The 72,089-nt window shown below is 38.2% G+C and overlaps 2 protein-coding genes across 2 annotated transcripts; both read right to left on the minus strand.

Moving 5' to 3' along the window:
• Positions 1 to 17,133: 17,133 nt before the first annotated feature.
• On the minus strand, positions 17,134 to 29,732 carry LOC118830008 (ribonuclease 8-like). Its single transcript, XM_036736875.1, has 2 exons — positions 29,681 to 29,732; positions 17,134 to 18,431 (listed from the first exon to the last, which is right to left on the minus strand). The coding sequence occupies exon 2, from the start codon at positions 18,411 to 18,413 to the stop codon at positions 17,934 to 17,936; it is 480 nt and encodes a 159-aa protein (XP_036592770.1). The 5' UTR covers positions 18,414 to 18,431; positions 29,681 to 29,732; the 3' UTR covers positions 17,134 to 17,933.
• Positions 29,733 to 53,799: 24,067 nt separating this feature from the next.
• LOC118828123 (epididymal secretory protein E3-beta-like) lies at positions 53,800 to 54,258 on the minus strand. The gene has a single exon (XM_036734542.1). It carries the CDS (start codon positions 54,238 to 54,240, stop codon positions 53,800 to 53,802), a length of 441 nt encoding a protein of 146 aa, XP_036590437.1. The 5' UTR covers positions 54,241 to 54,258.
• Between the last annotated feature and the right edge of the window lie 17,831 nt (positions 54,259 to 72,089).

Raw genomic sequence — 72,089 nt, forward strand, 5'->3', positions numbered from 1 at the left:
TTACACTATCAAAACCTTGAATCTCTCATCAGATTGAATAATGATTAGGAAATCCAAGGAAAAACTCTAATAAGTGGCATCATCTTTCCCAGAATCGCACAAAAAGATAGTTAGATGCCCAGGGGCAATAGCAAAGTGAATACTGGTATGACCAGTGTTGAAACAGCTGCTTATGACCTGACCACTGCTGATCTTACTGACTACAGCAGACTGAAGCTGACTTTGTCCTTCTTCTCAGAGCCATGAATCTCCTGAGGGTGACCAGATGGCTACCACCACCACCTCACCCCACCCTCAGCCTCTGACTATTTTGGAAATACTCAACTCTCTTCTCCAGAGTTTCCCAAGCTTTCTCTAAGGACTTTCAGTAGTTATACAAAACAATTCACCTTGTAAAAGTATAGAATGTCCCAACCCCCTCACAGCTACAGCTGCAATGTTACATGAATTTTACTCCTTTCCCTTTGCCTTAGTACTCTGCACCCAAGCCCCTCTTCATGCACCTCTGCACTGGCTGCTGTGTGGCATTCTGAGTCATAATGATGAGGTTTGGGGTTGAGGGGTATTCAAGACCCCAAAATACCAACATGCTGGGTCCTTCCAAATGAATTCCACTCAAACCTCTTCAGCCAAGGAAAGACAACATTTATTAAAGATTCGTCATATTGGATAGACTCTTAGGGAGCCTGAGTATTTGGAACACTAATGCCGGTGGGCCAGATTAATCTGAACTGAGCTAGATTGAATCTGAGCTCCTTCATGGAGGCAAGATGGAGTTTATATACAGAAAGTGTTGGGTCTGACTCCATTTTGTGTTCCCTCCTCCATCTTGTAAACCCTTCTTCACAGAAGAAGGCACCCCACCAAGAATGCCCACCAAAGAAGCCCACCAAGGAGGAAGTCTGACCACACCCTGTTCTGTACCTTATATGGCCTTAAGCAAGGAATTAACCAATTGCCAGTTTCAGCTTCTGTAACTTCCCACTTGCGCAACCCCTGAGCTATAGGCTTGCAGTTCATGCCCTTATATACCCTAGCCCAGCCCCTGATGGGGGCTGCTCAATTTGGGTCTCTTACCCCTCGCAGTTGTGCACTAATAAAATCCACTTCTAAATTATGAACTGGGTCTCCCTCACTTATTCTCTGCACAACAAAAGATTGTAGGAGGGATTGAGAGGCGGTCAAGTAGTCTATAGTGACTAGAGGAGGGGTTTAGGGAGGGCTGGGGTGACTGGGGTGAGGTCAGACTCCAGGGTGGGAAATAGCTGAAGGCTACTGGCTACCTGGACATGAGAGGCTATAGAAGGCTAGGGTAACCAGAAGGTATAGATATTTTTTTTCAGGATCAAGGGTGGGAAACAGCCAGATAGCAATCCAGAGGTAACCAGACAATGGAAGGCTAGGCTACCTGGGCCTGAAAAGCCAGACCAAGTGGGAAGATTCAGAGTGAGGTTCAAGGAGGTTCCCACTGTCTAAACCTCATCAATAACTCTTTCTCCTTAATTTAAAATCATCATTTTTGCTATATTGGTGATCTCTTTAAGTCACATTGACAGCAGAGATGGGACACACATAGCCTACAATGCTATGTGTCTGGATGCAGCAAGAGCTTAGACTCTCCTGAGAAAGTCCCAGGGTAGTTAGAAAGTCCCTGGTAGAGACTAACATTCAGTACTTCATTCTGAGATACCAGAGAACACCCTGGAAATCCTGTGCTCTGGACCTTGCATATAGGGGAGTGAACCCTTATGATGAGGTCAGAATTGGGAGAGCTGGTTTGTCAAATGTGAAAGAATTCACTTAGACATTCTCTGTAGCCAATGCGAGCTTTATTGACACAAAAGCACAGGGACCTGAGATTTAGCAAGAAGCTAAATAAAAGGCACAGATATAGGAAAGAGACCAGTCTTATATAGACAAAAAGCTATACAGCCTGTAGGATGATTTTAGGGTTTCTTATGGGGGTTGGAGATGTAAGGATAGGATAAGTCTTGACACAAGATAAGGGAGACCGGAAAATTTTATGATCCAGGGTGGGGCAGGAGACAAGGAATTCCATGGTTCAGGATAAGGGGGAAATTATGTGGTAACTCAAAATAAGGAACAGGCTCTAGGATAACCTCAGGCTCAGGAGGGGCCTCTTGAGGTACTGAAAAAGCAACTCTTAATATTATTTTTAATCCTTAGTGATCCACATCACTTAGAGCACAAAAACTCAGGGGACACAGGGAAAAACCAAGCAAGACTGATCACTCCAACCAAAAATGCATCAGGGGTTGGAGCCCGGTTTTGGTAAAAAACCTCAATCCAGGAACTAAAAGCTGGAGAGATGAATAAACAGATGCATCAGGGGTTGGAGCCTGGTTTTGGCAAAAAACCTCAATCCAGGAACTAAAAGCTGGAGAGATTAATAAACAGACACTGACCCATATCAAACATTACTAGAAATGAGAAGAGTTGGAACTTCCTATTTCTCGTATTTGGGATGAGTGAGAAGAAGGGTGTACAAATGTGGAAGAAAAGCCAGGAGTAAGTGGGCTCATGATGAATTTCGCTCTTACCTGCAACAGACAAAGGAATATGGAACATACACACAGATTGGTTTAGAAATATATTAAACCAAAGGAAAAAAAAAGAATGGGGTAGAGGATGGGATTAAGGGGAAAGATAATCATAAAGATGAGAGGGTTATGGGACCTGGACCCCTAAAAGGAAAAGACCCTGTTTTTGAACACCTGAACTTTCCCACCCATTTCAGCAGCTCAGGTCATTCAGCTCATTTCAGTCTACCTAGATACTCAATAGTCCTTTTAACTGCCCTTGCACTGTGGCTCTCTAACCACTTAACTCCTTTCACTGTCCCACCTGGCCCACCCCAGGCTATTTACCACTCCTTAATCCCATGCAAGTCTTCTCAAAGTCTTTTTTTATGTATAAGTATCAGTTCCATCCTCATCAAATTCGAAGATTTACAAGGAATCTTGCGCAGCTTACTGGTGTTATACTTGCTACTCTGACTGAAAGAAGTCTTGACAGGTCAAATTATTTCCAGGCAGACCCCCCTGTACCCTTGCACTTTTGGGTTCCCAGCACCCCAAACCACAACAGACATGTTGCTTAATCAAAACAAAATTCCTAATCCTGAGAAGAGGATGTAAAATTTGTGACCCCTTCCCCTTTCTTCCCTTCCCACCCACCCTCCCTAAAAAGACAAGCAGTTCAGCAGAGGCCACACATATATCATTATGCAAAACACTTCCATAACAGCCATGTTGTAAAAAACTAACCATATTTCCCTCCATCCAATCCTTTTCCCCTTTATTCAATTTTCTCCTTTGACCCTGTCCCTTTTCAAAAGTGTTTGCTTTTGATTACCCCCTCCCCCATCTGCCCTTCCTTCTATCATCCCCCCTTTTTTATCCCCTTCCCCCTACTTGCCTGTGGGGTAAGATACCCAATTGAGTGTGTATGTTATTCTGTCCTCAAATCAAATATGATGAGAGGAAGATTCACTCATTCCCTTTCACCTGCCCCCCTCTTCCCTTCCAACAATCTTACTTTAATCCAGCATACAAATATCATTCACTTAGTTCAGGTGAAAAAGCCAGCACCCTGAACTTCAGAGCAAATACAAACAAATTACAAATATCAACAGACAGACCTTGTCTGATTCAAATCTCAATGCATAGTTACCAGAGTTTAACAAAGTCCAAACACCTGGGTTTACAAGCTAGAGGGCTCTTAAGTACAGCTGCTCAGAGTCTCCACATCAGCAGCCACCAAGAGTGAGAGTTCTGAGCAAATAGCTCTGTCTTCTCTTTTTATGCACTCTTTAGCTGTGATCAAAAGTCATCTAAGCAACCAGAACTTAAGCTCTTACTATTGCCTCTGGAGTTAGCAACTCCCCTTAGGACCCACATGACCTGAAATCATCACAAAAATATGACTTAAACCCATGTGGTCTAAAAGCCTCTCCTCCCTTTAGGACCCTGAGGGCTTCACACCCACATCTACTTAGCACCTAGTAGCTAGGGGTTTTGGGCCTTCTTGGGCGAAGATATAATCAGACCTCCCTTCATTGGCCCCACCTGGAGCCCCACCTTAGCTACCAATTCACACCCACATAGGCTTAGCACCTAATAGATAGGGGCCTGGGGTTTAGCACCTAGTAAGACTCAATCGAAGACACTGAATTAATCAAAGGAAACAAAGGCCAAACTCTTCAAGGGCACTTGGTTGAATAAGTGCTAAAAGCCCATCTTGATCCCCAATACAGATCTACAACTAACCTGAGCCTTATGTTAGTCTGATGTTTATTTGGCATAGGTGGAAGAGGAAGTTGGAAGGTCAAAAATTCATCTGTAAGTATTGATTGAGAATTAACTATGTTATTGACATACTGTGGGAAATGTTAACAATACAGTCCTTGTCTCTAGTTTATTCTGAGAGACAACTACATGAAATGGCAAGAAAAGGTAATGCATGATAAGGGCCAGTATTGCTATGGAGATTACCAGAACTCTGTCTTCCTGGAACCTACTAAATTTCCTTTCTCTGCTATTGTTAAATAAATTCCTTTTGTAAAATTCTCTGTGCTCTATGATTCTCTCATTTTATTCCAATCCCAAGCCTGGACTACACTAAGCCTGACTGGCCTGGCCCAGAACAGAAGTTATTTGAAGAATGAATATGTTTTCTATAACAAAATTGATTTAGAAATCATTTGAGACTTCTGAGGATTTGTCTAGATAAACCTCATCTTTTTCCAATGATAATTTCTTGGCCTTCTTTACAGTCTAAATGTCTAGAGTTCAAACAACTGCACTAAAAACCTAAATAATATTAATTATAATGGCTTTGCTGGCTTCAAGTTCTGGCTAAAATCTCACTTTCTATAGAAAGCTTTTCCTGATCCTTCTTAATTCTAGTTCTTTCCCTTGGTTTATTATTTTACATGTATCCCATATCTATCTTGATTGTATATCATTGTTTGCTTGTTCTCCCTCCCATTAGACTGTCAGCTTTTGAGAGCAGGGACTGTCTTTTGCCATTTTTGTATCCCTAGTAGACACTTAATGAATGTTTATTGACTGATGACTGATTTTTACTAGAATTGAAATGTTGGGTTTCCCAGAGGGGAAAATAAATATGATTGATGTTTGGTGATTATTCAACAGATAAAAAGAAATATACATCTTTTCCACTGTGCATGGCAAACATTGACCATGTCTTAGGGTATTAAAAAAGAACTCACAAACAAATACATAAAAAGAGAACTACTGTACATATCCTTTTCATCACACTATAATTAAAATTATATTGAAATGCCACTGAAAAAATATTTAAATATTAAAAGCTGCTAGAGAATAAATAACTTAATCCCAAATAATTATTGGGTCAAAGAATGAATAATAAAAATGAAAATTTCATTTGAAGATGACACCAATGGGACAATATTCCAAAATCTTTGTGATACAGCTAACATAGTCCTAGGGAGAAGATTTATATCTCTAAACACTTCTAACAAAAAAGAAAAGGAACATATCAGTAAACTGGGAAGGTAACTAACAATACTAGAAAGCCAACAAAATTTTGAATTCCAAATTCAATGCCAAAATAGGAATCTTGAAAATTAAAGAAGAAATTACCAAAATTGAAAACAAACACTTAGTTAATAAAACTAGAGTTGGATTAAAAAAATAAAATCATTAGCTAATTTGATTAAAAAGAAGAGGAAAACCAAAACACCAGTATCAAAAAATAAAAAAGGAGAATTCATAACAAATGAACAAGAGGTATATTGCTAGAAATTATTTTGCCCAACTGTATGCCAAAAAGACCACCAATTTAAATGAAATAAATGAATATTTTCACAATACTGGGAACAAGCCATAAATGAACTTGTAAAGAAGAAAACTCCAGGACAGATTCAATTGAATTCAATCAAACATGCCGGAAGGGACAAACACATCTGAAATGACTGAACAACAATGACAAGAACAACAAATACAATTGTCTATTGCTGCTGTATACGTGAATTACTGCAGGATGATTATGCTTCTTTTTTATTTTGCTCTTGCTTCTTTCACTGCATTTTGTGTTTTTTTTTCTGCCGTATTAATGCCTGTTTGTTGTTTTCCATACACATCACTGCTAGCAATTAACTTGCATTTTATATATAGGCCAATAAAGGGTGTTGTTGTTGCAGCTAGCTAGCTTTGCTTTGTGGGCCAAGTTTACTGCTTTTGTTTAAATGCTTTGTCCTATGGACAAGCATGTACTTTTGAAATGTGCATATGATATATTCTGTATGTCATTAGGCATGTTGTCACCATAGTATCCTCCCAGGTTATGCTTTGTATATTGCAATGTATGCTGTGCTATGTGCTGTTAATGTGCATTTATTTATTTTAGTTTGAATAATTTTGTAAGTTGGTTACAATGGATGCCAAGAAAATCACTCTTGTTACTTTAAAGTGCTGATGCTTCTGTTTATGCTGTATAGTTACAGGTTTTGGAATTCTCCCAGATGATCTTTGTAACGGACTGCAAAGAGTTCAAACCAGGGGAGAAATGTAACCCCAGTACCAAAGCTCAATGGGATGGGATGTTCTTCTTATTGGTAGAAATCAATGCCCTGCATGGCAAGAGGGGGGGTGGAAAGAAGGAGCAGAGTTAGAAAAAAAAGAGCAGGAGAAAGAAAAGCTCCAGTCTCTCCAAATCTCTTCACTCTTCGAGAGATTAGTAAAAGTTAGAGAAAGTTAAATTTCCACAGAATAATTAATGAAGTGTCAGCTTGAACAAAGAAGGGAATAAAAATTAACTAAGGTAGGTGGACCCAGCCGATCAGAGAAGAGCCAGTGGTTTTCTGAAAACTGCAAAACCCAGATGATAGGAAAACTGGCTTAAACCAGTCAGATAACAGTCAGGGTTGAACAGAGAACAGGGTCAAATTGGTATTACTCATGCATAATTGGCTAATTGAATATTACCTCACACACCCACAGGGAGGAGTTTTCCACCATTTTTGAACATGGGACGTTTGTTGGGGGGAGGGGGAGGAACATACCAAGGAGTTGCATGTGAGGGTAGGGAAGATTGTAACCTGGAAAGAAGCAGACCAATCCATTCTCTGAAGGCAGGTACTGAGCTGATATTTCATCAATCTGCAGTGGTCTAACACTATAAAGCTGATCTCATTTTTGTAAGCAGTACTCCCTCTTCCTAAAGAAGGACTGGGTCCACTCCTGGCCAGGAAAGTAAGCCTAAGTCTCTTGGATTCCTCGATAATAATAAATTGTCCTTGAGACCTAAATCTCTGTGCCAAGGGTATTTCTAACAACTCTTTTCATTCTCTTCTGGCTCTTGACTCTCTTCTATCTCTTCAGAGTGACAGTTGTTTCAGGTGCCTCTGGCTTCCAGCTTTGAGAGAAAAGTTTGGTGCCAATCCAACTTCAGCTTTCTGAAGGCAGAATAAGACTCTGGAAAGAAGCCAACATAAGAACTAGCAGTTGTCATCAGATCCTTATACTTAGCTTGCTACAATAGAGACATTAGGAAATTTTCCTTTGGATAAAATCTGGGATTCTTTCTCTTTTGGTTGAACCAACTTACCTTATTCCCAATAAGAGAACACCATCACTCTGTATTATCTAGATTAGATTCTCCTGTGTGTACTTTATCTGATTTCTGTTTAGCAATCCACTTGGAGAAATAGTTTTCTTTGCCACTTACTATGTGTGTTCACTGTGATATTTGGGGGGTGGGGAGGAAATGAAGTCTTGGATACAAAGCTTGGGTCTTCCTTTCCCCATTAAGAAAGAAGTTTAGTTTCAACCTGAAAATCATATCCCCTAGACCTCTACTCCACAAAGGAGCAGATAGGTATAATTCTAGCCCAATGCCCATATTTTCTGAAGAAGAGCTGAGAGGTCACACACATGGCCCCAACTTCCTGTTTCCCTTCCTAGCAGGAAACGAAGTCTGTTGGGGTCTGACCAGCAGACCCTAACCAGTCACCAGGAAATAAAGACATGGGTCAGGTGGGTACTGGAATACAGCATACTTACTGAAAGCCAAGCAAGTTCTTATATAGTGTTTCTATTGCTTTGAAGCCTTGTGTGGGTCGTATGCCAGGAATGTAGCCTGTGTTTTTCCAATATTATCACTTAGTTTTTTCTCACACCAGACCTTATTTTTTCCCACACCGTATCTCCATGTTTCATCTCAGTCCAGGAGTGTGGAGACCCTGCTTGGAGCATTCCCCAGAGCCTTTTCTCAAACCATGAAGAGTTCATGTCGAGGTCAGACTCAGCTCCGGGCTTCTACACCTCCCCCTTTCTTTTGATGTAACTGGAGATACTGGATGTTTTTAGAATGAGTGAATAAAACTTTCAAAATAATTTTGAACAAGCTCCATCCCAGGCATAGGAGTATTAACACACTTACATAATGATAATGTTCATATAGATAATAACCAGTGCCATATAGAAGAGAAAAGGTGATTATTCTTGAACCAACCCCAGATATCTTCAGTTGTCTTATCGGGGTTAAGGTCCCTTTTGCTAGCTTCATCTATAGCATTAGCTCACTGCCATAAATCATCCATATCTAGGGACACCGTACTATTGCCCCATAATCCATTTAAGTGATTATGTATATATGTCCAGTTATACATGGTTTCATTATAATCTACAGGAGTAACACACATGGGTATATGTCTATAGTCACATCTCATTTGTAACTGGGCTTCTAAAACATCCAATTCATCTCCTACAGCAAAAATAGCTTCCTTAACCGCATTTAACTGGTGGTAAAATTGAGCATTGATTCTGTTTTGTATTTTAAAATCCATGGATACATTTTTCAAGAGTTCTTTTGCTAATTCAACTGTGAAGACCTGATTTTGCATAGTGCTTACAGATGTGGCCACTGAAACAGCAGATGCAATGATGGATACCAACATAAAATCACACAGCTACTGCATCTCTTTCTTCGGGATTTGCCTTGTCTTTTCTCAATCAGCTTTTCAAAGACCCTATCAGAGGGGCTTTGATACCACCCGTTGGTTTCCATCGGCATCATAACAAAAGAAGGCCATGTTTACACAAAAACTGACATTCTCCCCAATTTGTCGACCAGTACAATCACTTACTACACAATTTCCACATGTGACATTATACCCAAACTCTATTCTACTAATATTTACATTATCCTTTCTCCCCCACATAAAAGCATAATTTCCACCTAGACATGCCCTTATTCGGGTAACATTCTGAACCTCCACCCTCGGGGGTTTATTCAATTGCCATGTAGATCCATGCCGGCTGCACCCATTCCCCAAAGGGTTGTCCTCCTCACCAGGACACAAGGAGCAAAAAGGTATTATTGTATTGTGTGAGAGTCCTGGTATGACACCTGAGGAGTGGAGGAAGCCATCTCTCAGAATTCCACAGTCTGGGATTACAGGCTGGCAGCAAGCTTTTATGAGTAATGTCATTAGAGGGCACTCCTGCTGTTCCCAGCACGGTACAAGTAAAGTTTTGTCTGGAAGCCCCTGTGAAATTAGACCGTATGTTGGAAACAGTCCAATTGCCATTAACCAAACTCATTACTCAATAACTTAGAAGCATTCCCCTGTATGATGATTCCGGGAATCAATCCTCCCAAGTCGCCACTCAGACCCATGGCGGGTTAGGGTAGAATGTCCACTCTTTGGTGACCGCAGCTCCTTCCGACACCTTCATCATGCCCAGGAGAAGCAGCAGCTGTGTCAATTTCTTGTTCTGCTGTCTCCTTGCCCTTGTCTGCCTCCTCTTTTTCTTCAGCTTCAGCCTCCGCACTTTGGTACACCACTCGAACATTTCTTTCTGGAACCCAGATCTCCTCATTTCCAGTGGAAACACAAGCATAACCTTGCCCCCATGAAAGGAGGTTACCAGGCCCCTCCCTTCTTCCCTATTTGGCATTCTTCCACATCACCCCTTTAAGTAAATATGGGAAGGATTGATTGATGCATTGACAAATCAAAGGGGGCAATCCCCTTTATGAATATAGATACATAAAGTCAAAAAGAAATAAAAATGCAAGTTAAAATTCAGAAAGTCCTTTCTTATACAGCTGTCTGGCAAGGAACATCATCAATGAAATCCTCTGGCTGTTGGTATCTGTTCCACCCATCTCCATCTTCTTCTCCTTTTCTTCTTGTAGGAACCAGCTTCCTGTCCATTCTCCTGCAAGAGTGATCTTAGCACACTTTTTAATTATCATTTATAATCTTAATAACCTTAATCATTTTTACATACTCAAAATTTGAACCATGACCAGCAGTCATATTTAAGAAATTCATATCAAAAGCCAGTATCTTACACTTTACATTTATCCATTATTAATTTTCTCATCAGGAGGATGAGATGTCACTTAAAGAATTAACAGGCTTCAGTACATATGTAAATACATTAAATAGTCAATTTTTAACACAGTGCATGTAGAATCTTAACTTTTTAGTCATGTCATGTTAAGGAACATTTACAAAGCGAGCCCTAAGTGGCTGGCATGCATTTGTGCCATTGTTTATAAAGCTTTACTAAGTTGGTGCAAAAATCTTCAAGTAACACAAATTCCACAGTATTATAATACACAAAGTTTCTAGTTATTGCGGAATTCCTAGATATCACAAAGTTTCTTAGTGAAAAAGGTGTTGTAATGGAATCTCACATTGTAACAGTAGGAGATTGATTACAGGAAAAATATTGCTGCTCCTAGAGTTTAAACAAAGTGAACATCTTGAGGTGACTCTTAAGCACTTTGTATAAATTTCTGCACATGCTCTATAGTTCTAGATAAAAATAACATTAGATTGCCCAGTAAGATGACACAAAAGAGCTCATATCTTATACTGACTACTTGTTCTGATCACAGAAATTTGCTATAGAAGGAAAAGAACAGGGACATGTGACATACCCAAATTCAAGCTCAAAACAAAATTAGTTATGGTCCCAAATGCCTTTTGCTCTAAACAGCAAGTCTCACTAATCATAGCTTAGAGTCAAATACAGTAATTTTTGTTCTCATAAAATCGTAATAAGCAATAAAGATTTTACCAGGACTCACAACTCACATATATATATATATATATATATATATATATATATATATACACACATATATATATACACACACACATATATGTATATGTATATGTATATGTGTATGTGTATGTGTATGTATGTATGTATATGGGATTTCAGTTAATATCTTTTATTCTCCACTTTAAACTTGTCCTGGTGTAAAAGCCAAATATTAGAATCCTTTCTATCTATTGGACATAGACTTGCAATTTCTCAGCAAGCCAAGTTCATTGTTTAGAATTTACATAACTCAAACAAGTTCTTTTTCCCAGGCCTAATGACCTTGTCCGTGCAGATAGTTTCCAGGAGCCTTGGCAATTTTACAAAATAAGGAGAAGTAACATGGTCCCCAGGAAGGGGTTAATACTGGTGCCCTTTGCCTGCTGCCCTCCATGCATATAGGAAGAATGTTCTGAATGGGCAGAACCAATCTGGATAAGGCTTTACACAATTCCCTTCTTTTTACATACAGTAATCAATTAGGAGTTTTAGGTTTTAGCATTAAAACAATATCTCCAAATAAATTAGTTAATAACTTTACAAGTTTCATATGTGAAAGCCAAAGTGTTTTAGCTGTAACTTCCTATTAACTACAGGTAAAGCTAGAAATACCTGATTATATGGCAGTTATAAAATATTATAAACTGATTTTACACGATTTTTTCATCTTTTAGTTTCAACAAAATCCAGATTAAAATTTCTTTATCTAACATCATGGGGGTGCTGGGAAGCTGTAGAGTCCAGCACCTGAATTAAAGGTCTAAGGAGTCATTGAGGAATCTTTGCTTCCCAATAGGAGTTGCTGGGCTTTGGGAAACTTCGAGCAAAAATTTTAAGTTCCGGTAGTGTGGGAGCAAGGACTTGGGGGCTTGAGAGGAAAGGTTCCTCTGTTTGCCTAGAAGTGTGGGCTTCAGAATGCCCAGGGGTCCAGGGCCGCTGTCAGTGGGGTATGAGAGGGCAACAAAGTAGCGAAGTAGAACACAGAGAATGGATCTTTTGTTGTGATGTGTATTTTAATTTTTTTGCAGTTCCAATGTTATTATAATTTAATTTATGTTGAGACTTAGGTGAAAAAACATCAAGATTAAGGATCTACAGCTAGTAAATGGGGCATTTATTTTGAAAAGGAGCTACCTCTCTATTGTATATTCACAACCAAATCATTTTTTAAACTTTCCAAGTAGCAAACTTAGGAAAATCACAGCAAGCTAGAAATATATATATCTATTGAGATAAATCCTATTCTAGAAATATTTTTGTTTCTCAGGAGTACGGTAAGTAACAGTCTTTCCAGTCAAAATGTTCAGATTGGCTCTCATTCTCTGCTTTTATTTCTCTATTTTGGAAGCTTTAAGCCACTTGTCTCAAACTCAAATAGGAGCGAGGGTCACTAAATTGCACATAAGGATCTCTGTAGTTGTATATAAAAAACTACTTATTATAACTTATTAAAACTATTTCCTTATAGATTTATTTAATATTTTTATGTTATTAAATATTTTCCAATTCTGTTTATAGGATCATTACTAAAGTTCTTAATTCTAAAAATTTGGGAAACCATAATTACAATGCATTATAGAACACATTCTAGATTTTTAAAAGTCCTTCTTCCAGTTTTTTATTTATACTAGTCTCATGGTGATTCTTATTAACTACACAAGAAATAAAACATCTTTGTATATACTTCCAACATTGAGCTGGAATTCTTAACTCCCCAAAGACTCTATAGATAGATTGGAAGGGGATATAAAAAAAAATACATATCTTTTGTCAATAAGACTGATTTTTCTTCACATTCATAAGTGTTTTCTTTTTAAAAAAGGTTTCATATGCTTCACCAGATTATCTATAGTTAACAGGATCTGCTAAAGAATTTTTAGCTGCTCTAACTTTTATCACAGCCCTGGCTCAATCAGAGATAGGACAACAAGATGAAAAAATTCTAATGGTTCTAATTTTTGCCCAAATAAATTTTGCTTCTGTGTTCACTCCTTAAAAACATCTTTTGAAATCTAATGCCAGTCAAAGGCGAGTGGGACTCTGGAAAAGATCCAGTGGCACCTTGTCCCTTCTCCTTGTACTGGAAGACTCAAAGTGTCTCTTTTTCTTTTCCCAATCTGCCTTAACGCCAAATAGTATAATAAATTCTGACTTCAAGTTAGGAGTAACACATTCTGCTTAAATCTAAGGGAAAAAGATCCCCATTTTCTTTCTTATCTCTCTGCACAATCCAAATTTGGGCAGATTTGGAATGAAGGGAGAAAGAAAGAACATTCTTCAACAATTTCCCAAAAGTTTCTAAACCTTATTTCTTTCTAAGTCTGACCTGACACTTCAATTTGCCTTTTCCATCATATAACCTAAACAATAAAACATTTTTCTCACTCTTTTTCTCTCCACCGCCTTCCTGCTCCTCCAAAGAGACTGGAGTTAGGGAGAGAGAGAAAGAGACAACAGGGTGTCAGATTACACACTCACACAGAAACACAGAGCAGACACAGATACAGACAAGAACACAGAGGATTTTTTGAATCCTTACACAAATTGCTTGGCCCTCAGGAGGGTAACAAAGGCCAGGTGCCATGCTTTATGGGAGTCTTGGAGACCCTGCTTTTTAAGATGATCTGGGACAGATCCCAGGCTATTCTTGAGGCCAAGTCTGCCTTCAGAATTCTTGTTGCTAAAGGCCCTATTTCTCTAAAATATTCACTCATCTGGTTCCCTACAATGTCCCATTTCTCTAGATCTATATTCCCTTCATTGGGCACCCAGGGGGAACAAGTACACACCACTTCCAGGAATGTGCGGATTAGAAGTGCAGTACAAGCCCTTTTCCTTCATTAAATTTTTCAACAATTTAGTGTAGCTCTCCTGATCTTTTTCCCCTGTGTGTTTTGATCCCATTTTTTTATTTTTCTGTCTCTCCCGGTATTAACACCTGATGTACCGAGATGACACACTAACTTAAGTTTCAGAGCTATAATGATTTATACTGATTTATAGCCCTGCATCCCCCATACCTGGAACTCCTTCCTGGGGTTTTCTGGTGATGATCCTGCCCCACACGTTGGGTGCCACTTGTTGGGGTCCGACCAGGAGACCTCAACCAGTCGCCAGGAAATGAAGACAAGGGTCAGGTGGGTACTGGAACACAGAACACTTATTGAAAGCAAAGCAAGTTCTTATATAGTGTTTCTACTGCTTTGAAGTCTATGTGTGGGTCATATGCCAGGAATGTAGCCTGTGTTTTTCCAATATTATCACTTAGTTTTTACTCACACCAGACCTTATTTTTTCCCACACCGTATCTCCATGTTTCATCTCAGTCTGGGAGTGTGGAGGCCCTGCTTGGAGCATTCCTTAGAGCTCTTTCTCAAACCATGAAGAGTTCATGTCGAGGTCAGACTCAGCTCTGGGCTTCTACAAAAGTCTCCCTTGAAGAAGGCTAAAGGAAGTGGGAGGAGGTGGAAAGGTTTAGAGGTATCTGCCTCCTTTCAAACTACACAAAACACCCATTTCTCATGCGGACGACAGCCTTGTTATGCCATTTTTCTTTCGATTTAGAATGTAAGGTAGAAAAGTTATTTTTTTCTGTACTTTGTTAAAAGCTGTTAGAAATGCTCTTGATACTGAAATTCAGGTATCAAGGACAATTTATTATTATTGAGGAATTCAAAGGAATTGGTAAATGTTCCTGGGTAGGGGCGAACTCCACCCTCCTTTAGGAAGAGGGAGTGGAGTGTACAGGAGTGAGACCAACTTTATTCTGTTAGACTGACATAGATTGATGCACCATCAGCTCAGTGCCTCCCTTCAGAGAACGAATTGGTCCACTCTCTTCTAGGTCACAATCTTTCCTATATGCCCCCAATATGCAACTCTTTGGCATGTTCCCCTCTCATCAACATATGTCCCATGTTCAAAAATGGGGGAAAACTCCTCCCTGTGGATATGTGAGGTAATATTCAATTAGCCAATTAAGCATGTGTGGTAGCCATTTGACCCAGTTTTCTCTTCAACCCTGACGATTATCTGGCCAATTCAGAACAGTTTTCCTAAAATCCTGAAACTGAGGCTTCTGCATAACCACAAACTCCATTCCCTTAGGCTGAGGACTCTCATCCTGGTTAATTTTTATTACTTCTTTGCTTAAGCTGACACTTAATTAATTATTCTGTGGAACTCAATTAACTCTTCTGTGGAAACCTAACATTTACCCATCTCTCATAAAGCCTTCCCAGGAAAATCATTTATTGATACACAGAGGAAAGTATCTCTATAGGACACATGGGCTTCTGAGTGCAAGGCATTTCCCACAGTTACTTAGTGGCTACAGAAGTAACCTTTCCATGATGCCACTTTTTCTGGATTCTGGAGCCATAATGTTTGTGACCAATATCTCTCACCTTGGCTTCAGAAGGGTCATGCCACTATTTAAACCTCCCTTTGGGAAAACCCCCGACTAATTAGAAAAAGAAGATATCTACTTCCTGCTACTTATCCCTGACTCCCACCTTACCCTTTCCTCCTTACTATAGCACCAATGCCCCAGCTTCTTTTCTCTTTTAGACCTTTTTGCAATAATTAGTAACAAAAGAAGCAACCTGGTGCAGTGGATAGAAAACTAGTGTGGAGACATGAAGACTTGGAATCAAGTTCCATCTCTGACACACAATAACTATGTGACTCTGGGCAAGTCACTTAATTTCTTAGTGATCTAGGCAACTCCCTAAGCCTATAAATTGGAGAGAAAGTGAGGTGGAGGGAATTCCTTCACTGGTAGAGGGAGTTCCCTTAACCAGGAGTTAGTTCCCTATGCTAAAGAAGTCATAGGTCAAATCATCCCTTTGCTTATGAAAGAAGATTCCCCATAGTTGTATGCAAAAAGGCCTTTATTGAAACCAGCACAACACATCTGGCTTAGTCCAGCTCTTGCAGTACAGCTCATAGAGGATAAGCATCTTTCTCACTTTCACCTATGGTATATTAATCAGCAAAGACACTGTTAACAGGATTTCTACGGAGCCAGTCTCTAACCTGAGAATGCTCCCAGTGGCACAAAGCAAGCATAGGGACAGGAGTGACAGTAATGAAGTAGTTTAATTAATCAGTTTCAGAGTGAGGAATGTTCTCTTAGCTGAAGTGAAAGCACAGGTTATATACCTAAATCACAAGTGGGGAAGGAGGAGGGAAGGTGGACTACAAACAATCTTTTAGTGGTTTCCCACAAGAAACTTATCAATCCCACAATGCAACAGTAGAGTCAAGTGTTTGGGGGTCAGGACCACTCCGCCTAGAGAACAGAACCAGAGTTCTGTGATGGGAACAGGTTCTACAATCCTTGATGCACTTCACTTAAGATCCAGTGACTGTGAGTGTTGTTGGAGTTTGCATTAATCAGTTTAAGCTGCATTGCGAGCTCTGACTCCCAAGCCAGAGAGGCAGCTTTTGAGGAAACTATATTATTATTATGTTCATTACACATATCAAATTGATTAGTATGAAAATTATGAATTCCCTTCTCAACACTAATTTCTTCCATTCTCAGGATTAGATAGCTAGAGAGATAATACATAGGTTGATTGATAGATTCAATGTAGGTAGAACTATAGTTAGATAAGTACAAGGACAGATAGAAAAGCAATTTTAAGATGTTTAGTTTCCCAAACTAGATGTAAAAAATAAATTTAACATTCATTTTAACTTCCAAATTCCATTCCTCCCTCCATCCCTCTTTTTCCCCTCCCCCCTCCCTGAGGCAGTAAGTAATCTGATCTAGGTTATATATTTGCAATCATGTAAAACATATTTCCCTGTTAGTCATTTTGTAGAAGGAAATTTGAAGAGGGAAGAAAGGAAGGAAGGAAAGAAGGAAGGAAGGAAGGAAGGAAGGAAGGAAGGAAGGAAGGAAGGAAGGAAGGAAGGAGCAAGGCAAAGAAAAGGAAAAATTGTATGTTTCAGTCTGTATTCAGATGCCATCAGTTCTTTCTGTGGTGGTAGATAATATTTTTCATCATGAGTGCTTTGAGATTGTCTTCGATCATTGCGTTGCTGAGAATTACTAAGTTATTCATTGTTGCTCATCATACAATATTGCTGTTACTGTGTACGATGTTCTCCTGGTTCTGTTTGCTTCACTCTGCATCAGTTCATGTAAGTCTTTCCAGGTTTAGAAAAGCATTATTGACCAATTACTAGGTACCAGTCACTGAAGATAAAACTATAAGCAAGGAAGATAATCCCTGCCCTCAAGGAGCTTACATTTTAAAGAGGGAAAACCATAATGCAAAAAATATGGGGGAGTGGTACCCAGAATCAGAATATCCAGAGGTGGAAAAAGATATTATTGGAGGATGAAGAAAGGAGTGTAAGCAGCAGAGTGAAGAGATGGCCAGAAGCTAGAATAAAAGCATACTTATCTACCTCCTCCTTTTCCTTCTACTTGGATCTAAGGTGTTAAGGAAGATGGGAAAGGTGAAGAAATAGTGAGGAGTGGGAGAGATAGATGATTCCATTCCACATCATTGCTAGGGTGGAGAATAAAGGAAGTCAATTTCATCTCTAAGCATCAGGTTAAAGAGTAACAGGGGAATCTCATGCCCTGATAAAGCCATCCAGAAAGGCTCAACCCCATAAAAACCTTTTCTAGGAGAATTCTTGATATATTCATGGGAAATACAGGATTACTGAGATTTGTGCAAGAAAAAAAGCAAGAGAGCAGATTTGCATAGTGCATCTTGACGCAAAAGTGCAAAATAGTGGGAAAATTAAAAATCAAGGAGATATAAGTATGGGGTCTGGCTCCTAAGCCTTATCCAAATGCACAGGAAGCAACGTACTTCTACTGCGGTCTGCTGCTCTGGGTGGATCACAGGCAACAATAAAGTATGCCTGTTTAGGTCTGCCACGGTACCGGCAGGGACGAGTGCGAGGGATCCATTCACACCTGGTGATCGGAACAGTTATTGTACTATTATGGCAGTTGGTGCGGGTTACATTCCTTTGAGTATGGGTACAGTTGATGTTGGGCTGGAAACAAACCATGATGACATCGTTAAGTGGGTAGTGCAGGAAGCTGTTGATATCTTTACACCGACTGAGATGCTGATTGACTCGTCTCATCTCATTGTTGCAATATACATTGTCACTGGGGGCCCTAGTCTTGGGATACTGCACATGCTGCTCATTAAACCACTGAGCTGGAGTGAAACCAGGAGGAGCCCCTTCAGTGACCAGGAACGTAGTCACACAAAGTCCCAGCAGCAACAGTTGGAAAGTCGCCATCAGAGTGAGCTGTCTCTCCTATAGAGGTTTAATAAAGAGAAGGATAAAGAACATGAGGAAGAGGGAACAAAATATCCACTTGCCCTCCCAGCCCATTTGCTATGTGACTCCCAAGGTATTATATTACTATCTCTTGTCATCCCTGTCTCTCCATTTGGCCAGTTGACCATCAATTTGATCACCCTGCAGACAAAGCATCATATGAAGCAGCGTATGGAGAATTAATGGGAAAAGGTAGACGAGATTATACAGAAGCTACTCCAAAGCAGAAAGAGAGCATCACTTAAAATGAGACTACAGACCCCTTTTTACTTCAGGATGTCTTTGCTTTTCTCTACTAGTTGTGATGGCAAATGTTCCAGAGGTGCTTAAAAGCTAGGCCCTTTCTAATATCAAGGGGCCTTGTTGGACAGTTCCTTGGATTCCACCACCACCTCAAATTCTCCAAATACCAAGACAGAATATAAATGTTCTGGGTAGACCATATCTGGAATATGATGTTCAATTCTGGGTTCCCTGGACTAGGGAATACAATAACAAGATGGAGAACATCCAGAGCAGGGCAACCATGACTGTGAAGGATGGTGAGTTCATGTCACATTGGATGAAGGAACTAGAGATGAATATCCTGGGGAAGAGACAGGTCATAGGGTCAGAAATATAGAACTGGAAGGGACCTCAGAAAGGGCCATCTAGTCCATCTCCTTGGGCAGGGGAGACATGACAGCTATGCTCAAGGATTTCAAGTTTTGTAAGGTGGAAGGGGGATTAAACTTTGTTTGGATCCAAAGGGAAGGATAAATAGAAATGGATAGAAGTTGAAAATAAGCAGATTTAGGCTCAATGTCAGCAACAATTAAAATTATCTAAGAGTCAAATGGGCTGCTTCAGGAAATACTGGTTTAGTTCCAACTGGAGATCTTCAATCAAGGACTGCATGACCATTTGTTATATATATTAAATTCAGACATTCTTTGGTGGTCTGAATCAGATTAGTTGATCCAGAAGCCTCTTTCAACTGTAAAATTCATTGATTATCTGATATCTCCCATGGATATGGATATGAAATGGATATGAAAACTTGTTGTCCACTGGATCATAAAAATGAAATACTGCCAGGACTTTCCCCCATGAACCATCATCTTCTCTGAACTGTTGCACCTGATGTTTTGAATCCAGCTGTTGGCTTCATGCTTCTCTCCATATTCCCTTCATATTTCTTGGACTTGTGTTCCAAGGTGCCGAGATCTCTTTGGATGAGGATTCTTTTAACCAGTGTTGTTAATGGTTCTCCCAGGCTTGGTAACCCATTATTCCGAATTTGATAAGCACATCACAGCTTTTCATAGTCATCTCTACCTGCTTTTTTCCCTGGCCTCCTTCAAGATTTGTTTCAAACCCCACTTTCTGCACGAGGCCTTTCCCAGTCCTCTCTTTCTCACACCCAATATGGCACTGCTAGTGCTCTCCCTTTGAGATTGCCTTCCAGTCATGCTGGACATATTCTAAATGAACATATATATTTTTATGCTGTCTCTTTTGTGGGAACATGAGTTCTTTATGGATAGGCATCCTGCCTCTCTGCCTTTCTTTCTATTCCCAGTGCTTTGCACAATACCTATCATACAGTAAGAACTTAATAAATGCTTGTTCACTGACTAACACAGTCCGTTCTTTCCCATGGTGGACCTGAATAAAGCCTTTTAATTTTTTGTGAAAGTCTTGGCTAGTAACTTAAGGGAAATTCTAAAATAAAACAAACCTAAAAATCACAGGACCGATGCCTTATAAAAGATGAAGATTGTGTCCTAAATCATCTTGACTCCAGCACTAGATTACTATGGCTTCCTGAGGTAGATACTACCCATTTTTATATAAGTATTGAGGCCTGACGTTACTAAGCCAATGATGATGCTTATAGAGAGGGCTAAAGCATGATTGCTCTCTACTTGCAGAACAACCAATGCTTACCTCTTTTCTTTTTTAAAGATGGCATCCTTTCATATTCTTCCCACCAAGTTCAGGTATTAAGGTGTTCCTAAGTGCCATTTTTCCTACCTACTTCACTGTCTCCACATAATGGAGACAACATCTGTCTGATTATTCTTTTCTCTCAAGAGGTTTTCACTTTAAAACTGTCTTGTGGTTAATGGTACCACAAAATTACAGTAGTGACAGATACAAAAATCAAAACATAATCCAACAGTGGTAATGGAATCATTATGCTGTTTTCTCTTCACAGGAAGTTTAATTGTCTAGGGGGGTGGGGGGAGGGTAGAAAATGTATCTTACAAAGATTTTAAAAGTATTACCAAAGAATGTATGAATAGATCATTATTCTAAACTGATGATGTAATGAGGTCATATGATACAATGGGCAAAAAACTCGGCTTAACATCAGAGAATATATATGCGAATCCTGCCTCTGCTGCCTACCATCTGATTTGACTTTGCTCAAATCACTTAATCTCTCAGACTCAATTTCTCCCTCTGTCACATTATTAAGTTGAACTAAATGGCCTCTAAGGTCCCTTCCAGTTCCAAGTCTATGATACTTGGGTGCTATAAATTCTATATGTTCTGAGGTGTATCAACAACCCTGCTAGCAGTCTCCATGGGGGTACAAGATCCACCAACAACCAGCACCCAGAAAGCTGCCAACACAGGTCCTTTTGATCTGCTTCACTTAAGGAAAGCAACTTCAAGGCGTCAACAATACCACTTTAATCCAGCATACAAATAACATCCACCCAGGTCAGGGGAAAAAGCCAGCACCCTGAACTACAGACCAAATACAATTTTAGTTATCAATATCTGAGTGTTCAGCCAGGGAGCTCATTACAACAGCTGGCCCAGAGTCATGTGCCACTCTTGCTGTGGCTAAGAACTCCCAGAGAGAATGCCAACCTCTGTGCTTATAAATCCTGTTGAGGGCCCTGAGGGCGCTGACCTCACCCAGGCCTGGTGTGGAGAAGTTCTCCATCCCCAACATCACATCAGATACAAATCAATGACTCCCAATTGTCTCAGTGCTGAGAAATACAAAAACATCCCACTTTATCTGCTCCATTCAAGTAAAGGCCAGAATCATTAAAGGTCAACAGCAAAAAGTCCCACCTTAATTACTACTGCATGAGGGAATGTGCAGTAAAAGTAATTAAAGTTGGGTAAGGACAGGGGCAATTATCAGGAACCCTCTCTTAGTGCAATCCTGAAAAATACTTCATATCATTATAATACCATGGTCTTTTTCAGCATTTCTCAGTCCCACCTCCAAATGATCCCTAAGATAATTTCCTTCCAAACAAGTCTTGAAATGCAGACAAAGATTTCTGTCAGGAGACAGCTATGGTGGGTGGCAGTGGGGAGGGAGGAATGCTGAGCTGGGCAACAGAAAATACAGATTCATCTCTTGGCTCAGTCCCTAGCTATACGATGATGAGCAAGTCATGGAAACTATCTGCTGAAAATGGATATTGTACAGCTAAAGAATTGTAAACATTGTATTAATAAAGGCTATTGGCAACATGATCACTCTCATTTGTGTAGGCCCACAGGTCATTTCTCAACCAGTCAATCTGTTTGATTAGGATGGACTTGGCCAGACTCTTTAACTATTCTTGATAAAACATTTTAAAAATTAGATTATTATGATGTGACATAAGTAAAAGTATTTATAGTAGTTCATTCTATCTGGTCAGCCTTATAAGACCCATAGCAGTCATTCTCTAGACCAGAAACCTTGTGCAATCGCATAAGGCAGATTCATTAGTTGAACAAACCTGTATCTATGCAACTCCAACCTGGAAGACCTTGGTAGACCACTTAAGGTCCTTCATAATTGGCCTCCAACCACTAAATCTGTACCAATTTCACATTTCCCACCCTCAAATATTCAACATTCTGGCCAAATTAGCCTATTTGCTATTCTTCCTATATGACATGCCATCTCCCACCTCCATGAGTTTGCAGAGGCTGGTGCCCATGCCTATAGCATGCTCAGTGCTCACGTTTACTTCTTAGAGCATTTTACTGGGGGCACTGAATAAAACATTGGACTTTGAGTCAGGCAGACTTAGTTCAAACATTACCTCAGATGCTAACTAGCTATGTGACCTGGATAAGCCTCTGGACCTCAATGACCTTATCTGCAACATTAGTATAATAATAGCACCAACCTCACAGCATCATGAGCTAACACAGGGCTGTCCAACCCTAGGCCATCCCAGGGCTGGGCTTCCTACCTGGAAAAACTGAGTATAATCCTCCTGGGGAAAAAAAAGATATTTAATGAAAATATAAGACTTTCAAGAATTCCTGATAAAAAAGGCCAGAACTGAATATAAAAGTTGACATTCAAACAGTAGACAAGAGAAGCATAAAAAAGTAAACATAAAAGAGTAATCATAAGGCACTCAATAAAACTATTTATATTCCTGTGTGGAAAGATGATACATTTAACTCCAAAGAACTTAAATCATTATTAGGGCAGTAAAAAGGAGTTTACATAGATAGAGATCATGGCTATGAGTCAATTATGTTAGTATGATCTCCAAAGAAAAATGGAGTGAGAAAGAGGAGTGCAGTGGGAGAAGAGGGAAGGGAGAGGTAAAACATAGGAAAAAAATTTCTCACATAAAAGGGGCACACTGGAGTAGCTAGGAGGTATGGTGAATAGAGCACGAGCCCTGGAGTCAGGAGGACCTGAGTTCAAATCAAGCTTCAGATACTTGACACCTACTAGCTGTGTGACCTTGGGCAAGTCACTTAACTCTGATTACTTCACAAAAAAATAAATAAACAAATTTAAAAAATTAAAAACTATACAAGTACATGTAGGGTAAAAAGGGGGGATCAATTCAAAAACCTTATTCTCATTAGAATTGGTTCAAGAAAGGAAGAACATAGATGCACTTTCAGTTGTGTATAGAAATGTAACTTACCCAAGAGGGAAATAGGAGGGGGAGGGGATAAAAAGAAAGAGGGGGTTGGAGATGGTAAAAGAGAGGGTAGAGTAAGGGAGGCAGTGGTTAGAAGCAAAATAGACTTCTGAGGGGGAATAGGACAGAAAGAGAAAGAGGAAGAAACCAAAAAAATGAGTTGGAGGGACATATATAGTAATCATAACAGAGAATGTAAATGTGATGAGCTCACCCATATAATAGACTCAAATGGCAAAATGGTTGAGAAAGCAGAATTCAACAATATGTTGTTTATAAGTGACACACTTGAAACAGAAAAACACACATGGAGTTTTAAAATAAAGCGCTGGAGCAGCATCTAATATGCTTCAGCTGAAATTAAAAGCAGGGAGGGTAGGGGTAACAATCATGATCTCAAACAAAGCATAAGCAAAAACAGATCTGATTAAAAGAAATAACCAAATAATTATGTGTTTCAACAATCCGGCTAGCAGCTGCTGTGGGGGTGAAAAACCAACAACAGCCAGCTCGCAGAACGCTGCAAGCCCAGATTCTTTTGATCTGCTTTACTAAAGAAAGCAACATTAAGGGGTTAAAAATCTTATTTTAGTTCAGCATACAAATAACATTCACTTAGTTCAAGGGAAAAAGCCAGCTCCCTGAACTTCAGAGAAAATACAAACAAATTACAAACATCAAGAGACAGACCAAATACAATTCAGAATTACCAATATCTGAGTTCAACCGGGAGGTCGACAAGGGCTGGCCCAGAGTTATGCAATACACTGAAAAAAGAAAGCCAACCCCTGGTTTTATATTTCTTGTTCAGGGTCACACATGCGACTCACCCACGTGACCTAAAATTGCCACAAAAATGCAACTTATACCCATGTGGTCTAAGAACCTCTGATGTCACAAACATGTCACTCAAAACCATGTAAAGTAGGTGTTCCCTTGAGTCAAGGAGGTCATCAAAGACTCCTAATTTAATCAAGGAAACAAAGGCCCAAGTGCTGAGAGCCCATTGTTATTCCCAATACATTATGCTCAAAGGTACTATAGACAATGAAGCAATATCAAAAATTTTTACAAGTTATTTTAACAAAAGCCTCATTTCTCAAATATATATTGAGTATAGAACTGAGTCAAATTCGTAAAAATAAATGCTTTCTCCTCAGTTGATAAATGGTCAAAGGATATAAACAGGCAGTTTTCAGAAGAAGAAATCAAAGCTATCTATAGTTACATGAAAAAAATGCTCTCAATCTCTTGTGGGGTCTCTATTGGGAAAAAGCCATGAAACACAGTAAGAAATGAAAGATGTAACTTAAACTTTGTGAAAGGTGGAAGCTCAGACATGGTAACTTGTTAAAAATCATAATTCAAACACTGAGTCATAAGTTAGACAATGTGTTAGTTAGCAGTCATAACATGAAGACAGTGACCCATACATGATCAGTACATGACCAATACACAAAGCTGGGTTTGGGCGTTTTACCCAATTGGCAACATTGGCTTTAAGCTCAAGCTTGGAGATGAGCTCATTACTAAGCAGAAACCCAAAATATCCAGCAATCAGTAGTGATGTGCTTTATAGCTCCACTTCCCTTTGTTTGATTTCTATAATTACCACTGCACTTTTCTAGGGTCTTGCAGGGATTGATCCATTATCGGGACAGTTTTCATCTGGCAGCCTCCCCAGACTGGCTTCTATTGTAAGTAACCAATTATGATTATTAAAACCATTTATTATACTCTATATTTAATCGTAATGGAGTCTTCAGCTTCTTTCTTCAGTGTCAAATTAGCTTTTCTGATTGGGAAAGCTGAGCATATCCCAGTAAACAGGGACGTTGGCCCTTGGAAAGGTGCAGAGTTCCCCAGCCAGGAGAATTCCAGACTCTACATCTCTGTTAATTAGAGAAAAGCAAATTAAAACAACTCTGAGGTACCTCCTCACACTTAGCAAAAATGACAAATGCTGAAGGAGACAAGGGAAAAATAGATGTACTAATGAGCTACTAGTGGAGTAGTGAACTGGTTCTACCATTCTGGAGAACAATTTGGAACTATGCCCAGAGGACTATAAAACTGTGCATACCCTTTGACCCAGCAATGCCACTATTAGGTTTGTATCTCAGAGATCAAAGCAAAAGGAAATGGACCTGTATGTATAAAAATATTTATAGCAGTTCTTTTTGTGTTGCCAAAGATTTGGAAATCAGGAGGATGCTCATCAACTTGGGAATGACTGAACAAATTGTGGCATATGATTGTGGTGGAGTACTATTGTGCTATAAGAAATGACGAAGGGGATAGTTTCAGAAAAACATGGCAAGACCTATATGAACTGATACAAAATGAAGTGAGAAGAATTGGAATTGGGTACAGTAACAGCAATGATGTAATGATGATCAAGTGTGAAAGATCTGGCTACTCTGATCAATATAATGATCCAAGACAATTCCCAAGGACTCATGATGAAAAAAATGCTATCTACCTCCAGAAAGAGAACTGGCAAACTCTGAGTGCAAATTGAATATCATTTTCTCACTTTATTTTTCTTGCTTTCTTTTGAAATATGGCTAATAGGGAAATATGTTTTGCATGATGATATCATATTGCTTTCTTTCTAAGAAGAGGGTGAGAGGTAGGAGGGACAGAGAGAATACGGAACTCAAAATTTAAAAATGAATAAGTAATAAATTTGCATTTAAAAAAAAACAAGTCCAAATCAGAGTTTATCTTCTCTCCCCTACTCCCATCCCAAAATATATGCCTCTTCTGAATTCCCATATTTCTATAGAAGACACCATTGTCCTTCCAGTCTCCTAAGCTTGAAATCTCAATTATTCTTCATCCCTTACTTTCCTTCACACTCCATATCCAATCCATTAACAAATCTAATCATTTCTACTTCTACACATCTCTCACATCTGACCTTTTCTTACTGTTTACATGACTACTACATTAGTTCAGGCCCTCATCACCTCTCTCCAGTGATATTTCAATGGCCTCCCTGCCTAAAGTCTTTCCTCTTCTCAATCTGTCCTCTACACAGGAGCCAAAGTGGTTTTCCTTAGAAACAGTTTGGACCATGTTATTTCCTTATACAATAAATTGTGATAACTCATTGCCCCTAAGATCAAGTATAAATAAAAAAGAGGAAAGAAAAATATTCAGAAGGAATTGTATATAAGTAGGAAAATTTTGAAATTAATAAATTTATAAAATGAGCAAAATTTTGAAAGTGTGGATGTTTTATATACTTTTAAAAAATGGTGTGAAATGCAGATTCACGAAATGTCCTGCTCTGTGCATGACAACACCTTCTCTCTGTCTCTCTCTCTCTCCCCTCTCCCCTCTCTCTGTCTCTGTCTCTCTCTCTCTCTCTCTGTCTCTGTCTCTCTCTCTCTCTGTCTCTCTCTCTCTCTCTCTCTCTCTCTCTCCCTCCCTCTCTTTCTGATGTCTAAGTTCACAATAAACAAAACTAGAAATAAAAAGTGTTCAAGGGACAATTGATCAGAGACACAGTCTCGAGAAATGCATTGATAGAAAGGGGCAATAACTGAAGGAAGAAACAGCTACCTGCAGATGGACCCACAAGCAGCAGAGATGAGATTCAGCTATGGACTCAAAACAAAACTATTCCTGACAGTGAAGAGCCATGCTTCCAAACAGAGCAGATCCTGAGAACCTAGCTGAGCAACCTGTGTAGTGTTTCTAAAGAGAGAGATTTGTGAGGAATCCGTAAGGAAAGAAAAGAACGGTTCTGACTACATCCTCAAAGGAAAGAGTAGCAAATGCCATCCTGATGGCTGAAATATACATATAGAAACAACAAATAATTAAATACAATATTAGCCGTTAACCACAAAAATTCATGGAATGAAGCTAATAATTCCTCAGAGGAAAATTTCTATCTATGAATACTTATGTTAGCAAACAGTTTTAAATATCAAGGAAGTGAGCATATAATTTAAAAGACTAGTGTTTAAAATGGAAATGTTTTACATAATTGCACATATATATAAGATTGTTTAGCGCCTCAGGGATGGAGGAGATGGGGGAAGGGAAGGATAGAACTTGGAACTCAAAACTTTAAAAATGTTTTAAAAAAAGTTTTTCATGTAATTGGGGGAAAACAAAATATTATTTAAAAAAGAAAAGACTAATGTTAAAAAGATTGGGTAGTTGTTTGGTTTGTTTGGGCTTTAGTTTTCGGGTTTGTTTGTTTTTTTTTTTTTTTTGCCTGAACTCTTCCATCAGGAACTGTTAGCAAGGCAGCAGTCACACCCAAATGTGTTAGGGCCAGTGCTCTTTACACACAGCTATCCTTGTTGGCAGTACCCAGTAGACATCCTGGCAACCTCTTGGAAGCCAAATGATACTAAATAAATACCCTAAATTTTGCTCAACAGAGAAAGAAGAGCATTTAAAGAGGGTTGCTGAGTACATCTCCCAGAGACCATACACAAAACCTCTCCAAGATGATAGAACCTGCTGGAAATTATGATCTGCTAGTATAGTCTTCAAGAAATCCTCTGCATACCAAGATGTATCATCATGGAACTTGAAGGGGAAAGGCATTAAGTAATAGCAAAGTTACACGGCAACCTAGAACCATCTATGTTTTCAATGTTTTGGTGATCATTGTGTCCTGTAATTCTCATTGCTAGTTGTGTTCTCATATATCTATGTAACAATAATCACAGCACAGAACCAGAAATAGGCCATATCTACTTTCCTTAGAACAGCTAGCTAATTACAAAGAGACTGACCAGCAGGAAGATGGCAACTAGGTGATAAGATATTTAGCACTGGTAAGACAAGAAGGAAAAGAAAAAAGACAAAATCATCATCATTCCTGTGAAGCCCACTTCTCCCTCTACAGTCAGGATGATAGGTTGGTGAGAGAGTGGTTATTAAGAATTACAGATTTCAGTTCACATTCCTAAATGGGAAGATGATATTTGTAACTCATAAGACCTCTCTCATTATTAGAGTAGTTAGAAGGAGTATAGACAGATAATGGATAGATAGAAGGATGGCACAGATGTGAGTTGGATATGAAAGGGTGATACCTAAAAAATAAAATTAAAGAGTGAGAGAGGAATGTACCTGGAGAAAGAAAAAGGGAGCAATAGAATGGAGTAAATTATCTGACATAAAAAAAGCAAGAAAAACCTTTTACAATGGAGGGGAAGAATGAGAGGTGAGGGGGAATAAGTAAACCTTACTCTCAACAGAATTGGCTCAAAAAGAAAATAACATACACACTCAATTGGGTATAGAAATCTCTCTTACCCTACATGAAATTAGGGGGGGAAGGGGATAAGGAAAGGGGGGTGGTGAGAGAAAGGAGGGCAGATTGGTGAAGAGGCAAGTCAGAAGCAATACACTTTTGAGGAGAGACAGGGTGAAAGGAGAGAGAGAGTAGAATAAAGTGTGGGGGGAGAGATAGGCTCTGATAAAGGCTATGTTTTCTTTCACAACACGACTATTATAAAAGTGTTTTGCATGACTGCACATGTATAACCCAAATGGAATTCCTTGCCTTCTCAATGGAGGGGAAAGAAGAGGGGAGAGAGTTTGGAAACCAAAATTTTAAAAATCAATGTTAAAAATTGTTTTTACATGTAACTGGGGAAAAAAATAAATACTAAAAAAAAGAAACACAGATTTCAGATAATCTATAAAATTCAATTTAAATGTTAGCACTGTAAGACTGAGATCCTTATCTTGGTACTAGGTATCTTTTTCCTACCTTCTCCCTTGCTATGGAGGACTCCTTTAGACTAGAGCCAAAAATAAATTAGATTGGGATAGAATTGAAGCCCTTGCAGTTGGTTCCCCTAATGAGGAGAGAGGCAACCCCAAAGCTATAAACCCAGAGTGAAGGTTACAGATCTTGTCCAGCAACCTTTTTACACACTGTTAGTTGTTGTGTGAGAAATGAAACCAAGACAAAAGGAAGTCGCAGTAAAAGAAAAGATGGTGAAAATAGTGGAATAAGCAAGATCTCTGCATATCTTCCCAAATCCAACAACCCAAAAAATCAGCTAATGCACCAAATCTAGAGACAATAAAACTTTAACACAAAGAGAGAAGACAATGGGAACCAACTCTACAACAATCTTAAAGCTTTTTAACTGAAGTAACAGTGTAGGAATGATTCAAAACTTTCACCACCACCTCCCCCCTCTTTTCTGCCTCAGACCCACATCCTGAACAAACATACCATTTCCTTTTGGAGAGTTAATATGGTTTCTATCATTTCCCCCCTGGAATTTAGCTAGTCTTACTGTTCATACCCTTCCCCCAGGAGCAACATATTCACCTAACCCTGTTGAAGAAGGTAAAGTCCCGAATGGGAGACCCAGCAACAGATCCAATCCTTGTGGAGGTGAATTTGAAGTCCAGCTTCAGTTGGTCAAATAGAGTCTTTTAATATGGCCCAAAAGAAGCTAATCAAACACCCTTCATTGCCCAACCTAAAGTGAACTTTGAAATTATCTGATCCTGGTGGTTGGGGCAGCAGAAAATAGAGAAATTGTGGTTAGGAGGGGAACCAGAAGTATAGCCACCAGATCCAACAACACTTTAACAGAAGGCCAACAGAGAGAGTATAACAATAAGTCACCAACTATGTCTGGGGAGGGGCCAGAGAGTGAGGAAAATCATCAGTGAAATCTGGTACTATCCTTCTTATCATAAGGCAAATAAGGCATGCAAAAGAGTTCTAAAAGGCCAACTCACAAAGCCAAAGGATAAGAAATATCCCTCAGAAGAAAAAAGGAGATTCACAAAGAAAGAAAAAAAAATGAGAAAGAAAAAAGAAAGAGTGAGAAAGAGAAGGAGGAAGAGAGGAAGATGGGAAAGAAGGGAGGTAGGGAAGCCTATGAATTAAAAAAAAAAACAACATGGATAAGCAAAAGTAAGTGTAGAGATTATGTGCAGATTTAATAGAGAAGGGAGAAAATCAATATGAAATATTTAAATGGAGGAAAGTACATAATAACAATTACAATCTTAAATCATAATGGATTAAATAAGAAAAAACAAAATTTGCTACACAGAAGAAGCAGAACTTTAAAAAATAAGGACATACACAGATTTTAAATAAGAGACTGAAACAAATTTTGCTATGACTAACGATATTCTGAAAAAGAGAAGACTAAATATGATTAAAGTTAAAAATATGAGCACAATTTAAAGAAGGAAGTTACATAATTCTTTTTTTGAAAAGAACCACAGAAAGTGAAATAACATAATTCTTAATTATATATGCAACAAAATACATTGAGTATCTAAATTACTAAAAAGAAAAGCTAATAGCATTACAAAAGACATAAATAGCAAGTATAATTGTAAAAGATTCTAATGCTCTTTTAGAGTTCAAAAAAATCTAATAGATAAACCGAAAGGAAAGCAGAGATGGACATTTGAAAAAATTATGGTGCTAGGAATTGACTGGTAGTGATAGAGATTAAAAAGAAAAGAGTGTCAATAAAATATCAGAAGATACATAGAAGATAGCAGGAGGAAGGGCAGGAAGGAGCACACAAACAGAACAGAGTGGTTACTAGCATGTGAAATTGAAATATACTTTAAAATACTTTATAGTTTAAAAAAATCTGTATGTAATAGCAATTTATGGTTTCATATAAAGTCCTCTTTCTGTTCTTTTTTGTATGTTGAAGCGTTTATATTTATTGATGTTTTAAAATTCATAATAAAAAACAAATTGTTTTGAGTCTTATATCTTATGAATGAACACAACATTCATTAGTAGCTTTTTAAAAAGCTGATTATGTGTTAGACCGAAAGGAAATTATAAATGTAAAGTGCAGAAATATTAAATAAATCTATTACAGACCACATACCTCAATAAAATTAGTTGTTAACATAGGGAATATAAGGCAAAGATACAAATCCAAATGGAGTCAAAGTAGCAATCTTAAACATTCTTTTTAAAAATGAGTCAATCAAAGGACAAATCATAAAAACAATGAATAAATATGTGAAAGAAAATGTCAACCTTAAACTTTTTTGGCAGGTAAAGCATTGCCCCTATACACACACACAAAAAAATTATATTTCTGAAGACATTGGAATAGAGACTAGATCTGTGATTTCACAGGTAGGGAACTACAAGCTGAGTAAACTACCTCTACTCACACAGGTCAGCACTTTCTCTGTAATTCACAGACTGGAAGAGTTATTCCGGATCCTGAGAGGTTAAATAACTTTCCCAGGGTCTCACAGCCAGTGTATCAAGGGCAGCACTTGAACTCATGTCTTCTTGACTCAGAAGCCAGCTCTCTATCCACTATGCTTTATAATTTTCCCCTGAAAACATGCAAAAATCAAATAGAAAAGCAAGAATTAATGAACTGAGAAAGCAATATTTAAAAACTAATAAATCAACAAATTAGCCATTACAGAAAATAAAAATGACAATTTTGACTAAAATAAAACCAAAAAGATTTTACACAAGCAAAATTAATACAATCAGAATTTTAAAGAAAAAAATCTTTGTAACAAATTTCCCTGATAAAATCTAGTATCCGTGATATATAGGGAATTGATGCAAATGTATAAGAACAAGAATTATGTCCCACTAGGTAACTGGTCAAAGTATATGAGCAGGCAGTATTCCAAAGAACTATCAATAAACATATAACAAGAACTCACTGTTTGACAAAAACTGCTGGTAAGATTGGAAAACAGTATGGCAGAAACTAGGCATATTACTCATATCTTATACCATATATCGAGATAAGGTCAAAATGGGTACATGATTTAGACATTAAGGGTGACCCCATAAGCAAATTAGGAGAGCAAGGAATAGCTTATCTGTCAGATCTGTAGAGAGTGGAAGAATTTATGACCAAACAAGAGATAGAGAACACAAAGAAATGCAAAATGGATACTTTTGATTACATTAAATTTGAAAGGTTTTGCATAAATGAAGCCAAAGGAACCAAGATCAGAAGGGAAGCAGAAAGCTGGGAAACAATTTTTTTTCAGCCAGTGTCTCTGATAAAGGCTTAATTTCTAAAATATATAGAGAATTGAATCAAATTTATAAGAATATAACTCATTCCCCAATTGATAAATGGTCAAAGGATATGAACAGGAAATTTTCAAACAAAGAAATTAAAGCTATGTATAGCCATATGAAAAGTGCTCTAAATCACTATTGATTGGAGAAATGCAAATTAAAACAACTCAGGTACCACTTCTCACCTATCAGATTGGTTAATATGGCAAAAAGGAAAAATGATAAATGTTGGAGAAGATGTAGAAAAATTGGAACACTGATGCAGTGTTGGTGGAGTTGTGAGTTTATCCAACCATTCTAGAGAACAACTTGGAACTATGCCCAATGGGCTATAAAATTGTGCATACCCTTTGATCCAGAAATACCACTACTAGCTTTATATCCCAAAGAGCTCATAAAAAAGGGAAAAGGACCCACATATAAAAAATATTTATAGTAGCTCTTTTTGTGGTGGCAAAGAATTAGAAATTGAGGGGAAACCCATCAATTGGGGAATGACTGAATAAGTTGTGGTATATGAGTATAATGGAATACTATTGTTCCATAAAAAAAATGAGGAGGAGCAGGCAGATTTCAGAAAAACCTGGAAGTATTTACATGAACTGATGCTCAGTGAAGTGAGCAGAACCAGAACACTGTACACAGTAACAGCAACATTGTACCATGACCAACTTTGATAGACTTAGCTCTTCTCAGCAATACAGTGATGTGAGACAATTCCAAAAGACTCATGATGGAAAATGCCATCCACATCCAGAGAAAGAACTATTGCGTCTGAATGCAGATTGAAGCATGCTGTTTTCTTTGCTTGTTTGCTTTTCCTTTCTTCTGGTTTTTTTTTCCCTTTTCTTCTGATTGTTCTTTCACAACATCACCAATGTGGAAATACGTTTAATATGATTGTACATGTGTATACTATATCAGATTGCATGCTGTCTTTGGGGAAGGGGGCATTTGGAACTCAAAATCTTACAAAAGTGAATGTTGAAAACTAAAAAGAAAAATAAGAAAAAATATTACAAGTTGATAATAAAAAATGAAAATTGAGACAGACACCTTTGAGATTCTAGCTCATACACATAAAATTGGAAAATAAGACAAAAAAGGAAAATGATGATTGTTGGAGGAGCTGTAGGAGGGCCACTCCTAGAAACTAGAACAAAACTGGGCTCCCATGAACCATTGCCATCCCTTCATCCTTCCCCCAACTCTGGGTCACCTAGAGGAAGCTAGGTGACCTGAACTATATGACTTCTCAAGTCTCTTGTATCAGCTGAGTGTCATCACCTACAATATTTCTGATGAGATAGATGATGACCATGCCTAACCATCTGTTCTCCCACTGTGTCTTTATTTCTTTTAGTTCTTATGATATCCCCTGCTGCTATATCCTTCAGTGCTCTCCCTGACATTGTCACCAGACCTGCTGGCACTTCCTTCTAAAATTTCTAGGCCTATACATCTGTCCTACTAGCAAACTCTTAAGACTTCTAGGTCTTGCAGCTGAAATTTACTATAGACATATTGTCTCTTCCAATTACAGTACAAGCTCCATAAAAACAGCAACTGGCTCACCTTTTCCTATTTGTTTGTATACCCAGTACTTAGTGTTGTGCTTGGCACATAGGAAGTGTTTAATAAATGTTTTTTCATTCATTAATATGAATGTTATATAAGGCAAAAACAGTCCATGCCCTCAAGGAGATTCCAGGCTAATGTAGAGAGATAAAGAATAAACTATATACAAACAAGAAGGGGGACAGAAGTGTTTATTTATGTGCCAGGCACTGTGTCAAATGCTTCACAAATACAATCTCATCAGATCTTCAGCACAACCCTGGGAGGCAGGGTTATATCTTATTATCTCCATTTTGCAGTTGAAGAAACTAAAGCAAACAAAGGTTAAGTGATTTGCCCAATGTCACATAGCTTGTCAGTGTCTGAGGCTGGATTTGAACTGAGGTCTTCTCACTCCAGTCCCAGTCCTCTATCGCCGGTTCCACTTAGCTCCCTTGAAAACAAGATATATGCAGGATACATTGGAAATAATATCAGAAGGAAAGTACTAACATTAGAGAGGACCAAGAAAGGATTCCTAAAGAAGGTACAATTTTAGCTGAGACTTGAAGAAAGTCAGGGAAGCCAGGAAGCAGAAATAAGGAAGGAGCAAATGCTAGGGGTGAAAGACAGCAGCTGAAAAGGCATCTAGTCTGGATGTGGGATGTCTTTTGTGAGGAATAGGGAGGAGGCCAGTGTTACTGGCTCATGGAGCACCTGGAGGGGAGCACAGTATAAGAATGCTGGAGAGGTAGGAAGGGTCCAGACTTTGAAGGGCTTTAAAAGCCAAATGGGATTTTTGTTATTCTTATTATTTCATCTTAGAGGTGATAGGGAGCCATATGTATTTAATGAGTGGAAGTGGAGAAGGATGACAAATTCAGACCTTTACTTAGGAAAATCATTTTGGCAGCTGAGTGGAAATTGGACTGGGATGAGAAAAGAAAACCAAGCCGAAGGCTATTTTCACCACACATCTGTGAGGTAATGAGGGCCTCTAAGAGGGTGGCAACTGTGTCAGAGAAGAAAAGGTGGTATAGGTGAGGGATGTTGTAAAGATGTAATTGACAAAATTTAGCAATAATTGGATATAGAATAGGGAGGGAGGGAGAAAATGAGAGGGTAGGGGAAACGAGGGGTTGGAGGAGGGAGAGGTATAAAGGGTGAGAGAGGCTGAAAGAGAAGGGGAGTTAAAGATGTCACTTTGGCTGCAAATCTGGGAAAGTGGGAGGATGGTGATATGCTTGACAGTAATAGGGAAGTTCAGAAAAATGCAGGATGTGGGGGAGAAACATAATGAGTTCTGTTTTGGATGCTCTGTTAAGATGTCTGTGGGACATCCACTTTGAGATGTCTAATAGGCAGTTATAGATGTGAGACTAGAGGTCAAGAGATAGGTAAGAGCTAGAGAAATGGATCTGAGAATCACCTGCATTGAATTAACAATTGAATCCATGGGAGCTCATGAGATCACCAACCAAGATATTACATAAGAATAAGAGAAAATGACCCAGGAAAGAACATTGGGAACCACCTATAGTAAGCAGGTATGGTTTGAATGGAGATCCAGCAAATGAGACTGTGAAGAAAAGGTCAAGTATAAGAGAGAAATGTTAGAAAATCTAAAAAAGAAGAGAGTATCAAGAAGATGGTGGTCAGCTATCTTGAAGACTGAAGAGTGGTCAAAAAAGATGAGGATTAAGAAGAGACTCAGTTGCTTAACCACATCAAATCAATACCAAAGAGGAAGGCAGGAAGGGAGTGAATAAGCATTTATGTAGGAAATACTACATGCCAGGCACTGTGCTGGGCACTTCACAAGTAGTATATCATTTGATTGGTGCAAAGACTTTTTCTAATTAATTGTCTCTTTTCTAATTCTAATTGTATAGATTTTATTTGCATAAAAAGCTTTTCAATTTTATGTAATCAAAGAAAGGATAAATGTAAAATGACTAATTAGTAGCTTTACAGACATTTCTTACTGTGTAAACAGTTTTAATATCAGCCTCTGAGTTGAGCCTCTGAGTTGCCTGTACTACTAGTGATAAGTTATTACTGAATTCTCTCTTAAGCATTATGTTATTGCAATTCATGATTCTTTTAAGCTTAGCATTCCTGTTTTTCGTGAGGAATAAGTCATTTGTCCTAAACCCTTTTGATGCACGTACATTGAATATCTTTTAACTCTCCCCATTTGGGGAACCCTTTAGGTTTTCAAGCCCCAACTATTACTATCCTCAGTAACGTTCCCACAGAAGCTGGGGTTGGGGCAATATGATAATAATTGAAAAATGAGAATCCCACTCCCCCTTCTAAGTCAAGCTTACCCAAAGCTGGACCTGAACTAAATGCAATGTCTAGGTAAATGACAGTGAGTGATAAAAGGCAGCGTCTAGTCCTATGGGCCCTAGCTTACAGGTACCTCTCCCTTCTATGCCAGAAAGAAATGGGGAACTAAGACATAGAGAAATGAAGTGACTTGTACATAATCAACTGCTGGATCCAGGACTAGAAATCACGTCTGCTGGTAACAATTTCAGTATCCTATCCATGTTCTCTACACTCTACCATGCTGCTTCCTACTCATTGTATCACCCATATAGGCTTACTATGTCTCTGAGCCACAAAGATTTTTTTATTAAATTTTATTTTACCAGAACACAAATACAAAATAGAGAAAAGAAACAAAAACATATCACAAGCTTAAATATTGAAACTTAAATATAAAGTGAGAAAGAAAAAAAGCATGTCATGTGCATAGCAGAACATAAGAGAGGATTCAAAATATGTAACAACAAATCTTCATTTCAAGAAACCCTGTATGAAAAACAATACGCCTTATGTTGAGAATGATCCATCTTTTCTTTGCTTCCTTGTGTTTTCTTTTGTTCTCTGCTGTGCCCTTTTTAATTTTGTTCTTTTTTCCCCTCCCCCACCCCCCAGGAGGCTGCAATATAATTTAGATATTTCTTGATATATACATACACATACAGATATATACATACACTTATACATATATACATGCATATATAGACATATACTTTCCCAAACATAATCTACTCCTGATCTTTGTTTTTTATGTTTGTACATATCTTTTGTTTCCTATCCTTCCTGCCTCCACTACTTTACTTCTACCCGCACCATTGCCTTCCTATTGCTTGCCTTCCCCCCCAAGGATCCCTCCCCTATCCCCCCATTCCCATTAATCTAGACTCCCTTTACCTATTCCCTCATTCTCCCCTCTAAAAATCCCTCCCTTGTCCTAATCCCTCCCTTGTCCTCTCCCCCCTCACTAAACCCATACCATTTTATTTCTTCTAAATTTAGAAGACTTTTATACGCTTCTAAATGTATATGTATTGTTCCCTCTTAAACCCATTCCCAATGAAAATAGGTCACCAGAACTACCAGCCTTCCTCCCCCATCTAAATCTTCTGTATCCTTTCCTCTTCTTGCACCTCTCTTGTATGAAATGTTTATTCTTTTTAGCTGTTCTAAATGGTTTTACTTTTTAAATTCATATCATAGTCAGGTTTATCCCCGTCTTTCTTATAAGCTCAACAATTATTAATAAGAATGTTAGACATACATTTGACATTTTATATATATAAAAGGTAAGCAGTCGGTTCTTGTAAATCCCTTATAGTCAGTCTTTGGTATGTACCTTCTATGTCTCTTAGTTCTTGAATGTCGAATCTTCTATTAAGTTGAGGATTTTTTTTAACAAAGTCTTGAAAGTCTGGGGTTTGTCAAATGTCCATTTTTTTATTCCAGATAATACCCAAATTTGAAAGGTATGATACTTTCAGGGGCAGCCCCAAGTCTTTTGCTCTTTGATGTATTGTGTTCCAAGACTTACTGTTCTTTAATGTCTCTGCTGCTAGGTCTTGTGTAATTCTAATTGTGGCACCATCATATTTAAGTTGTTTTAATCTTGATGCTTTTATTATTTTATCCTTGATCTGAGGATTTCAGAATTTGACTATGACATTCCTATGAGTTTTCCTCAAAGGATCTCTTTTAAGTGGTGTTCAATGGATTTTTTTCTGTTTCTACTTCCCTGCCTTGTTCGAATGCTTCAGGACAATTTCCGTTAATTATTTCTTGTATTATTGTATCAAGATGCTTTTTTTGGTCATAACTTTCAGTTATTCCGATTATTTTTATATTTTTTCTTCTTGGTCTATTCTCCAAATCTGTTGTTTTTCTTTTAAGATGTTTCACTTTCTCTTCTATTTTTTCATTATTCATGCTTTAAGTATTTCTTCATCTCTTATAATTTCAGTGGCTTCACTTTGCCCAATTCTAATTTTCAAGGTATCATTTTCCTCCTTGAGATTCTGGATCTCCTTTTCTAATTGGTTGACTTTCCTTTCATAACCTTCTTGTTTTTCTTGGATTATTTTTTTTTTTTTTAGTTTTCCCTCCATCTCTGTTATTTGATTTTTAAAGTCTTTTTAACACTTCTATAAATTCTTTTTGGGCAAGTGACCATTTAACATTGCTCTTTGGGGATTTCTTTACTTCAGTGTCCTCCTCTGAAGATGAACCCCAGTCATCCCTATTCCCATAATAGGTTTCTATGGTTGGATTCTTCCTCCTTTGCCTATGCATTTTTTTGTGGTGATAACATGATTTTTATAATCACCTCTAGCCCTGGGGTATGGGAAATGGTGCCTCTTGCCCCAGATCTCTAGTTCCCTCTAGCCTGGAACCAAAGCCAAACCTCCAATCTCCTGTAGGTGCCCACAGCCAGGGGCTTTCTGCCCCACTGCTTCTGCACTCACTGGGTATATGTTGGTTCCTTGTTGCCCCCACTGCTCTTCACAGCACAGCTGGGTCTTCCATTCCTTGTCAGAAGAGGTTCCCGCAATCTTCCTGGGCTCAAACACATGACTTGCCTCGCTATCCTGGGGTAAAAAGTTCCAGTGGCTGGGTCTGAGGCAGCCTCTCAAACCAACTAACTCCACAAAGATTTTCAATAGAAATAGTCATTAAATTGTGTCTGTTTGTATAATGTCCAGCTCCTATGAAGCTATTTTCAAGCACCCAAACAGGTGACTCATATTTCAGCTAAATATACACTTTTGCCTTACTTTCTCTTGGGATAAACACTATGTTGTGTGATAATTAGGTCTGAATTTTGGCGAGGTGTATTAGTGGCAATGATTCATGTATGATAGAATCACTGTTATGGTTTACTCAAAGCTATATCTGATTGCCAGGAGATGTTTATTATTAATTCATTTTTCTAATTACAGTGACAAAGGCACATATCCTCTGTAAAAAGGATCTTAAATTACTCTTTTAGCCAAAATAAAATTAACTTTCCTACAGATTTCTGAAAGAGCAAATTGTTGTAGTACTGTTCTAATTCTACATCTGAAGAAACTAAAAAATTAAACTAAAACACTTTCTCAGCATTTTTCAAAAAAAAAATTTAGTCTTCTGAATTCAACCTAAGATACCTACAAGCATCTTCAACTAAATTTCTCCATAGCTTTTCTTATTGTGAAAATGGAACTAAGCTGGTCTATCCTAACCAAAATCATTCAACCTTTCTTAATTGCATGAAATGTGGTTAGTACTTTCACCTCAGTAGACTTGCTCAAGCCAACAAAAATAGGCATTTTTAGAATCAAGCCCATGGCAGCTAGCTGGTGCAGTAGATAGAGCAACTGTCCCTGGATTCAGGAGGACCCATGTTCAAACCTGGCCTCAGACATACACTAGCTGTGTGACCTGGACAAGTCACTTAATCTTGATTGCCTTATAAAAAATAGGATCAAGCCCCAGTATCAGATATGCATGTAAGGATGGCACAGAGTCATGGAGGAGGGACTTTATCCACTGGATGGACAGTGTTCACTTTCTAAAGCTTGTTCCTTCCACCTAAACTTTGGTAAAGAGGCTTCTGGGTAGAAGAACCTAGAAAGGGGTCCACTGACTTCTTATGACCAGGCCATCACTAGCCTTTCATGGACCCATGGTGGTATATCAGAAAAAAGTTGAGTCCAAACATATTTGATTTTCTCAGTTGTAAAAATTGAAATCAAACATTGAAAAAATTTCTGGCAGCAATATTAAAAATAGTTAAAGCTAAAAGAAAGTAACATAACCTGACAGATGCTTTAGTATTAAATTCTGAAGGCAAAGATGTTTGATTACCTGTTTCAGCAAATTGGAAATAGTCTTTCATATTTCAATGTCGGGGGAGAAATACATCTAAAGTGAAATTGCAATAAACTGAACCCTGGTTACACCATTAAAAAAAGAAGAAGAAGAAAAGAAAAACCTAGAAATCAAGCAAACAAAAGGAACTAGGATGCCAAGCAAGGTAGGGAACACAAACAAGTGATCTCAGGCGGTACAGGAAATGCCATATCAGGATGGAGGAAAATTTGAGGCAGATGACCTTCTGAAACTTGAAAATTGCTATTCATTACTGACCCAGAGAAAGCAGGGAGGAGGACACTAAATCTGCTTCCCTTCTTTTTCTTCCATCTTCCCATTTCCCCACCTTGGGGAAACTGAGACTCCCTGGTGCTATTTAATAAATTGATGTCAAACACCCAACTTTCCTTTAAATAATTGCTTTAATTTCTAATACTTGTAACCTGTAATAAAAAATGTTGACCTACATAACCAGAGTTTTTACTGTATTTTACATAGTGCTCAAGTATCTAGATGAAAGGAAGAGGGTAATGGGGAGGACTCTACTTTCTGAAGATGAGGAACATCTTGCCTATTTAAGTTAAATTTCAGGTTCAGAGACATCAGGGTAAAATGGGGGGGATTATAAAAGACTATTATAAGGTTGGCAAAGATTTTTTATAAATGTGTTTTTTATTTTTAGTTTACAACAAATTTTCTCCTCCTCCCTCTCCTCCCCTCTCCCCCCAAGACAGCATGTAATTTTATATAGGTTCTACTTATACCTTCACATTAAACTTATTTACACAATAATCAAGTTGTAAAGAATCATAACCAGTGGAACGAATCATGAGATTCAAACAAAACCAAAAAAGAAGTGAAAAAAAAAGAGCAAATAGTTTGCCTCAATCTGAATTCATTCAAACTCTGTAATTCTTTCTCTGGATGTGGATAGCTTTTTCCATCATGAGTCTTTTGAAGCTCTTTGAACCTTGTTTTGCTGCGAAGAGCCAAGTCTATCAAAGTCATCACAGATACCATGTGTCTGTAATTGTGTATAATATTCTCTTGGTTCTGCTCCCCTCACTCAGCATCAGATCATGTAAGTCTGTCCAGGTTATTATGAAGTCCATCTGCAGCTCATTCTTTTTCTTTTTTTAATTATAAATTTATTTTTAATTTTTAGTTTACAATACTGAGTTCCACAATTTTGAGGGTTCCAAATTTTCTCTCCCTCCCTCTCCTCCACCTTCCCCCCCAAAATGGCATGTAATCCAATGTAGGTTCTACATAAACCTTCACGTTGAACTTATTTACATAATAGTCCAGTTGTAAAGAAGAATTATAGCCAATGGAATGAATCATGAGAAAGAAGAAACAAAACCAAAAAGGAAGGAAAAAAAGAGAAAGCAAATAGTTTGCCTCAATCTGCCTTCAGACACTATAATTCTTTCTCTGGATGTGCATAGCTTTTTCCATCACTAGGCTTTTGGAGCTGTCTTTAAACCTTGCATTGCTGAGAAGAGCCAAATCTTTCAAAGTTGGTTATCCTACAATGTGTCTATAACTGTGTACAATGATTTCCTGTTTCTGCTTCCCTCAATCAGCATCAGTTCATGTAAGTCTTTCCAGGTTATAATGAATTCCATCTGCTCCTCATTTCTTATAGCACAAGAGTATTACATTATATATGTATATATATATATATATACCACAATTTGTTTAGCCATTCTCTAATTGATGGGCATCCTCCTGATTTCCAATTCTTTGGCATCACAAAAAGAGCTGCTATAAATATTTTTGTACATACTGGTCCCTGTCCCACTTGTGTGATCTCTTTGGGATACAGCCCTAAAAATGGTATTGCTGGGTCAAAGAGTATGCACATTATTATAGCCCTTTGGGCATAGTTCCAAATTGTTCTCCAGATTGGCTGGATCACTTAACAACTCCGCCAACAACGTCACAATGTTCCTATTTTCCCACATCTCCAGCACTTATAATTTTCCTGTTTTGTCATGTTAGCCAATCTGATAGGAGAGATGTGGTACATAAGAGTTGTTTTGATTTGCATTTCTCTAATCAATGGTGATTTAGAGCATTTTTTCATATGACTATAGGTGTCTTTAATTTCTTCCTCTGAAAATTTCCTGTTCATATCCTTTGACCACTTATCAACTGGGGAATGACTTGTATTCCTATAAATTTAACTCAGTTCCCTATATTTTTCAGAGATCAGGCCTATATCAGAGACACTGGTTATAAAAATTCTTTCCCAGTTTTCTGCTTCCCTCCTAATCTTTGTTGCACTGGCTTTGTTCGTACAAAAACTTTTCAAATTAACATAATCACAGTTATCCATTTTGCATTTCATAACACACTATCTCTTGTTTGGTCATAAATTCTTCCATTCTCCATAAATCTGAGAAGTAAACTATTCCTTGCTCTCCCAAATGGCTTATAGTATCAGCCTTTATATCTAAATGGTGAACCCATTTTGACTTTATTTTGGTATATGGTGTAAGATGTTGGTCTATGCCAAGTTTCTGCCATACTTTTTTCCAGTTTTCCCAGCAGTTTTGGCAAAATAGTGAATTCTGAACACAGAAGCTGGTCTCTTTGGTTTTATCAAAGGGTAGTTTGCTATGAATTTAAAGAAAAAAAAGCAAGATACCCACAGTTTAAATTAGTGAGCTGATAATAATCAGAAACTATAAGCATTCAAGGACATTTTTCCTTCCATTTTTGTCATCACAATTGTATTTGGAAGACCAAATGTGAAAAGTAAGCCATACCCACATGAAGAAAATGGGAGTGAATTCCTTGGAAAGTAAATGATGTACCCTTAAACCGGAGTGACCAGCTAGAGAAGCTCTATTCATGACAAAGCAAGAGGATCCAGTCTTCTAAACGTGTTGAAACAGATCATGTGACTTAGTGCATTATTGACAGCTCAGCCCACCTTGCTCACTGGCACTATGTGGTTATTATATGTGTGCACCTGTGTCTGTATGTATGATACTGAGCCACCACTAGAAGTGAATGCTTTTCTTCATGAGTAGTGTTAGTTTGCATTGAGCCATTGACACACTACATCACCCTTCTGACTGCATCTACAAATAATTTCAGCTTGATCTCCTCAATTGGATATTATACTGCCCTAGTCTTTAACAACAATTAAGCATGCATCATTCTTCCATTTAACTGCAACTTCTTTATCTTATGATTTCATTTATATATCTGTATAGTGATGAGTATCTGTAGAATATCTATATAGTGATGTGGTTTAATTCCTCTACTAATGCTCATCAATGGACAAAAAATCACCATCCCATTTTACAGATGAAGAAACTGAGACAAAAGTGATCAAACAACTTTCCCATGAGCACACTAAAAAGACTCAGGGCCTGAATTAAGTTTCAGGTATTCAGACTCCACATTTAGTGCTCTTATCACTGTATCATGGATAAGGTTTCAAAAAAGGTAGCACATCAAAATCCTTACCCTAACATTGATTTTACTTTGAGGGTCTTCTTGACTTCAGGAAGTTATATTTTAAGGGGATAAAATCAATCCTAGGCTGGTTAGAGAAATAGGAAAAGAAGTGTATGCAAATAGCAAGAATATTGTTTAGGCATGAATATCAACTATGTTCTTTCTATGAACAGGTGGCTGGTGTTTAATATTTGGTGTATGCGTGCACAATTATCCAGGAAGCTCACTTATGCTGATGAGGACACCAGATTGAATCTTATAGAGAATAATTTCTCTTACTCTGCTCTTAAGCCACAAAGGGAACCTTTATGTAAACTTACTGATAAAGCATTAAGTAAGAAAAGATCTCAGGAAATTTATCTATAGTAGTGAAAATATTTCAAACTTCATGTGTAAAGCCCTACCTGGACCTATGAAAAAGAAGTGAGGGAGACTTTGTCTCCTACCTTAGATGTTAGCACTTAGCACAGTGCATGGCACTTAATAAATGTTGATTAATGTATCATCTCTCCATTTGTGATGCAATCAAGCAGAAATATAAGTTTTGGCTCCTAAGTCTCTTAAAATCTCCTAAATCTCCCTCCACCCTACCTCACTCTTCTTCATCCTTCTCTTCAAATGAGGTTACAAAAAGTCAGACATTCCTTCAATGACTGAACACATGAATTTCAAGAATTTGTGGAGGGGAAAGCTGCTTTAAGTCAGCTTTGTGTGTGTAAAACCAACAAAAACACACAGATATAGCATGAAACTATGCATATGTAAGACATAACTGTTTTACTTTGAGGTGCCACCAGTTCATACCTGACCTCTCCAGTGTTTTGAGGGCTTCCTGGGGCATTTTAGCTTCAGGGATATTCATAAGACTAAGTGCTGCTTTTTGTTTGTCATGGTAGGAGTTGAAAAGAGAAGTTAAAAGGGATGCAAATCTTAATCTCCTTCCCAGAACAGCTTAAGAAAATACATCAACAATTTGTTGGGCACTCTGACTATACCACATTACGTAGAAAATCGGGGAAAGGAATTAACTCACCTTAACTATGTGAGACAAAAGGTCTTCCTTTAAGAGGGTGATTCAAAGAACCATAGCGATTATTCATGTGTGTGCCATCTGGGAGGATACCATGAGAATATTTGGTGTCAGCTGAACAAGGTATTTAGTCCAAGATGTATCAGCCTAAAAGAGGAACAACACATCCTGATGGCAAAGGCTACAGTGGCAGAGCAGCAGAGAACAGAATGGAGAACAGAGAAGCATATTAGAACATTAGCATAAGACGGCAAGAACAGTGGCACATAGAAACAGAGAAGCAAAGCTTCCCATGCTCTATAAGAGCAAAGGTGGGGTGGAGACAACAGTTAGTAGCATCCTTGTACCACACTAGTGAGCTTCACAAAGTAGAGCCTAGTCTGCTCATGCAGGAATTTTTAAGCTTTTTCCCAAGGTCTCAATTTCCCAAGGAGTATGCCTTCTGGCATGTGAGTCTGTAGGAGATTGTACTCTTTCGTATGAGTAACTGAATGATTCCACTGCTTGGTTTTTCTCCTGTTATTTATTTCCAAGAGGCAATATACTATGGTACATAGAAGGCTGACCTCAGAGTCAGAATGACCAGAGTTCAAGTTCTGTTCTGATACATACTGGTTTTGTGACAAGTCACTTAACCTCAGTACCCAAGGCCACCCTCTAAGACTAGAAATTGGGATCTACATTGATAGACAGACTTTCCTTACCTGAGAATTTCCCATACCAATGAAATCACACTCTGGATATAGAAGTTCTAGGCTAATCTGGCCTAATCAATTGCTTTTTTACTTGATTTATAGTATTTGCCTGGTCTGTTGAAATAGAATATCCTTGATGGGGGTTGGAGCCAAATATTATTCCCACATTGAACCCAAGGAATTATGTAATTAAATGATGTTTGGAATAACCATTACATGAAAATCAGTAGCTGTGCAAGTGTGTTTAACTCCATACTACCTCGGTGGAGCCAAGATGGCCGCATGAAAACAGGGACTCATTTGAGCTCTCCCCCAAATCCCTCCAAACACCTGTAAAAAATGACTCTAAACAAATTCTAGCGCTATGGAACCCACAAAATAACAGAGAGAAAAATGTCTCCAGCCCAAGACCACCTGGATGGTGTCTGGGAAGGGTCTATTGTACCATGCTAGGAGCAGAGCACAGCCCAGCATAGGTCCTGCCTGAAGAGACCAGCCCAGAGTAGATGAGCAGAGCAAGCCTCAGGGCACTGAATCACTGGTAGCTGGGACAGTTTCCAGACTTCTCAACCCACAAACACCAAAGACAACATAGCAGATCAGTGGGAAAACTGTTGGACCTGGGTGAGAGAAGGGCTTAATCTGGCCCCAGCCCTGGGGTGGTGAAGATGGCTGCAGCAGGTGGTGGCAGCAGCAACAGCAGCAGTAGCAGCAGCAGCAGCAGTGGTGGTGGTGGCTGCTTCTGGAGCTCAAGGCCCACAGATAATGGGAGGAATAAGAGGCTGGTCAGAAAGAGAGTGCAGAGATTTCTTTGCTGATACTGAGGCAAGATTCTCTTGCTTTGCCCTACTTAGATCTTGGTCACAGTGCTGGTTGGCAGTCCTTGGAGGAGGAATTGCATTTGGTGTGGCAGAGCTTATGGGAGCTGTGGAGAGGAAGTCCTCCTGGTAGGCACACAGCAGAAAGGAGTGCTTGTACTCACAGACCAGAGAATAGACTGGGAGAGGAGTATCATACAACCTCAGAATAGAAGTAGCTCTGAAAACAGTGGCACAAAACCCCTGAAGCTTGGGACAAAGCACTCTCCACTCTGGAAGCAGTCATACCCTGACAAAGAGCTCAAAAGTCAAGAAATCAGCTGGGAAAATGAACAGGCAGCATAAAAGCACTCAAACTGTAGAATCTTTCTTTGGTGACAAAGAAGATCAAAACATATAGCCAGAAGAAGTCAACAAAGTCAAATATCCTACATCAAAAGCCTCTAAGAAAACTACGAATTGGTCTCAGGCCATGGAAGAGCTCAAAAAGGATTTGGAAAATCAAGTAAGAGATGCAGAGGAAAAATTGGGAAGAGAAATGAGAGTGATGCAAGAAAACCATAAAAAATGAGCCAATGCTAAAGAAAACCCAAAAAATACTGAAGAAAATAACTCCTTAAAAATAGACTAACTCAAATGTCAAAAGAGCTCCAAAAAGCCAATGAGGACAAGAATGCCTTGAAAGGCAGAATTACCCAAATGGAAAAAGAGGTTCAAAAGACCACTGAAGAAAATACTGCCTTAAAAATTAGAATGGAGCAAGTGGAAGCTAGTGACTTTATGAGAAATCAAGATATTATAAAACAGAACCAAAAGGATGAAAAAATGGAAGACAATGTCAAATATCTCACTGGAAAAACCTGGAGAATAGATCCAGGAGAGATAATTTTAAAATTACTGGACTACTTGAAAGTCATGATCAAAAAAAGAGCCTAGACCCCATCTTTCAAGAAATGATCAAGGAAAACTGCCCTGATATTCTAGAACCAGAGGGTACAATAGAAATTGAAAGAATCCACCAATTGCCTTGTGAAAAAGATCCCAAAAAGAAAACTCCTAGGAATATTGTAGCCAAATTCTAGAGTTTCCAGGTCAAGGAGAAAACATTGCAAACAGCCAGAGAGAAACAATTTGAGTATTGTGGAAACACAATCAGGATAACACAAGATCTAGCACCTTCTACATACAGGGATCAAAGGGCTTGGAATATGATATTCTGGAGGTCAAAGGAACTCAGATTAAAACCAAGAATCACCTGCCCAGCAAAACTGAGTGTAATACTTTAGGGCGAAATATGGATTTTCAATGGAATAGAGGACTTTCAAGCATTCCTGATGAAAAAACAAGAGCTGAATAGAAAATTTGACTTTTAAATACAAGTATCAAGAGAAGCATGTAAAGGTAAACAGGAAAGAGAAATCATAAACAGTTGAACTGTTTTGTTTATATTCCTACAAGGAAAGATGATATTTGTAACTCATGAGACCTTTCTCAGTATTATGGTAGTTGAAGGGAATATACATACATATGTGAGAGAGGAGAGAGAGAGAGAGAGAGAGAGAGAGAGAGAGAGAGAGAGAGAGAGAGATTTAGAGAGAGGGGGAGAGAGAGAGAGAGAGAGAGAGAGAGAGAGAGAGAGAGAGAGATTTGGAGAGAGGGAGAGAGAGAGAGAGGGCACAGTGTGAGTTGAATATGAAGGGATATTATCTAAAAAAATAAAATTAAGGGGTGAGAGGAATATATTAGGAAGAGAAAGGGAAAGGTAGCATGGGGTAAATTATCTCACATAAAAGTGGCAAGAAAAAGCTGTTATAACAGAAGGGAAGAGGGGGTAGGTGAAAGGGAATGAGTGAATCTTGCTCTTATCAGATTTGACTTAAGGAGGGAATAACACAGTCAACTGGGTATCTTAGCCTACAATAAATTAGGGGGAAAGGGGAAAAGGGGAGCAGGATGATAGTAGGGAGGGCAGATTGGGGTTGGAGGTAGTCAAAAGTAGTGAAAAGGGACAGGGTCAAAGGAGAAAACTGAATAAGGGGGACAGGATAGGATGGAGGGAAATATAGTTAGCCTTTCACAACCTGACTATTATGGAAGCGTTTTGCATAACAATACACTTATAACCTATATTGAATTGCATGCCTTCTCAAGGAGGGTGGGTGGGGAAGAAAGAAGGGAAAGAACCTGGAAATTAAAGTTTAAAAAAGAAATGTTAAAAAAATTGTTTTTGCATCCAACTGGGAAATAAGATATTCAAGCAATGGGGTATAGAAATCTATCTTGCCCTAAAGACAGTAAGAGAGAAGGAGAGAAGGGGGGAGGGGGAGAAAGGTGATAGAAGGTAGGGCAGACTGGGGAAAGGGACAATCAGAATACATGCCATCTTGGGGTGGGGGGAGGGTAGAGATGGGGAGAAAATTTGTAACTCAAAGTCTTGTGGAAATGAATGTTGCAAACTAAAAATAAATTTAAAATAAAATTATAATTTGCAGAGAAAAAAAACTCCTCAAAAAGTCCATCTACAATAGACGTCTCCACTTTCCTCTCACTTTTCTTAACCTCTTACAACCTGGCTTTCATCCTTAACAGCCCACTGAAACTGCTTTTTCCAACATTACTAATAATCTCTTAATTGCCAAATTCAATGTCCTTTTCTCAATCTTCATTCTTCTTGTTGTCTCTGTAGTCTTTGACACTATTGAAAGTTTCCTTGTCTTTCATGCTGTTATCTCTAGGTTTTGGGGACACCACTCTCTCTAGATTCCCCTCCTTTTCTGATTGTTCCTTCTCAGTCTCCATAGCTGGATCCTCTTTCAGATAACACCCTCTAATCATAGGTTCTGTTCTGGACTCTCTTTTCTCTTCTCCTCTCTCCCAATTTTCTTCAATCCTCTTCAGTATTTGTTATTATTTATCTGTCATATTAGTCAATATGATAGGTGTGAGATGGTACCTTAGAGTTCTTTTAATTTTCATTTCTCTAATCCTGGCTTTTTAAACTCCCTACTAAAATCCCATCTTCTGGAGGGAACTTGTCCCAACACTTCTTAAATCTAGTGCTTTCCCTCTGTTAATTATTTTGTATTTCTCCTTCATATAGCTTGTTCTGTATATATTTGCCTGTTGTCTCCCCCATTAGATTGTAAGCTACTTGACAGCAGGGACTATATCTTGCCTCTTTTAATATCCCCAGCCCTTCACACAGTGACTGTGCATCTAAAAGATACTTAATAAATGTTTGTTGATTGATTAAAGGGTCAAAAAAAAACTAGGTACTACCTCAATATAATCATTTAGGGAGGATAACAAATAATGACTGTGCTATTTTAATTAACAACTATGATTTAAAAAAAGATTTAAAGGGATTAGAAAAATAGGAGGACTGAGGAGAGGTTTTTTAATCAATTTGGTTAGTAGCATAAATGATAAGAACTATGCTTAGTGATGTATGAATGAGAATGTGTGTTAAAACTGGAATAGGAATAGTCCTAGTGAAATAATGTCTACTGTGTATATATCCTTCTGAACAAAAAAAAATTATTTAAAAACACAAAAAAGAATAGATCAAATGTATAAATTAGACTCCCCTATAAAAGGAAAAAGGGGTTTTGAATTGATTAAAAACCGAAAGCTACTGCTAAAGGAAACATATTTACTATATAAATAAAACATATAAAGTGAAGGTGAGAAGATGGACTTGCTGTATTCCAACTGATGATACCAGAAAATCTGGTATTATGGTGAAAATTTCAGGCAAAGTCAATTAAAATTAAAAAGCACTAAGAGATATAAAAGAAAGCTATATCATGCCCACAGATACCTTCAGCAACGAAAATCTTTATTATTTCTTTAAATTAAAGATGTATCTCATGGCATAGAAATTAAATTTGGAAAACAAAAGTTAACAAAAGTGAAAAGAATTAGCTAGAAAATAATAATGATGGGAGATTTTAATATCCCGCTAATGAATATTTAAAGAAACCAAAATATGAATGATAAAGAAGATAAAGGTTTGAACAAAGTATCGATAAAATCAAATTTTATAGATATGTGGAAAAAGCTAAAAGGGAAAAGTGGGGATTTTTTTTTCAAATATAACAGGACATGATAAAAATGTATCTTATTGTAAGACAGAAAGAAATTTCACACTAATTCCAGAAGGCAGAAATAAACACTACATGTACAAATCATAACATAAAGGGAAAAACACAAGCCAAAGATTTGGAATCTGAGGGCCTAAGTTCAAATCTTAACTACTTTCTACCTATGTGACCTTGACTTTTATTTCTCTGAGCCTCAATTTTGTTATCTGTCAATTAATGCAGTTGGACTCTCTAAGGTCCCAACCAGATGTAAATTCTATACCCAAAAGCACAATGCACTTCCTTGTCAGGTAGTAAACATCTATCAGATGCTTTATTTGATGATGCAGATCATCAAATAAAGGCACATGAAAACTTATCCAAGATGGTTTGTGTTGGAGAGGGACTGGAATTGCTGAATGACTACTAATGTACCTATCAGTTTGGGTGTTACATGAGTCAATATTTCTGTGTTTTTTTCTAAAACACTTCAAATATAATACCATATTGCCCTTTGCCAAAGTCTGATAATTTTTGGCTATTCAGTGTGAACAACAACATTTTTCCTAAGAAAAATAATGAAATAGTTAAAATTTGTCTTTGTCATCTCTCCTTTGAGTTCTTTACCTCCAGCACACAGGACCTTTTGTTTTTTTAAGTATGGTTATTTTAACAATAATGGCTTTCATTTCTACAGTGCTTTAACGTTTTCATAGCTCTTTTTGTCCAACAACCATCTGCAGTAAATTGAACCAAGGATCTCATGTGTCCAATATTTTTCTTCTTTCTTCCTTCTTCCTTCTCTCTCGATCAAAACTTAACTTTAAATAGGGCTAGGATTTCTAAGTATCCCAGGCTATCCGACAGGGAACAAGATCCATATGAGATAAAATGATTTATGTGAACATGTATCTTGCTAATGTGTCAACTACCCAATGAACATAACCTCTTCTTCAACTTCAATAATTCAAAAATGTTCATGAATTTACTAGTGTGAATATTCCCTACACTGATGTAGATTCTTTCACCTTAGTAGATGGTACAGCTAGGTCTCAATTACTTGCACCAATGAATGTTGTGAAGTAGTTGCATGTATTTGAATTTGCATTATTTGAATTACAATTATAAAAAAATATAATAATTGGTTCTAGTCCAATGGAAATGCAGTGTTAATTCAAATAATGCAACGATTTCACAGAATATTTGCCCTAATTGTGACCTAGCTCTGTCTCACAAGATCATAGATTTATATTTGGAAGTTAACTTAAAGTCTATCAAATCCAACTCCCTCATTTTACAGATTAGGAAACTGAGATGGACATTTTCCCAACTGGCAAGTATCTGAGGCAGGATTCATACCCAGGTATTCCTGACTCCAAGTCCATCAATCTTGCTATCTCACCATAGTCAGAATTTATCACTTGGTAGCCACCTGTCAGTAATTAGCCCCTCCAAAGCAGTCTAAGCTAGTCCTTTTTGATTGATATGACATTCTTCATTTGTCATTTACTTGATTATTTCCAGTATGGTAAGAGAGCTCAAAGCTTGCCTTCTGGTAACATAGCTTTCTAGACTCAGGGTCAGCTCAATGACTCAATGAGGCATCAGAATTAATTCAGCCTTTTAGTGGAGAATCACAATGAACTAATGCATTGAAAATGCACACGTCCCCTTGAGGACCTATGAAAATGTCAGGTGTATGGAAAGATATTTCTGGTTCTGGACCGTCTGGATAAATCTTGGATACAATCACCTAGTCTACTTACCTTGGGCCTGTGACAAGCTATTTTACTTTTAATTTTCTAGGCTTTGTTGTCTTCATGTGCAAACGTGAAGGCTGGCCTAGATGAATTTTGAAGTCCTTTCTATGCCCAGAAGATCATTATTTAGATGAAAAAGAGGATACTCAGGCTCAACTTTTTGTTATACTTTATTGATGGCTGAACTGAGGTACCAAATTGGGGGTGGAAGGTAATCCAAGATAACTGTGTGCTTAAAAAAAGCCACAGTGTCATCCTCAGGTAGGACCCTAGCATGTACATTCAAGGTTCAGAATGACACCTATACAGCACTTCTGCCCAGTTTACATAGTATTGAAAGTTCAGCAGGAAATTATTTCGTAGCCCAAATCTTTCCTTTTATAAACAAAGAAACAGATGCAAAGAGGTCGCAATCACATAACATGAGTCAGTGTTGCCAATTAATTCCATCAATACATGTTGGTGGACTTCCCATTGTCTCTTGAAAACAAATTCCTTAGGCTCCATTTCTGGCTCTAATTAATCTTTCTTGCTTTGTCTCACACCACACCACCTCTCACTTATCTATGTTGCAATAAAAACTGTATTGTTCTGATATTTCTAAAATATACCCTGAAATTTCCTACTTCTGTAACTGTGCTGTTTACTAATCTGGAATGGCAACACTCTTCTTCCCCTCTCCTCCTCCCTCTCCCACTCACCACCTTTCCCCTTTTCCTTTCATTGGCACTTAATCCTTCAAGACCCAGTTCAAATGCCTTCTATTCTGTGAAACCTGCTCTTATTCCTGCAGCTAGTTATGATATCTCTTGAATGATAGCATTTTACACACCTCTTATAAAGTTATGATATTACAACTTGGATTTTATTTATCTGTGTACATGTGCCATCTCCTTCCCTCATGGGAATATAGGATAATAGATGAAAAGCTGTAAGTAGTCCTTAGAGGTCATCTAGTCTAACCCTCTCATTTTACATGTGAGGAAATTAAGTCCTAAATAGATTAGTGACTTGCCCAAGGTCACACAGGTTGAAGGATCCTAGAGATGGGGCTGGTGGAGAAATCACAGGACATCTAGTCCAACTCCTCATTTTACAGAGAAGGAAACTGAAGACAAGAGGAATTAAGTGAACTGTCCACAGACACAGAGCTAGGAAATGACAGACCTGGGATTCAAATCCAGACTACAAGATCAATACTCTTTCCATGTACAACACAGCCTTGACTGTAAGCATTTAACCCAAACACATTTAAACACATGCACATCTTCAAGCCTTAAAGTGAAAGAACATTTTATTCAGTGAAAAGAAGAATTGTCAATTCATGAAGACACTGGTAAAGTCAATTTGAGGAAAAATTCTCTTATCTCCTAATCATTTTGCCTTCTCCCCCAACCATGCTAAGTCCCTCTCCCACCTTTATATCTCCCAGGGAGAAAGACTTGATAAGAACTTGCTGCAGCCTTTTCCTTTATGAAGGTCTCTTCCCTACACCACCTTTATTAGGCCAAAGACACAAGAAATGAATTTCTGTCCTTCTGATATCTGATATTCCTCTTCCAATTTCCTAGCCCTTCAATCCTCTCTGCCTTTGGTGCCTGGAGATGAAGGAAAGGTGTGTGTGTGGAGGTGGGAATAGGTTAGAGGGTAGGGTAATGTGGTAACTCAGATTCTCTCCATTGTTAAGCAATAAACTTCAGCAAACTTATTCAGTGTTCAGTCCTTGGGCTGGACAGGAAAATATAAGCCCAGGTGGCCAATAGCCTCAAATGCCTCAGCTTGTGGCATAAGTAGAGACAGGCCCCTAATTTGAAATTTTCTTTTTCACCTTGGCATCCTCCAGGCTCACAGGGAATCCATTCAGGCCACAGTGGAGCTCTACATAGCTATAGCTTCTGGTGCCCCTATAGCCTTGACCAGACTCCAACTGCTCACAGGTAAGGATTTTGAAAGGTTTCGTGCTCCATACCCGCACATTCTCATAGCAATCTAACCCATCCCTACAGCATATATCTTCTATTTGGCTCCAAATGGCATAGATGAAGGTATGGGAGGCTTTCCCCTTCAGAGATTCCATGGCACCCATAAGACCTTCACAGCTCAACTGGCTGAAATCCAGGCCCAGACTGAGATGGTGTTGCTTCATGAAATCTTGCCAGGCTAGGTCTTCAGAGCATCCAGGAAGCACCCACAGAGGGAGCAGCATCAATAAGGCAGGGCCTGTGCCCTTCAGAACAAATGCCATCTTATCCACCAGGGCCACCTGCAGTATTTCAAAAGTAAGAGAATCAGACAGCAGACCAAAATATCCTCCTTGGAAATCATTTCATTGGGCCCTTCTTAACCTCCTGTCAGTCCCTTTCTCACACCCCCCAACCTAGTATCTATAATTACTTTCCCCTTCAATGATAACTTCTTAATGTGTTAGGGGTATAAGTATGCTTTACTCCCATCACCCTCAACTGAATAGCTGCCCCATGTCACCACATAAACCACACACACACACACACACAAACACCCCTTCATAAGTTGTGTTTGCCCACAAAGCATAGAATAGGAAAAGACTGACAATTCTGGGTGGTTGAGAAAAAGGGTAGACAAAGAATAGGATGCAATTTTTTAGAAGGAAAAAAAGAGATGACAGAATAACAGGTGCTGAGGAGTGTCTCTCAATGCCTGCTCTTCCATTCTACAAGTAATGAATGAGAAGTAGAGTGGTTGGGCTCCCATATAACCTGAGCCAGTTAATAAACTAGACATACCAGTAAGTAGTCAAAAGGAAGAATCAGATATACCTTTCACCAATAAAGTAGTAAGAGAGGAAAAGCAGTGAGTGATGAGATGCCTAGGTCCTGAGTCACTACCTGAAAAGAAACTAGTCTATTGGAAGGTTTGGCCAGAAGGTGAACAACCTGGAAGATGCCTCCTAGCACCCTATGGGAGCAACTGAGGAGTAGGTCTGCCTCTAAGTTTCTGAGGTGTGTTCCTGGAACTCCCTAGTTTGACATATGCCTATAGCTTGTTTGGAGCTATTTTGAATGCCCCCCCTTTTCCCCAAGAAGCTGTAGATGAGCCTATCTATACAGAAGTTGTTTTAATGAACTTCATTCTGTTCCTTTTGCCTCTATGTTTCTGGGTAAAGAACTGCCTATGGTTTAAGTGTATCAAAGTGATTCTATTGACACACGGAATAAAGAACTAAAGAATAAAGAGCCAAAGTCTCCTGGTAGCTTGGGGCATGAATCACAACAGTCTAATTCTATAAATAAGCACACCCACACCCTTAAACTACAAAAAGTGCCATAACCCACAAATTGGCCAGCACTAGGGGACTGGGGTAGCCGTCTCTCTGGGAGCAACAGAGAGCTTAATGGCTACTCCACAGTATTCTTGGTTGTAGGATGGAGGGCACAGCTTGTATAAGCATGAGATGACCAGAACCTGCTCCTTATTATTCAACAAAATCAGACAATGAGAAGCAATACCCCTACTGGTTCAAATAAAAAATATGAATTTATGTGGATATAAACCTTTAAAACACTTTACATAATGTTATCTCATCTAATCCTCAGTGAAATCAATATAAGCCTGAAAGCCATACAAATAATATTGTGTTCATTTTATAGATGAGAAAAAACTGAAACTTCCCCAAAGTACACAGCAGTTAAGTGGCAGAAACATAGAATCTAAGAACTAAAAAGAACTTTAAATTAGATTATCTAGTCCAGGGTGGGGAATCTATTGCCTTGAAGCCATAGGTTTCCTTTAGACCCTCAAGGTTGGCCCTTTGACTAAATCCAAACATCACAGAACAAATTCCCTTAATAAAAGGATTCTTTCTGTAAAACTTGGTCTCAGGCAAAAGGCCACACCCAAGGGCCTAGAGGGCCACAGTTTCCCCATCCCATCTAGTCCAATCCATCTCTTAAAGAGGAACAAATTGAGGTTCAATGCTTTGCTCAAGGTAACATAACCAGCTGGTAAATGGCAAGACTTGAATTTGAACCCAGGTCTCTGATTGCCCCTGTTCAGGGAACTGGAACTGGAACCCAGGGCATCAGAGTCCTGTACTTCAGCCTACATTCATACTACATTTTCTCTATTAAATTCTATTCTTCATTCTCTATTAAATAACTAATTTAATATTAAAAAGTTAATTACATCAGAGAGAAGGCTTAGATGGACTGAAAATAATGTAAACCTTAATCAAACTTGTGAAAGTGATGAAGTCAATATCTGGAACCACATACTCAGCTTTCTATTCCTTTCCTCCCGTTATTCAATCATACATACACATCAGTCACCCAACACTCCACTCCCCTGCTTTTTATTCTCTCTCAATAATCAAAACCTCGGGGTTGGAGCCAAGAGGACAGAGAGGCAGGAAGCAGGAAGCTTCCACCTAAAAAATTCTTCCAAACAGATCTAGAAAATGCACCTGGCCAAATCCTGATGGGGAAATCTAAAAAGAAAGGTCACAGTAGATCATTTTCCCAACTCAGGTCAATATTGAGAGACAGACAATTCTTCAGACACTGAAAATAGGGTCAGTTCAGGAGCACACTGTACTTAGAACAGGAAAGGGCTATGAAGTGGATCAAGAGGAAGTTCCACACTCATATTGGAGCACCACCAGAGTCATACTGAAGCACTGTGACAGGGATAGGTACCAACCAGCAACTTTGTTCACTGCCTAGTTCTGGGTCACAAATCCATGATGGACTGAGGAGACTGCACTGGAGATGATGTTCCCAGACTGGGACTCCATAAGCAGCGTACCAAGAAAGAAGAACGTTTAGAAGCCAGCAACAGCACTGTGGCTAGCCCAGACTACAGAGGAATAAGCAGGGCCAGGATACAAGACCAAAGGGGAGTCTATAATTCTGCCACTCTGAATCAAAAGATCCTTCCAGCTAGCTGATAAGGCCTGAGTGAGTAGCATTCTGCTGTTGCTCAGACTCAAATTCAGGCCAGGAGTTTGAAAAGCTCAGAAGGGGTGGGGAAAGGTGGGTGTGGGGAGTCAGAAATCAGATTTTTCCGTGTATCAGACTACTTTGAGAGCCCTTAAAACCTAAAGGTCCCCTGAATGTGCCTGAGATCCTGGAATAACACAAAAGGCAATCCCCAAGAAAGCAACAATGGGACCACCCCAGACCTTGCCTCCAGAAGTAAAGAGAGGAGAAGCTTAACATCAGGTCTGAAGTTAGAAAGGAGGCTAGAAGACTAAGCAAATAGAAAAAAATCTTACCATAAAGAGATATTGTGGTGGCAAAGAAACTCAAAACATTAATGCAGTAGAAGATAATGACTCCAAAACACCTACAAGCAAATTCTCAAAAAAAAAAAAAAAAGTCATTGCTTGGGCACACACTCATCAAAAATTCCTGGAATTGATTAACCAAAAGGTTTTTTTTTAAGAGTTATAAAATACTTTCTCATGAAATGAGAATGCTTGAGGAAAAAAATGAAAGAAAAATGAAAGCTATAGAAGAAAGAACTAGAAAGGAAAATTAAAAGTTTAGCATAAGAGGTATAAAACCTTATCTAATCATGAAATTTAGAATGGACCAAAGAGAAGCCAATGAGGCAAACAAAACATTATAACAAAGTCAAAAGGCTGGAAAATAGAAGAAAATATAAGGTATCTCATAGCAAAAACAATTGACCTGAAAGAAAGACGAAGAAAAAAATTAAGTCATTGGACTATCTGAATGTCACGATGAAAAAAAAAAAAGATAGAAATCGTATTTCAAGAAAACTGCACATACTTCCTAGAACCAGAGAGAAAAACAGAATCCACAAATCACTTCCTGAAAGAAATTCCAAAGTAAATACTTCCAGGAACATCATACCTAAAACCAGAGCTTCCAGATCAAATAAAAAATATAGCAAGCATCTAGAAAAAAAGAATTCAAGTACCAAGGAGCCATAGTCAGAATCACACATGATTTAGCAACTACCACTACAAAGGAATGGAGAATTTAAAATATGGTATTCTACAAGGCAACAGATAAAAGTCTATAGCCAAAAATAACTTACCCAGAAAAACTGAGTATAAAACTACAAAGGAAAAATGGAAATGAAACAGGGCTTCAAACATTCTTGATGAAAAGATCAGAGCTGCTTAGAAACTTTGAAGATCAAAGGAATTAAGAGAAATGTACAAGGATAAACTGCTTACTTTCAAATATGGGGAGGTGATACATGTACCCTTCTGAGTCCTAATATCATCAAGGTCTATTTAAAGAATCTGACTAAATAAGTCTGGGACTGGTTTTGTTATGTCTTCATTGTAAGAAAAGAATCACTTTCTTAGAACACAATAAATGTGATGAAACACTATTGTGCTCTAAGAAATGATGAGGGGGATGGTTTCAGAGAAACCCCAGAAGACTTTTATGAGTTGATGCACAGTGAGGTTAACAGAAAAATTTGCGCAATGACAACAACTTGGTAAAGGCAAACAACTTTGAAAGAATCAGGAATAAATCAACATAATGGTCAAGTATGAATTCCAAGGACTAATGATGAAACATGTTACCCACCCGCTGATAAAGAGGTGAAAGACTCAGAGGGCAGAAAAAAATTTTCAAAAAACTGGACATAGCCAATGCAGAAATGTGTTTTCTTTGACTGTACTCATTTGTAGTGAGTTTAGTTTTTCTTTTGTTCTCAATGTAAGGTAAGGGTAGGGAGAGCATGGAATGAGAAAGCAGATTTTTGCTGATTGGAAAAAATGAAATATAATTTTTTAAAAGGTGATATAAAAGGGCAGCTAGGTGGCACAGTGAGTAGAGCACCAGCCCTGGAGTCAGGAGGACCTGAGTTGAAATGCGGCCTCAGACACTTGACACATGTACTAGCTGTGTGACCTTGGGCAAGTCACTTAACCCCAATTGCCCTGCCAAAAAAAAAAAGATAATACAAAAACAATAAAGCCTTCTCTTTGGAAAGATTCTTATCTCAGTCTGATTCATCATGAATTGAAGGATTTTAAATAACTCTCCCAATTGTATTTGCATTTTAATTATTTCTAATTGTTAACTGAAAAGCTTTGCACTCTGCTTTGTTTTATTTTGTTTTGTTTGTTTGCCAGGCAACTCACATCAACCCAACGGGATGATTATAAGTTTGATTTTTAAAAGGCCTTTGGTCCCAGAAAATCCTATCAGAGGCTCTGCCTATTTCGTTCCTAAATGACTCTTCTAAGCTTCTTCTGCAACATTCCTCCCCATGCTCTACATAAAACCCTGATCCTTTTTATCTATCTCTGCCTCTTGGTCTCTCTATCTCTGCCTCTCTGTCTTTCTCTCTCCCATAATATGGCATCAGTTTTTGAATGTTATGCTACCTGGTACAACACTGGTTGGAAAAAAGAACCATCACTCAGCCCATAGAAGAGATAGCTCTAAGATCTGGATGTGTAAAAGTCTATGAGTTCTATTTATCTATTCTCCCTCCAAGCCCTTCAGCCTTAATCTGCATTGCACTATACTCTGGCCCAAGAACTCGATGCAGAGCTATAGGGAAAAGAATAAGGGAAACCCATCTCATCTAACTAGTGACTCCAGGGCTCTTTATGGAGGCATTACTGAAAATGGTCCCAGATTGGCAGTTAATAGGATATTGCATTGTCATCCTGGTTCTTCTACTAACTGGCTCTGCCTCTTCAGGCAATTGTAAGGGATTGTGTGTCATAGTAAAAAGTGCATTGGACTTAGAGTCTAAAGGTCTGGATTCAAATCCTAACTGCTACTTATTAATTTTGTAACTTCGCACAAGTCATTAAAACTTTATGGGCCTCAGTTTCTTCCTCTGTCAAAGTAAAGTCTCTTCTGCCTACTTCCTAATGCTTGTGAGAATCAAATGAAATAATATATAAAAGTATACTTTATAAGACATTGTTGAAATTTCAGCCATCGTTAGGCACATAATATTGTGAAGTCTCTTCTGAGATATCAGTTTTTTCATCCGTCATATGGGACTAGAGAGATCAGAGACCATCTTGACCAATATTGCCACTCATTTTAAAGAGGAGGAAAACTGAAGTTCAAAACAGTTAAATGTTTTTTTCTAGGGTCAGAAAGGTAGTAAGAAGTAAAATCAGGATTCAAATCTGGACACTCTTTCTAAATCCAGTGCTATTTCCACAACAATATTCACTACCTGGTTTGTTTTCCATTTCTTCATAGCCATACTCTGATTCTAACTTTTAAGTGGTTCTTGATTGAGAAAACCTGAGTTTGATACCTAGCTCTGCCAACTAGTACCTACATAAGCTTCAATAAGTTATTTAACCTCTCTGGACCTCAGTTTCCTTCTCTGTAAGATGAGTGGGCTGGATTCAAAGATCTCCAAATTCCCTTTCAGTTCTTAATCTTTTGATGAGTCTATTATACTGCAAACATGTCATTGGTGCTAAAGTCTCTGACCCTGATGCCATAGCATCAATACTGTTCACACTCACCTACTGTTGGATTCAGGGGTCACCTGTCCTTCTGAGAGAGGAGCAAAAGATATGTTTGAGAAGCAGAAAGTCTTTGATTTCTGTCCCTTCCAAGGGTCTCTTCTTAGAGTCCAGCAATGAGAGAGAAGGAAGGTGGAGATATAGGGAAGTGCATTAATCCACATGAATGGAATTTCCAATGTGAAATAGAAGGCTTCTCTCCCTTGTGAACTCAGGGAAACAAGCTGAAGGAGAAAGAGAGGAAAGCAAGCCACAGAACGTGCCATCAGGAGCAATTTGGGGTCACTTCAAAATTGGCCCAGTGTTAAGTAGAAATGGCAAACAATGAAGGCTTTGAGTCTAGGTACCAGGATGGAGGTGTGTCCCATGTAGAGCTTTTATCTAACCCTGAAAAAGGCAGAACTCAAGACTTGGCTCCCTCTACCACTTCCTGGAAAACTCAGCTTTAGAAAGTCCATAAAAAGTGAAATCCTTTGCAAAGATGAATTCCAGGCAGAGTCTCATGAGCATTTAAGAGAGAAGGTAGATTTCCCATAGGAATTGAAAGGTAAGAATTCCACTTAGTGGAGGATTGTATTGGCAATCAAGATGGGCTCTTAGCACTTATTCAACCAAGTGCCCTTGAAGAGTTTGGCCTTTGTTTCCTTGATTAAATTAGGAGTCCTTTATGACCTCCTTGCCTCAAGGGAAAGCCTAGTTTACATGGGTTTGAGTGACATGTTTGTGACATCAGAGGCTTTTAGACCACATGAGTTCAAGTCGCATTTTTGTGACACTTTTAGGTCACGTGGGTGAGTCCCATGTGTGACTCACCTTTGACCCTGAGCAAGATATATAAACCCAGAAGTTGGCTTTCTCCCTTGGAGCTCTGAGCCACAGCAGGAGTGGCGCATGACTCTGGGCCAGCCATTGTCATGAGCTCCCTGGCTTTGGAGAAAACTCAGATGTTGATGCTTCTCTGGTAAATGTATATTGTGATTTTGTCAGACAGAAATCTGCATGTTGATTCATGTTTATTTGCTCTGTTTGTATTTGCTCTGAAGCTCAGGGTGCTGGCTTTTCCCCCTGAGCTGAGTGAATGATATTTGTATGTTGGATTAAAGTAAGATTGTTAACCCCTTACGTTTGCTTTCCTTAATAAAGCAGATCAAAAGAACCCGTGCTTGCAGCATTCTTGTTGTTGGGCTTGTGTTGGTTTTTCTCCCCCACAGCAGTTGCTAGTTGAATTGTTGCAACAAGGATGTATGAGTGCTGTTCACCTTCCATCCATCTACAGCTTCATCTATGGACAAATCAGGGCTATTCTCTTTTCCCACATGGTATAGTGGGTATAGTACTGGATTTAGAATTCCTTGGTTTGAATCCCAGCTTTAACAATTATTAACTATGTGACTGATCTATGAAATGGAAATAATAATACTCAAACTCCCTACAAGACTGTTGTGGTGGACATGTTTTGTAAATCTCTTAAAATGCCATAAAGATATGGTGGCGGTGATGGTGGTGTTAACTTCAAACCCTACCAAAACCAATGGCCAACTTCTATCAACACCTGTGTGGCACTTCCCTTATATACATTTAGTTAAACTTTTCCTATCATGATTATGATAAGTAAGCTAGGTGGAACAGTAGATAGAGTGTAGGTAGTATATAGGCCTCAAGTCAGGAAGATCTGAGTTCAAATCTGGCCTCAGACATTTATTAGCTGTGTGACCAAGACACTTAACCCTGTTTGCCTCAGTTTCGTCATCTATAAAATGAGCTGGAGAAGGATATAGCACACCACGCCAGTATCTTTGCCGAGAAAACCCCAGATGGTGTCACAAAGAGTCTGACACCACTGAATAACAACAACACTCATGATTATAGGTAAAGAATTATTGCTTAACCTGTTCGGTCTACCTTCGAGGTAGAATTAAACTTTCAGTCAGTTGCCAAGTGATCAATCTTACAGCAATTTGTTTACATCTAAAACTTATCTCCAAAGCAATGCCACAGTGTGTTATGGTCTGTTGACCTTCCCTTTGAAAAGCAGATAAGTAACTGGGGTTAGACAAGGCCATGATTGGCATTTTTAAGGATACTGAAACACTCTAACTAAGCTCAATTGTTTTTGCTTCTCAAAACTTAGCTCATTCATTGTTAAACATTCTCTAGTTAACGATCGTGCATTACCATAAGCTACCCAGGTGGAGTGAGGTTGTTTCTGGTCACTGTTTCTTCACACAGTTAAATCAGCCTTATCTCTAGTCTCCCAGGCAAAGATGTCTGGTAGAATTGCTCAATGGGGTTGCCCAACAGAGAACAACATGACAACAAACCTAGAAAACATTGATGACTCTGCAATATAGTAGAGTAGGCATGAGTTGACCTGGCCAAATATTATCAAAACATATTTGTCCCTCCACACATGTTCTCTGATGAGGTATGAGACAGTATAAAATAGAGTATACACTAGGCATCTGGAGTTATGTTATTTGGATGCCTGGAGAGATAATTCTGTTAACAATAGTAATAATTTTGATTTACGTGGGACTTTAAGGTTTATGAGGCAGACTCATCTTCCTGAGTTCAAATCCAGCCTCAGCCACTTACTAGTTGTGTGAGCTTTGGCAAGTCACTTAACCATATTTGCTTCAGTTTCTCATCTATAAAATCAACTAGAGAAGGAAATGGCAAACCATTCCAGTATCTTTACCAAGAAAACCCAAATGGAGACACAAAGAGTCAGGCATGACTGAAAACAACTGAACAACAACAAAGGTTTACAACTCTGAATCCAACACTTTCAGAATACTTTCATTTGTTCCCTCATTTAACAAAAATTCATTACATGTCTGTACTAGATCCTAATGGAAATATAGAGTTCAGCTATAGCCCCTGCCTTTATGGAACTTAATGGTCTAGTTGTAGAAGCAGCTGGTGGTACAGTGGATAGAGCGTTGAATCTGGAATCAGGAACTCCTAAGTTTAAATCTGGCCACAAATAATTTACTAGTCACTTAACCTCTGTTAGCCTTTGTTCCCTCAACTATAAAATGGGAGTGATAATAATAGCACCTGTCTCCCAGGGTTGTTGTGAAGATCAAATGAGAGGCACATAGTAGGCAATTAAATGCTTATCCCCATTCTCTTCCCTTTTAGTAAGCACATGAGACCGTTAGAGGAGTACACAAAAAAACTGCTATGTGAGTTATGAGAAATGTTCTTTCTTTTAAAATAAAATAGTATTTTATTTTTCCAATTATATATAAAGATAATTTTTGACATTTATTTTTTGATTTTGAGATCCAAATTTTCTCCCTCTCTCCTTCTCCCCTTCCTCCCCTCTCTAAAACAGTAAGCAATTTGATACAGTAAAACATTTCCATATTAGTCATGTTGTGAAAGAAGAAACAGAGCAAAAGGAAAAAAAAACAGAAAATGAAGTGAAAATAGTATACTTTGGTCTGCATTCAGACTCTATCAGTTCTTTCTCTGGATGTAGATAGCATTTTCCATCATGAGTCCTTTGGAATTCTTGGATCATTGTATTACTGAGAAGAGCTAAGTCATTCAAAATTGATTCTCTCATAAAGTTGCTGTTACTGTTTACAATGTTCTCCTGGTTCGGCTTACTTCACTTTGCATCAGTTCATGTAAATCTTTCCAAGTTAAGAAAGGTTATTTCTGATTAATGGATAAGAGAAAATTTTGTAAAAAGAAGTATTCATTGATTGGGACTTAATGAGTTAAATTTGGTCTTCATAAGTAGAAATTCAATAGATTAAGGCAAGGGAGGCCTCAATGAAAATGAAAATAGTGTAAGGTGGTTATTTCTGTCCATGTAAGATGTATATATCTACATGGGATATATAAATCTATACACAGGAGGCCTCAGTATAGACACTGAAAGATATTTGCAGAATCTTGCTCATCCTTCTCCAAAGGAGACTGTTATCCCTAACTTAATGAGATTGGAAAAAGATGATACTGATTAATTATTTTCTCCTGAAAAAGAGGTATCAGACCATAATTGTATCTCTTGGTTCCCTTTAAATATTGCTGGTCCCATGATTTTTTTTTACATTCAGAAAAACCACTTTTCTGAGCACTGTCTTCTAAGAAGAAGAGTAACCCAAGCTTATACCTGCAGGCTTTACTCCTCACCAAATGCTAACTACATAAAATACCATCACAAATAGAGAATCACAAGTAAACTCATTAATCCAGATTGATAACAGTGGAAATCAGAAAAGTTCTACAGATTATTATGCTCTGGAAAATACAAAAGAATCATTGAGCTCTTTAGATGGGAACAAGATGAGAACTCACTCAACCAAGAGTGAAGCCCCACTCTCACTCTAGGGGAAATTTCCCAATGTCTTCAGGGAAGCAAGCATGAAATCAAGAGCATATTGTAGTGCTACCTTCACCACATATGTACTACTTCCAAAGTCTCTTTTTCCTCTCTCCTCTCTAGAATCAGTATTGAAAAAAGGTGGGAATTATGAGTGTTCTCTCTTAAAGCAATAAAAAATTGAATAACTACTTCTCTTCTAAAAAAGCTCTCATACCAACTTTACTCGTTATCTAATTCTCATGAAGGGTTGTATCATCATACTTTCCATTAATCACATTTAAACAGAAGCACAAAAATATTCCAGGCTTGGAAATTCAGGTTACATAAGCAAATTGTATAATTTAGCTAAAAATGACTTTGGTGTTCTTCTGGCCTATTATTGCACACAAAAAGGAACCTCCAAAAATCATACCATAGTAAGTGGACATCCAGCTTCCATCTGAAGATGGAGGAGAATCCACTCCAAAGTCAATCCATGATATTGATGGATATCTCAAATTATTAAGGAGTTTTTTCTAACATTACACTTAAATTTGTCTATTTGCAACTTCCACTAATTGTTGTTGGTTTTGCACTCTAAGGTCAAATAATGCAGGTCAAATTCTTCTTCCACATTACAACACTTCAAATACCTGAAGACAAATATTGCACTCCCACCATCTTTTCTCTATATTAAACATCACCATATTATTAAACTAGTGCTAATATGGAAGGACTCAAGGCCCTTAACCATCATGGTGTTCTTCCTCTGGACACTCTTCAGTTTAGCAATATGCTTCCTAAAATGACAATAGCTTACAATTAGTAAGTGGTAATGTGGACCTGCAACAAAGTGACTATGTAAACAGAGGAAAAGATGGTTGTGAGGGATGTTGCAAAGGTGGATTCAATGGGATTTTGTAACTGGTTGGAGATGAAAGGTGAATAAGGGAAAAGATTCAAATATTACTTCGAGGTTTTTAAAAGGGGTATCCCAGACCAAAGCAGTAGATTAGAAGGAGCAAGGTTAAGAGAAAAAATAATAGAAAAGGATTTGAATATATATAGTTCAAGACGCCAGTAGAACATTCAAGCAGAAATGTCCTATTGGTGGTTTTAAATAGAGCTTGAAAGAGATACCAAGATGGAAATATGCATTTAAATTGTAAGCTCCTTGAGGGCAGGAACTGTCTTTTGCCTCTTTTTATCTACAGCACTTGGCATGGTGTCTTGCACATAGTAGGCACTTAATAAATGCTTATTGAGTGAATGAATGAATTTTTACAATCTATGTAGACACAAATTTGGTAGTTGAAGGCATAAAAGAGATTGCCAAGGAAAAGCATTTACAGAAGGAAACAGAAAAGAACCAAGGAAAGAGAACACCTACATTAAAGTGTCAGGAGCATGTTAAAAAAAGAGAAATTAGGAAAGTATGAGGAGAAGCAAAAGAGTATGGTATTTAGGAAGCCAAAAAAAGAGTTGAATTGTTATACCAAAAGCGAGCAAGACACGTCACAGAGTATAAGTTTTAATTGGAGAATTTATTAGCCGGCGACCATTCGGGGTTCAACCCAAATCAGAACAGCCTCGAGTAAAACTGAAGGAGTCATATTTATACAGAAACAACAAGGTACAGTGGTTAATTATCTTTTGGAATTTATGGGTCAGGTCACAAGATGGTCCGGGGGAACAGGATCAAAGACCCTGACAGATCCAAGACTCTGACAGGTTATTGTTTGGTGGGATGATCTTATCTATTGACATTCCTTGGAAGAGTCATGGAGCCCCAGGGACATTTGCTAAATGACAAAAGGTCTGAGTCCAATCTTTCTGGGGGTTTTATTAGGGGCTGTGGGGCAGGGGTCTCCTGTCAGCAATAACTGGTTTCTTCAAGTTTCATGGAATATCCAGTAAAAGGAGCTGGTCAATAGCATAAAATGTTGTAGAGAGTTAAAAAAGAAATGGAAAGAGAATGCTCAGTTTAATGATTACATTACAATTGAAAAGATAATTTCATCAAAGAAAATGTCAACAATTAATCAACAAATCAAAATTTTTATATGTGGAAGAATGCTCCAAATAATTAATAATAAAAAATGAAACTCAAAATAACCTTCAGGTTTTACCTCACATCCAGTAAAGATGACAAAAGATGGGAATAGTCAATGTTGGAATGACTGTGAAAGATAGGAATACTGGTGTATTGTTGGTGGAGCTGTGAATCATTATAGCCATTTTGTAAAGCAATTTGTAGTTGTTCAAATAAAGTGATATGTATAATCCTTGACCCACAGATTCTACTATTAGGTTTATATCTTCAAGAACGTCATTGATAAGAAGAAAGCCCCCATTTAAACCAAAATATTTGCAGCAGCACTTTTTGTTGCACCAAAGAATTGGAAACAAAGTAGATGCTCATTGATCAGGAAGTGGTTAAACAAATGGTGGTAGACTAATATGATGGAATATTATTGTTTTCTAAGAAATGATGAATACAGTAAATACAGAAAAGATTTATAATATCTGATATAGAGGGAAGTAAGCAGAACCTACACACACACACACACACACACACACACACACGACTGCAGCATAAATGGAAAGAAGAATCATAAGACATTCAAAAAAGAATGCTATAAAACTACAAAAAACAAGCATGGCCCCAAAGAAGATAAATGAGAAGATACTCCCATATCACTCCTTTGCAGAGATGGGAGGTCCAAAGGTATAGTACATTACATACATATTTTTTCAGACTTTTTCAATGTATTGATAATTTTTGCTTATTTCGTCTCCTCTTTCCCTTGTCTCCTTTTAAAATGTTATTTTTATATGAAATAGCTCTATGAAAGGTGGAGGGATAGAGATACTGGGAAATTTCTAGTGATGTAAATAACAAAGATTAAAAATTATTTTTAAAATGTTACAGATGGGGGAGGGAATGAATATCCCACAGAGGATATTTAGATGAGCATAGTTTGTTCAAAGAGGCTTCAAAAGATAACCTAATAAGGAATTTTGAAGAAGAGCTAGACTAAAAAGTGTTATCAGAGAAATATATAATAGGAAGGGAGGATGGACTGTTGTGTAGCAAAGGCAAGGGAAAACAAGTGGACAATCTGTGTATTTTTCTGGTATCCTCCAGGTGTCAGAAGAAATAGAAGAAAGTCTCTAGATGTCCTATGGGGAAATTATGTGACATAGAAAAAAAAGATATACACAATGTGTATGCATGGATAGGTTATAATTGAAATCCCTACAAATAATATCTAAATTAATAAGATTGCCAAACTTAGTATTTTGAATGATGTTTTTATGCATCTTCTTTACAGTATTCAAGATTGTGCAGTGTCTAAAGAAAGCAGTCTACAAATTCAGTCACTGTCACCAGCACTGAGTTCAAGGGATAGGACACCAGAGTATTGGTTTTTAAAACCACACTAGTTATGGAAATGTGTTTTATATGATTGTACTTGTATAACCTATATCAGATTGCTTACCATCTCAGGGAGGTGGGAGGGAAGAATAAAATTTGGAACTCAAAACTTTTTTTAAAATATTAAACATTGTTTTTATATGTAATTAGGGGGAAATTAAATATGGTGAAATGGCTATATATGTATATATGTATGGATATGTGTGTATATCCACATCAGTATAGACCACCATTTTGCAACTCAAAATATAACATAATGTGATTTACTGGAAAGAATACAAACCTGAGAATCAAAAGAGTCCTGAGTTCTCATCTTGGCTCTGACATTCATGGCTCTTTGACCTTGAACAAGTCCTTTAAATACTCTGGTCTTCAGTTTTCACATATGTAAAATAAGTGAAATGGATTTGATAAAATTTTTCCCAATCCCTGGATAAACAAATGTTTAGCAGTCAACACAGTTTTCACAGAGAAAGGTTCTTGATTCTTTAAAAATATTTTAACCTATTTTTTTATTTTCAACTTAGACACCAAAAATAGCATTTCCATACATACAGCAGAATACAAAAGGAAGATTCATTCTGAAACTGTGAATCTCCATTTCCCACTACTTGCTTTTTTTTTAAACATATAACAAACACTACATGTTAACATTTGAAACTGGCCTGTGCTTCTTTCTGAACTTTCTTCTGTTTTCTTCTATGTATTTGCAAAAATGTTTTAATAATCTAACCCACTCCTTTTCTGCATCATTATTGCTAATCCCAATTTTTCTCCTAATTAATCAAGAAAGAGAAAGGAAAAAAATGACCTTGTAACAAATAAGCATAATCAAGCAAAACAAATTCACACAGGAACCATGTCCCAAAATGTACACTTCTTTCTGCACTTTGAATTCATCGTCTCTCTGTTTTTTTAAGTCCCTGAACACCCTTTGAAGGTATTAAGGTTCTGAAGGAACATACTTGTTTCTTCTCCCTCTGTTAGAATGTTAGCACTACATTATAATACAACACCTTTCATTTGATCAAATAAATTTATCTTTCTTGGTTTTTCTAGAATGGTGCATTTATATTTCAAAGCTCCTACTCAGTCCTGGTGTTTTCCTAAGAAATACTTGAAAGTGCAATTCCATTGAAGGCCTATTTCCCTCCTCTAGGATGATATTCAGTTTTACAAGATAAGTTATTCTTGTTCTAAGCCTTCCTCTTTTGTCTTTTAGAACACTGTCATATAGTGTCTCCTCTCATTTAGAGCAAAAGCTTCCAGGTCTTATGTGATCTTAAATTGTAGATCTTTGGTACTTAAAGTATGTCCTTCTGGGTGCTTATAGTATTTTTGGCTTGTGTGGGACCTCTGACATTCTTGAGACTTTTTCTTTTGGGGCTTTTTGAAGGAGATGATTGGGGGGAGTCTTTCTATCTTTACTTTCCCCTCTAATTCTAACAGATCCGGGCAATTTCAAGCATTATTTCTTGGAATATAAATTTGAACTTTTTTTAAAATCATGGTTTTCTGGGAGTCCAGTAATTCTTGAATTTTCTCTTTTTGACCTGTCTTTAGGTTAGTGTTTTTTATACATATATCCTACATTTCCTTCTATTTTTTTCATTCTTTTGATTTTATTCTATATTTTTTCCCCCAACTCATAGAATCATTCATTTTTGATTGTCTATTCTAGTCTTCACAGATTCTATTTCAAGGATAAGGCCTACCACTTTCTTTTTTAAGCTATTTATTCTCCTTGGCTTAGCAATCACATAGACACATTAGTCAAAACCACATTGCTTACCATCCAGTGCTAGTCCCCCAGGGCTTCTAAAGTTCCTGTCACAAGCCTTTTTTGACTATCCCAGGGCTTTCTAAGGGGATTCCTATGCTACTACTGCCTCCAGAAATAGCCTTGCAAGCTAAACATGCCTCATCTCTTGTTTAGCTGGTGCTCACTTGGGATGATAAACCTGTTCCTAATACCCATTGCCTTCTAGCTGGCTTTTTGTGCAGTTCTGTGGTGGAGGATGTCACTGTACTTTCTCATTGGATTTCTTGGTAATTTTTCTGTCTGACATGAACTTCAGGGTTTTGTTGAAATAGAATTGTGGGAACTTGGCAGCCCCCTCAGCTATGGTGGATGTCCCACTACCAGGAGTGTTTTCACAACCTGCTGACCAGACTTGACTCTTTATGGACAGAAGAGAGACCACATCTACCTGAATCAACAGTGTATCCATGCTGAATAGCCTTTCCATGCTATAGTCAAATGAACCCCAGGCTTGTCTGGGCATGCCCAGATTGGGTAACATGGCCATACTCTTGAGGGGCCTTTGGAGCATCTCCCAATTGCTTACTGTGGAGGCCTCTACATCCTTTACCACATGGGTGAGGTACCTCTTTTGATTGACTGTCACCATACCCTGTACAGTGTGGAAGTCTCTGCATTCTCTACCATATGGGGGGGGGGTAGCCTCCTTTGATTGGCTGCCTGATCTTTAAAACTGGTGAGATGGAGCCATTCACTCTTTTTTCTCTGCTGCACCCTTTTTGGCTACTCTTATTTACTGTCCATAGATAGGGTAAGGATCAGTGTTCATCCTCAACATGGGTGCCATAAACTGAACCAGTGAGAAGGGAAGGAAAGTCCTTCTTCTCAGCTCTGAGAAATTCTCCTGAATGTGTTTGTTTCTGGTCTGTGTTGTTTGTCCACAGTATCAGGTGCACAAAGTAATCCCCACAGGAACAGGAATTCAAGCTATAGTGACCTTGAGGAAAAGATTGCAGGCAGAACAGGGCAGCCCACCAGCCTTTCATGGAAGCCCAGAAAAGTCAGGGTACGGGGAATTGAGCCCAAGGAGAATTTTGGACTTGGAACTAGGACTGTGTCCCATAGGAAATGAATTAAGCTATGAACCTAATATCCTTCCCCTCCCCCAAAGAACCTTAAGGGAAGAGTGAAATGTAACATTCCTGGCCTTCAGGTAGTAGGAGATAGAGTAACTTCTGTTACCCAAGTAAACTTTCTTTGGCTAGCTGTTAGATGATCTACAAGTGTCTCATTTCAGTGAAATCTTAAACCTGAACTACCAAACCAGTCTGAGTCAGATCCAGCCTATAATATCAAATGTGGATGTTCCACATAGCTCAGTAAAGGCCCACTTTTCCCACTGAGTGTACATTTAGTTGTAGGAGAATGTATTCAAGTTTTATTGCAGACAATATTGAAATATTACTTAATTTAAATTGCTAATTCATTGAACACCTTTTTTTTTTAAATAAACATGTCCTGTAGATGACTGGTAAAATCAAATCTATTAGTGGGGGTTCATGAGCTATAGTTTGGAGAGGATTTTTTATCCACAAAGCACTAGAACTGAGGGTGGCTAATTTATGGGGACTTACATGGAATACATGTAAAATGAGGACATTGTACTAGATTTCCTTTAAGGTACCTTCCAAATCAGAATTTATCATCCATTCTAGCTCTAGAGCCTATGGCTATCTCTTCAGAATTATAGCTATTGCTTAATATTTATTGACATTTGAAGATGAACTCTGTAAAAAAAAACACATTACTTTTAAGATGTAATGAAGACAAGAGTCTTGTTAATTATTTGTTTGACTCTTCCCTCATCTTAATCAAGAGAGGACTTTGAGGGTGAGGTGAAAATTAGAATTCTGATGTTAGACCCACAAAGCGCATGAGACTACAGAGAACTATGTCTTTGGTCACAAAATCGGATCTAGGACACATCAGAATCCTAAGTAGGAACAGCTAGCAATACAACTCCCATTTACATAGCACTTTAAAGGTTACAAAGTGATCCAAACCCCTAACTCTTAGGTAACTGGGGCTTTGGGAGTCATGTGCCT

The sequence above is a fragment of the Trichosurus vulpecula genome, chromosome 8 (genome assembly GCF_011100635.1).
Source record: "Trichosurus vulpecula isolate mTriVul1 chromosome 8, mTriVul1.pri, whole genome shotgun sequence".
NCBI lineage: Eukaryota > Metazoa > Chordata > Mammalia > Diprotodontia > Phalangeridae > Trichosurus > Trichosurus vulpecula.

Coding starts and splice junctions, on each gene's coding strand:
- LOC118828123 (XM_036734542.1), bottom strand. CDS start 54,240: ATGGCATTTGTTCTGAAGGGCACAGGCCCTGCCTTATTGATGCTGCTC.
- LOC118830008 (XM_036736875.1), bottom strand. CDS start 18,413: ATGGCGACTTTCCAACTGTTGCTGCTGGGACTTTGTGTGACTACGTTC.